A 72,089-nucleotide genomic window follows, 5' to 3' on the forward strand; every position below is an offset into this window, starting at 1 on the left:
ACAGGGGAGTGGATTTGCTGTAAAGAGGGAATCCTCGGTATGGAGAATGGAGGCTTCACCCTCAAGGGATGAGCCTCATCTGGCAGAGATTCAGACAGGCAGCCGTAGATCTCTTCGCATCACTAGAAGATGCGCAATGTCCTCTGTTCTTCTCCCTGGTGGGCAACGATGCACCGTTGGGTGTGGATGCGCTAGCCCACCCGTGGCCTCACACATTACTGTATGCATTTACCCCACTGAGTCTGATCAGACCGATGCTACAGAGAGTGAGGAAGTTTGGTCATTCTCTTATTTTAATAGCTACGAACTGGCCAGGGAGGCTGTGGATAGCAGAGATAGTGCAGCTGATTTACGATCACCCCTGGCCTCTACCGCTGTGCAGAGATCTTCTCTCTCAAGCTTGAGGGGAGATTTTCCATCCCTCTCCTCAGAAATTGGCTCTCTGGGCCTGGCCCATGAGAGGCTGAATTTAAACAACACTGCTTTGTCCCCAAGAGTGATTGAAACGATTCAGAGCATGAGGGCAGCCTCAACACGTTCATTATATGATCACAAATGGGGAGTATTTGAACGATGGTGTGCGGACAGACATGTCGTACTATACTTTTGTTCTGTGAGAGATGTATTGTGCTATCTGCAAGACCTTTTAGATATGGGTAGAGCCTTTTATACAGTCAAAGTTTGTTTGGCCACTATATCAGCATGTCATGTGGGCATCAACTCTGGCACTATGGGTCAGCATCCACTGATTTGTCATTTTATGAGAGGCGCTCGGAGGTTACACCCGGACTCTAGACCAGTTGTGCCACTGTGGGATCTGTCTGTGGTCCTGAATGCACTGTCTCAGCCCCCGTTTGAACCGCTAGAGAGTATTACGTTAAAGCTGCTCTCTTTAAAGACAGCTTTGTTACTTGCTCTCACGACTGCTAAATGAGTAAGTGAATTGTATGCTTTATCAGTTCATTCCTCATATTTGTGGTTCACTCAGGGAGGTCAAAATATAACCCTAGGGGGCCTGGGCAGCTCAGCAAGTACTGATACTGTCTACCACCCCTGGAGTCGCGAGTTCGAATCCAGGGTGTGCTGAGTGACTCCAGCCAGGTCTCCTAAGCAACCAAATTGGCTCGGTTGCTAGGGAGGGTAGAGTCACATGGGTTAACCTCCTTATGGTCGCGATTAGTGGTTCTCGCTCTCAATGGGGCACATGGTAAGTGGATTGCGGAGAATAGCATGAGCCTCCACATGCTGTGAGTCTCCGCAGTGTCATGCACTGTGAGCCACGTGATAAGATGCGTGGATTGACTGTCTCAGAAGCGGAGGCAACTGAGACTTTTCCTCAGCCACCCGGATTGAGGTGAGTAAATGCACCACCATGAGGACCTAGTAAGTAGTGGGAATTGGGCATGCCAAATTGGGGATAAAAGGGGATAAAAAAAATAAAAATAAGGTAACCCTTTGATCAAACCCGGCATTTGTGCTTATGGTGAGTGACTCCTCGAGCGTGTGCCAGTCGGTAAACTTGTTGTTTTTTTACACGCTGGCATTTTCCTCCGCATAGGAGGAGAGGCTGCATTGTTTGTGCCCAGTACGTGCTTTGACGGCATATGTGTAAAAGACGAGAGCCCAAAGGGAGAGTAGTCAGCTCTTTATTTCATGGTCTGACTTATTTCAAGGGTAAACCTATTTCTTGGCAGCGCCTCTCTCATTGGGTGGTGGACACGATTGTGCTATGCTATAAAAGCTCTAGTTGGTAACCTCCAGAGGGATAAAGGGCTCACTCCACTAGGGGTATGGCCACGCCTTGGGTGCTGTTCAAGGGCATTTCAGTTCAAGAGATTTGTGCTGCGGCGAGTTGGTCATCTCCCCACACATATTTTTTGTTTTACAGACTGGATGTTACAGAGCCTTCAGTGGCTCACTCTGTCCTTGAGGTGGTAATGCAGCATAATGTACATTAAGCACACACATATATACAGTAGGCTATATAGTAGCATATCCACATACTTAAGTTTCTGATTTAATTTATTGTATAACATAGAAAATGATTCGGTTCAATTGTTAGGTTCTGTGTTTTCTCTGCTTGTGTCGTGTGCTTCATCCAGCATATCTGTAATTCGGGAGTTGTCTTTATCCCTTATTGAGATACCGAACGAGTGTTAGAAAGAGAACTTTAGGTTATTGTGTAACCCCGGTTCTCTGATAACATGAAGTGAGGTATCTCACATCATCGCCCTCCTTGCAGTTCACAAGTCTGTCTATCTATCTATCTATCTATCTATCTAACTATCTATCTATCTGTCTGTCTGTCTGTCTGTCTGTCTGTCATTTACTCGGTCTGAATTGTTAATTTATTGTGTAATTATTACAGCAAAAAATGTTGTGGTGTTAACTTGGTACAGTGATTAGTACCATGGTACTTGTCCAAAACCCATGGGAGTACCATGGTATTTTTTTTTATGGTTTAAGGGAAAAGTTGTACATGTAAATTATGTCTGAACAAATACTATAGACTATATCAAAGCAAATAAAGCTTTGCAAAAGTACAAAAGACACAGATACTCGCAAATGTGTTATTCGTTTATTCGTTTCTTTTGTTTATTTGCATCGGTCAAGTGTGAAAAAGGAATGTTCTTGAAACAAAAGAGAATCATAATCTCAATCTCTCTTAGCGCTCTTTCATTTTGTATGACAAACACTAGGCAAAGCTTGCATACTGTAACCTCAATATTGTTGAATTATTTATCTGCAAGCAGCAGCCTACACTTTAACCATTCAGAAAAGATTTTACTAAGGCAAGTGTGATTTACCCTTCAAATTATAATTTAAAGCAGAGGTGCCCAAACTAGGGCCCACGGGCCAAAGTTGTCATGTGATGACCTATAATTTGGCCTGCCTTGCCAAAGATGGGGGGGGCGGGGTTTGGCATTGATGCAGCTCTTCATTTTTAATTAATCTTTTTGTTTTAACGTTTTTTGTTTTATTTTTGCATTACAAAAACTATAGCTTATTTGAAAAGTAGATAGCATAAGTGATTTAATTTTTACAAATGTATATGCGTACTGCAATGACCTTTAAATACGTGCTGTCTGAAAGTTCCCTCCATTGGCCATCCCAGGTGCCACCCCAAAATCTTCACTATGATTGGCCAGCTCCAAAGTTGGAGGTGGGCATTCAATACCACCAGACAGAACCTAGTTGGTTTATGGTGCATTCCATTTACCTCAGAAGTCGGATGTCAGAGCTGGGTATGACGTCACACCCGAGTTGACCGCGTTCCATTACACAAGTTAGAAATCCAAGATGGACGTGACCAGGCAAACCTTTGTTGTGCTTGCTCTTTCGGAATACAAACGGGGTGGGGGAAGTAGCCATTGTTGGTAATACCAGTCGATAAAAACACATAAAAAAGCGGTATTTTGCACAGATAATGCCAAAGTATCATGTCCACAGATAGAGGTTGGATAGTATTGTGTGCACCACTGAGTTTATAGAGACACAGACAAACAGAAGTGCTAATAAACAATATATTACTACTGTTTCACTGCTGTTGATGCACTGAGCAGCCATTTTGGATTCTGAAGTCGGGGTTGTTGCGGTTCCTCCGAGTTTCTGAGTCAGAACTCGACTTGCAGGGGCGTTCCAGTTAAAAGTTCCTACTGGGAACTTGGAATTTCCAACTTCCGAGTACAAATGGAATGCACTATTAAAACGGAGCGTGAACTGAAGCAGTGTCAAGAAATGACAGAAAATTAGGTGGACTCGCGAAACAGTGAGTGCAGTCATCCGAAATGAAATATGGCTTAAACGCAAACTATACGTTGTGCAGCATTTCATATCCGCGTGAACTAACCACTGAAGCGCACCCATGAAGCGGGCTTGATAAAGTCAGGTGATGGATAATTTCAATATAAACAACGGTTCCATTCACTCCAAACACCTGCACAACATTACGACAAGCACTATAAGTGAACAGACCAGTACTCTCAAAAATCCCTTTTCTGCCCTTCCAGCTTGACAAAAACAGTAATGCAAACCCCATTTTGGGGTGTATATAACATCTGTGTGCATCATACTGTAATTCGTTTGTCAAATGTGAGGATATTTAGTTTACTTGCAACTATCTGCCTAAAAACAGATAGCTACAAGTTGTTTAATAACCATAAGATACATTGCCATATTTCGGCAGGTTCTTAATCATAATCATATTTTGGAGTCAACGAAATTAATAGGCCTCTCAATTTTTTAATTTGCAGGAATGTGCTTCGTAGTTTTAATTTCCTTTCATGATGTAATGCATTCAGCCTTAATCCATCGCCTCTTAAGAAAAGAAGAAAAAGTACAATTCAAGTTTTTGATATCACAACAGGAAAACAGTTTTAATGTCAAATAAAAGTAGGCTAAATGCATTAACTACGCAAAAACATTTTTTAGTATTGTTTAGTTCAATAATCCTATTTACTGGCAATCCCAATAAATGGTAATACTGAGTGAAATCCAGGACAATGTGTAGCCTAGGTCTATGATAAGAAATATCTTTAATATCTTCTTTGGTACAAAACAAAACAATATCCTACTTGATAGTATTACGTCATGCAATTGTATCTTCATCTCTCCAAAACTGCACAGAACTACCGTGTGTTCAGTGTGAGATGCGCTTTTCTTAGAGAGACAGTAACCGTGTTTTAAGAGATGTACATTTAGTCGTTTAGCAGACATTTTATCCAAAGTGACTCACAAATGAGAAAGAGACACAACATCCATATAATTTTTTATTTAAATCAATTATGCGCATTGTGCAAGTATAGGACACTTGATGATTTTAATTTGAGAGTTCTGTGTGTTTTGCAGTATTAATATTTAATTTTAAAATAATACAGTTTGATATATGCAACGTTTACTTTTGGTCCACTGCCCTCAATCAAGTTTGATTTTTGGCCCTTCATAGGAAAAGGTTTGGGCACCTCTGGTTTAAAGCATTTCTCCTACCAGAGCTGCAGCACAACTAATGAAATGATCAATCTGTTCCCCAGGGCTTTTCTCAGAGTGAATTTGCTCAAGGAGTAAAATCAACATTTGCACTTGTCCATAACATTTTTAAATATACATTTGTGCATCTCTGTGTCATTTATTTGCTTTTTTTTATTTTTTTTTTTACACCCATGTATTAAGTAAAATATTAATTACTATAATGCTGTCCATGGATAAAGTGAGCTAGGCTGGGTAGCAGTGTGTGTGTGTGTGTGTGCTTGCTTGTGTGGGGAAAGGCCTCTGTCTGATTAGCATTCAGTCCTTGCATAGACTGCATCAAGGAACTACATGGCCAGTCTCCCCTTCTCTCTGTCTTTCTCACATTTTCACTCTCTTCCTACTCCCCCTCCTCTTTCCACATCATTCTGTTGGACCAGAACACTTCAACACAAATGTAAGGAAAACCTTCTGTTATAAAGATTTCGCCAACAGATAATTTAATTTTTACAATATTTATTTTTGAGGAATTATTGTCACTTTTTCTGTTTCTAAGCATAAGTTGCTTGAACTACAGATCAAAACAACAAAAGGAAGACAACATTTGTTTATGTGTCGAAGCAAAGCTGATTATGTTCGGTACTTGGGAAATTATTTGAAGAATTTTTCCTGTGGCACCCTAGTTAGTGTGCTATTTTTTTTTTTTTTTTTCTGAGAACAGACAAAAGGCTTATATGGTGCTGTCAGTGTGGACACACCTTTAGCATGACTTTTATAAGCTGGATCAACAGCATCTGACTCCTGGTGCACCAGACTTAATTGTTTAATTAATTTGATCACACACTAGACATTTTCTTTGCAAAATCAGCCTGAAAGATATGTCTAAGAGAAGTGCAATACAAAGTTTTGCAAATGTGCACCAAGTGAGACTTAAATTAGCAAGATAATTAATTAGAATGCAATGTTAAGCAGAAATATGCTGCTTGATCAAATCCAACTATTGCTGCATTCATGAGATACGTTCTATCATGATTAAAGGAAAGAGCTACTTAATGAGATAGTTCACTCAAAATGGAACATTCCGTCTTCATTTACTCACCCACATGGGTTTCCAACACATATACTTTCTTTCTACCGTGGAACACAAAAGAAGATGTTAAGCAGAATGTTATCCTCAGTCACAATTCACTTTTATTGAATGGAAAAAAATGCACTGAAATCTAGTATTGTATTGTCATTATTTCTTGCTTCTGTGTCAAATGTGTCAATGTTTAAGGCAGGTAAATGAAGACTGTACTAGTCTTATGAGCCAGTGTGATGTATGTGACCCCTCCAGTCAGTCCAAGCATTGCCCAGGTAAACCCAGATCTGTTTCATACATCATCAACACCTTTCCAGTTTGAGTCATGGTCACTCCGCCAAGCAATCACTCCAAGAGATGAGTGTGACTGTGGCAAGGAGGAGGGCGGGGCCAGGCCGTGATGACGCACGCCCGGCCCCTTATCAGGCTAATCAAGCCCGCGAGAGGGATAAAGGCGGCCGGAGGTGGCAGTTCGGGAGAGAGAGAGCTACAGGCAACTGCCCTGTATGCATTTGTGTTGTACAGGTGCATCTCAATAAATTAGAATGTCGTGGAAAAGTTCATTTATTTCAGTAATTCAACTCAAATTGTGAAACTCGTGTATTAAATAAATTCAATGCACACAGACTGAAGTAGTTTAAGTCTTTGGTTCTTTTAATTGTGATGATTTTGGCTCACATTTAACAAAAACCCACCAATTCACTATCTCAAAAAATTTGAATATGGTGACATGCCAATCAGCTAATCAACTCAAAACACCTGCAAAGGTTTCCTGAGCCTTCAAAATGGTCTCTCAGTTTGGTTCACTAGGCTACACAATCATGGGGAAGACTGCTGATCTGACAGTTGTCCAGAAGACAATCATTGACACCCTTCACAAGGAGGGTAAGCCACAAACCTTCATTGCCAAAGAAGCTGGCTGTGCACAGAGTGCTGTATCCAAGCATGTAAACAGAAAGTTGAGTGGAAGGAAAAAGTGTGGAAGAAAAAGATGCACAACCAACCGAGAGAACCGCAGCCTTATGAGGACTGTCAAGCAAAATCGATTCAAGAATTTGGGTGAACTTCACAAGAAATGGACTGAGGCTGGGGTCGAGGCATCAACCACACACAGACATGTCAAGGAATTTGGCTACAGTTGTCGTATTCCTCTTGTTAAGCCACTCCTGAACCACAGACAACATCAGAGGCGTCTTACCTGGGCTAAGGAGAAGAAAAACTGGACTGTTGCCCAGTGGTCCAAAGTCCTCTTTTCAGATGAGAGCAAGTTTTGTATTTCATTTGGAAACCAAGGTCCTAGAGTGTGGAGGAAGGGTGGAGAAGCTCATAGCCCAAGTTGCTTGAAGTCCAGTGTTAAGTTTCCACAGTCTGTGATGATTTGGGGTGCAATGTCATCTGCTGGTGTTGGTCCATTGTGTTTTTTGAAAACCAAAGTCACTGCACCCGTTTACCAAGAAATTTTGGAGCACTTCATGCTTCCTTCTGCTGACCAGCTTTTTAAAGATACTGATTTCATTTTACAGCAGGATTTGGCACCTGCCCACACTGCCAAAAGCACCAAAAGTTGGTTAAATGACCATGGTGTTGGTGTGCTTGACTGGCCAGCAAACTCACCAGACCTGAACCCCATAGAGAATCTATGGGGTATTGTCAAGAGGAAAATGAGAAACAAGAGACCAAAAAATGCAGATGAGCTGAAGGCCACTGTCAAAGAAACCTGGGCTTCCATACCACCTCGGTAGTGCCACAAACTGATCACCTCCATGCCACGCCGAATTGAGGCAGTAATTAAAGCAAAAGGAGGCCCTACCAAGTATTGAGTACATATACAGTAAATGAACATACTTTCCAGAAGGCCAACAATTCACTAAAAATGTTTTTTTTATTGGTCTTATGATGTATTCTAATTTTTTGAGATAGTGAATTGGTGGGTTTTTGTTAAATGTGAGCCAAAATCATCACAATTAAAAGAACCAAGACTTAAACTACTTCAGTCTGTGTGCATTGAATTTATTTAATACACGAGTTTCACAATTTGAGTTGAATTACTGAAATAAATGAACTTTTCCACGACATTCTAATTTAGTGAGATGCACCTGTATGTCTTTTGCTTTAAGTTAATCATTAAATTATTATTTATATTGTCAAGCCGGTTCTCGCCTCCTTCTTTCCCCTTTTACCCCATTACATTGGTGCCGAATCCCAGGAAGGAGGAGGAATGCGCCATAGTAGAGTCCTTGCCACTACCATCCACCCCAAAGGAGCAGATGCGCCCATCCGCCGGGGGACTGAGTAGCCCGGCCACCTGAAAGCAGAGGAACGACCGTCGCTGCCAGGGGCGGAGGAGATCCCTACCGGCTGCTAAAACGCAGCAGGTTCAAAGATAAGACCGCCATCCGCGAGCGGGGAGGGGCTCACTGCCGACCGCCTGGAGCGGGAGAACAGCTGCCAGGGGCGGAGGAGACCCCTACATCCACCAAAACGTGGCGGGGCATTCTATTCGCCAGGGGCCAGAGGACTGCCTCCGTTCCTCCCAGGGAGGAGTGGCTGTCATCCACTAGAGGGTGGAGGAGTGACCGAGGACCAGGCTATGGCATATCAGAGAACCGGCGAGTACGTTTTTTTTCTCTCTCTCCTCTCTCTCTCTCCTGCTGTCGTTCCGTGTTGGCCTTTCCCTCTCTTTTTTTTTTTTTGGCAGGGCCAGAAGGGCAAGGGGGGGGGGTAGATGTACGTCATGCCGGGGGCTCCCCGACCTGAAGCAAAGGAGGGAGGAGTGTGGCAAGGTGGAGGGCAGGGCTAGGCCATGATGACGCACGCCAAGCCCCTAATCAGGCTAATCAAGCCCACGAGAGGGATAAAGGTGGCCAGAGGCGGCAGTTCGGGAGAGAGAGAGCTACAGGCAGCTACCCTGTATGCGTTTGTGTAGTATGTCTTTTGCTTTAAGTTAATCATTAAATTATTATTTATACTGTCAAGCTGGTTCTCGCCCCCTCCTTTCCCCTTTTACCCCATTACAGTGACATTTTCGGTAAAGTCTCCAACTGAGACACCGAAGACAGAAATGATACATGACATGAAACTTGCGAAATGTCAAATCTAATTAATTTATCAGACCTTAACAGGTTTAATCTCAATAAGTGATGCCTCCAATTATCAAGACTGATAATTAGAACTGCTTGCCTTCCAGCATTACACATACTCAGTGAATGTATGTAAACAAACTAATCCAGCAACATTAGTCTTGCATACCCAGACCTGACTATTGGCATAAAAAATTCTGGTCCAATTTCCCCGTTGACACCGCCAGCGACAAAGCGACAGAATGTCATTCACTTTCAGTAAGAGCAGAGGGACTTCGGGCAACACGAGTGGATGAGACAGTTGGTGATAAGATGTGGGCGTGGAGAGCGAAACGACAAAGTTGAGAAAAGGTTAACTTTAGGCTAATGACAAGCGACATTCGGGTGCGACTACCAACAAGAGTGAAGACAGCGGAGCTCACGTCATCAGTGTCCTGTGATATACTGATATCGAGTGCAGCAGGCAAGACAGAGGAGAAGTTATAATGTTGTGAGGGATTTCACTGTTCTTTATCACTTGTTTGTAACCACATGCATTGTTAAAATGAAACAATTCTGCATGGTAAACCGTGTTAGAAACTGTCGCCATTCTGAGTGAGTTTGCTTCACATATTGATAGATTGTTCGTTTTGTTAATGATATGATGTATTGAGCATTGCTGCAGGTTATATAAACACTCTCCCCGGCAGAATATTCATTTCTAGAGAACTATTATTCCTTGTCAAATTAGAATGATATTTTCACTTTACTGCCACAGAAGAAAAAATAGAAAAGTTAATTCTGACTTTATATCTTGTTATTGCAACTTTATTTCTCATAATTCCAAGATATAAACTCGCAATTGCAAGATAAAAACTTGCAAGATAAAAAAATAAAATCGCAATGGTAAGATATAAAGGTGCAATAACGAGATATTAAGTCGCAATTACAAGATAAAAGGTCACAATTATGAAAAAAAAAGTCACAATTAGCCTACAAAAAAACAAAATAATATAAATAAAGTTGCAATTGTGAGATATAAAGTAGCAATTACAAGATATACATTGATGTTTATAAGATATAGTCGCAATTATTCCACGAGAACTAAAGTCGCAGTTGCAAGATATAAAGTCGTAATGCAACAAACTTGCAATTACAGAAAATAAATTCACAAAAGCAAAAGATTATGTCGAAATTAGGAGAAATAGTCGCAATTGCGAGATATAAAGAAACACGTACAATAAATAAAGTTGCAATTGTGAGATATAAAGTCACAATTACAAGAAATAAAGTTGCAACTGCAAGAAATAAAGTCACAATTAGGAAAAAATAAAGTCGCAACTGCAAGAAATAGTCATGGTTATGATAAATAAAGTCGCAATTGTGAGAAATAAAGTCACAATTACAAGAAATGAAGTCGCAATTGCGTGAAAAAAAGGAACAATTGTGAGACATAATGTCAGATTTATATATTTATTTCCTATTCGTGGTGGAATTAAGAGTGACGTGTAAAGCGACAAGCCACAAGTAATTTTGTTCTCTCGTTTCATTTTAGTTTAACCAAAAATTTAAGTACTTTCATAATTTACTCACCATTACTGTATGTCATTCCAAGACATTCTTTCGTCTGTGGAACAGAACTGTAACAATGCTTTAAAAGTTCTAAGCTAGTTTCTTTTTTTGTCCAGTACACAGGACATATGGGCAACATAGTGACTGTCTCGTGAATAAAATTTCATTACTTGTTTAGGAGAAAAAAAGAGGGAAAGACATAAGGGCTTGAGGGGAGGGCACTGGTATGACTGTATCTCTTTAGGCAGCATTCTCAGAAGCAGATTTTAAATGAGAAAGCCAAGGAGTGAGATTTAATCTTACATAATCTTACACAGAGATGTCCACCTCTCAACAGGTTCTTGGTGTAAGTATGGTGTGTGCATGCTGAAGTTGACAGTAATTTGAAATCCGGAAAAACGTCCTTTTCAGCTGCTTGCTTCATGAGAGCAAAAGCAAGAGACACATCACCTTTGTGGTTTGTTTATTCAGCAGCTCGGCCTCTATTCAGTTTGAAAGATAATCCGCCCCCACATGCAGGCTCGGTGCACCTGGCCTCTCTTTGTGTTGCCAGGAACTATTTTTGTTTTCTATATATTTTGCACTTAAAGGAATATTCCGGTGTTCAACACAAGTTAAGCTCAAATGACAGCATTTGTGGCATAATGTTGATAACCACAAAAATTCATTTAGACTTGTCCCTTTTCTTTAAAAAAAGTAAGTATCAGTGAGGCACTTACAATGGAAGTGAATGGGGCCAATCCGTAAGTGTTAAAACACTCACTTTTTTTAAAGTATAGCCTTAAGGCGTAAACAATAAGCATTTTTTAGCATAATTTTAGCGTGATAAAATCTAAATATAAAATATATCCAATTTTACAATTTTGTTGCCATGACGACGGAACACCATAAACTGTAATCCCACAAAAACAATGATACAGCTCAAATTATACACAAGTTTTAACAGAGGGTTTAATGTACAGTAAGTGTTTTTATAAAATTATAAGCATCACATTTTGCATTTAATCCTCCAAAAATTGGCCCCAATGATATTCCATTGTAAGTGCGTCACTGTAACCTTGAATATTTTGTTGTTTGTTTGTTTGTTTTTTAAGAAAAGGAGGGACATGTCAGTATTATTTTTGTGGTAATCAACATTATTCCACAGATGCTGTGGATTCATCTTAACTTGTATTTAACGTGGAATATTTCTTTAAAGGGTAAAGGCCTAGATCGGTTCATGCCCGGCCGACCGCACTGCAGTTCTGAGTATACTCTTCTGACCGTGAGCAAATACAAAAGCGTTCGACACATGCCACTGCAGCTGCTTTGTGATACTCTTTTAGTTCAGTCAATGGCCGGCGAATATGCTGACAATGCGCACAGATGAGGAACGTGTCCACGTGTCGAGGAAATCTGGGCAGCGTGCAGTCAGGCCACGCAGACTGTGCTGATAACAAAATTTGCGTCACGCATACTGTGCGTGATCAGCAATGCGGACAGCCGAAGTATACTCAGGCTTTAACAGACTTGGTGATATTGATGGCATGCTAACTAGAGCTAATCACATATCAGTGCTTGGCTGCTGCTGGCAGATACATTTTCATTCTAGCGAGCATTTCATTGGACAAAGCATGTTTGTACCTATACACCCCTGCGAATGGTCAATTTTCCCAGACATGTAAAACTGCACATTTCAAATATTTGCAAAAGGTTTATATTGTCAAGTTTTACAAGTACACTAGCATTTACTGTTGATAGATATTAGAGAAATGGATGAAAAGCCACAAATAGCCCATTTTTATTTTATGGGGCCTCTCTGGTGGATGTTTGAAATAAGCAAACAAGCAAACTATTATATAATCAGTATATCGGGCTTAGAATGACAATGCTACACCACATTATGTCCTTTGTCTTCACACTGAGTTGCTCTATTAAGCAACTATAAATGTGAAAGCAATGGCTAAGTGCCTGAAGGCCCCACACTTCAGTGAAAGTTAGCACCATGCTCTCAAACATGCAGTATATCATTTGTTTTTATTGGTGAATTCTCCAGAGGAGATTAGAGCTTAAGCAGAGAGCTCACTGCTATTCCCTCTCTTATTTATATCCGATGGGGGTCTAGGGGAGACTCTTACTAACTCTCTTTCATCTTTTTCAACTTTAACGATGCTTGCAGACGTGTGGCCCTGTCTGATTAATATGGAAAGCTTGTTCACTTTTCTGTTGATGAAGGTGTGTTTAGAGCAGAGCTCTAACCAGACTTCCATCCAAACTCAAGCCACCCAATACTAACTACAAATCCCATCACACAACTTTGGTCTTTACCAGACTAATCTCTCTGTGAATTCAGGGACAGTAGGTTGAAAGTTCTTCTTCTGAAATCGGTCTTTGCTTACTGAAATTTGAAGTAGTGCCCCGAGTGTCCAAATTTGAAAGTGATATTAAATATATGGGTACAAATGACCTCCTGGGTTTCTAGGTGAAATGCCTACAGAGTGGTGCCAAAAGTGAGTTAAAGCATTAACAGGAAAGCATATTTTGTTAACCATACGCCCTAAACCAAACCCCAACCCTAAACCTAACTGTCAGTGGGGTAAAAATGTAATCTTTGAGGAAAAATGCAACTTCTGAATCATTCTCATCACTGAATATGTGGACACAATTACTGGCTGGTTTTCGTGTGACCAAACTGTGACCAAATGTGAACAAACTTGAATTTAAGCAAAAATGTATGATGGGAGATGGCGCTTCTCAGTAACTCGGCAGAATGGGGTTGATTATAGGATACCGGAACATTCATTCAGATGAAAAACAATACAGTTTCCCATGTGATCAAGTTGTTTTTTACAGATCTCACGGTAAAATCGTCAGGTCGAACGTTTTGTCTACTAAAAAAGTAGACAAATGTCTTTACTGCACTTTCCTAATGGGTGAAATAACACACACAACAAAACATTATTTTACTAACTTTGAATGGACATGATGTGAAAGGCACAGTGCGTCCGATTCTCGAATTTTAATTACATTATTTAGTCCTAAACCTAACCATAACAGGATAGAGACCAAAACAGCATTATTTAAATTATTTTTGGGCAAATGTAGTCTCTCTCTCTAGCCAGAGATTGAATGGAATGTGACATCAACGGCATAGCACAGGTGCTTTTGGGGGCATGAACACTGGCCATATGGTGGTGCTTGTCCGGAATTCGGCACATTGGGTCCGATTTTATGATGAAAAACATTCAGAACTAACATAGAGATTTCCTGTATAGGAGGGAACCTCAGCTTGAGTTATGCCAGCAGCAGACAATCACTGATCAAGAACCCCAAATTACTGTTTTTTAGGGCAGCACTGATCAAAACTGTAATCATAATATGAGGTTTCACATTTATTGATTCAGTTGGGGAACTAAGAGCTGTATACTGATTTACACCCCTAAAAATCTAATTCAAGCCAAATGCAAGCTGCCAATGCCATGCAGAATGTACTGCATTTGGTCAGCCCTTGGTCCATCATTCATTAGTGATGGACATGGGGTGTTGTTTCAGAGCTCTGTGAAAATATAACCACGATGACTCTGCACAATGCAGGCCATGCTTGGCTATTCTAGTCTATTTCCTCTGAGTGGTTGTCTCGAAAATAAGTGTTTACATCAAACAATTATTCTACTGTAGGAAAGATTTATTTTTTCTTTGGGTCCCAGAATGCTTTTTAGCCATTTATCGAATCATTATGGCATTTTACCTACATAACGAGTAACATCATGTCCATTTTTTTTTTTAGGGTTTGACATTGTTGTAAAATGTTTGTAGTAGTTTCTAGACCTAATGGTTTTCTACTGATGTTTCACTTGAGAATTGTGTTCTTTTTGTGATGAGATTGATCTTGACCTCTACAGCTATTGCACCCATGTAAACTGATGACAAAACACAACTTTGTTCTCATCTCGGCAAAAAATTCTCAATAGGTCCCTTCTGTCAGTAGCTTAAAGGGATAGTTTACCAAAAAAAAAAAAAATATGTTCTGAAGAATGAAAGTCAGTTGGGTTTGTAGCAACATGAAGGTGAGTAAATGACAGAATTTCGCTAAGGCAGTGATTATGATCATGATGAAGATGATGATTGCAAGGGTGTATGATCTAAAGCTCGTCATGGACTGCGCCCAATGGTAGGACCTAATCCTCTTTGCAAGCAGAATTGTATGGTGTTGGATTAGTGAGATTTTCCTTTCCTGTACGGGACATCCACTCTTTATATCGACGGCCCAGCAGCAGGTCAAACCAACTGGCCCTGATGACGGGGGTTGGGCCACAGGATGGGGCAAGGGTAGCAGCATTGAAGGAACCATTCATTCTACTGTATACTCGCCGGAGCTCCATATTAGGTCAGGCAGAATTTTGATTCCCCTTGCACCATATAAATACTGCATTAATCTATTCATCATAGCAATATGCTGGTGCAAGAATACAGCAGTGGAGCATGGTCCCTTATTTATATGAGGATGGTGTTAGATCTAGGAGAACCACTACTGTTTTGATCTTTTAAGATTTTCTGTTCCAGATACCACTGTTTCTGTGAAATGCTCAAAACATATCAAACGCATTTCAGACCCAACTACAGAAGAAATATAGTTGTGTATGATGCTCCACGACTCAAATCTAAAGTCAAAAGGTGACCTGACAATGGAAATGTAGTGTGTGGGACTACTCGACTTGGAGCTTTGCAATGGAAAAGTTACTTGAGTTGTGGCAAGAGGATTAATGCCTCTACGATGTTGATGATGAGTTAATGGGAGGCCGTGTGCTTCTTTGTGAGTTTGTTGAATTCGTATTGACTTTATTTTGTGATTCCACGTCATTTAGTGTGTGAGGCCCAGTTTTTGTGTAGACATTTACTTATTTCACTTTTTTAAAGTTGTGTAGTATAATCCAGTCTTTAGGGTTAGGGTTTGGGATGGGGTAAGATCTATGATTAGGTAAGAGATGGATTTACTGCGTGAAATGCGGTTGTTCCAGGAACATATCTTTTTTGGGTAAATCGTTTGTATTACACAAGGTAGTTCAAGGGCAATTAAGCTCCAGTGACCATTTATCTAAGATTGAGCAATGATTTGTATAGAACAGTCATTTATTTGACTGGAAGGATGGATGGATAGATAATTTACACACCTTGTTTTAAGGATTTTAATAGATTGTTTTAATTTGGTAAAACTGACTAAAACTGACTAAACTTGTTTAGGAAACATCGCATTTCCAGTAGTCCAATATATACTTGAATAAATTAAATAAATCTATGACTATCAAATGTAAAGACACAGGTTGAATGTGTATCATAACAGAAGTTAACAAGCAGTGATACTCTGCTCAGGTGAACTGCTGTGAACTGTTTTGCATATTCATTCCAGTCCAGTTAACCAGACATCCATCATAAATATAAAGCTTTAACTCCCTCCCCCCTCCCCTTAGCAACTATCCATCTGCCAAGCCCAATTCCTCCTCCCTGATGAGCATTCCTGTTTTCTCTCTCTCTCTGGTTACATGGCACATGTGGGAGTGAGTGATGAACAGAGGTAGGGATGGACGCAACCATTGTGAGTTGCTTGGGCGTGTTCGGGTGCTCCTCCTATGATGAACGGATTGGGAGGAGGGAGAGTGTGAGTGAGAGTCAGAGAGAGGGAGTGCTTGCATCCTAATCTTCCTTTTCAGCATCTCTTCTGGCTGTCTGGCTTGATCCATCTGTCTCATGTTTGAGCCCAGGCCATCATCACCGGATACCCCCTATTTTGGAATTTTTAATTTTCAAAAAGAAGAGGGACTATATTTGGTGCACAGTCAGCATTAATTTACGGTAAGAAAGTTGATTGTTTGTTTACATGCCTGTGTTAATTTTTTATGTTGAAGGTAAAAGATGCAGTATGTAATGATACAGTGGAGTGTAATGCTTTGTTTTTTAAAAGTCCATACTGGAGGATGCAAAAAAGAGTGGGGTTCTTGCAGAGCAAAAGTTTATGAAATATTAAAGAATTGTATGACATGAGAACTAAGCTTCACTGCTCAGGCGTAGATTCAGCACTGAACCCCCCCCCCCCCCCCCAACAATAAAAACAAGCAAGTAAAACCCCCGCAATATTTATACCATGATCAATGGAAACATGTAAATTCTTTACACTGTACCCACCCCCCCAACACACACACAACCCACCCCCAATGTTCAAGCCAAATCTACGCCCTTGCTTCAGTGCAAAGTAAAATAAGCCTAAAAGGTATTTAAGTAAAGATGTGGAGCCACACAAATGATGTTTCTGTTTACAGAATTAATCAATGAGTGTCTGGTGCTGCTGAGTAGATTTTGGAAGCAGTTACATAATCAATACAGAGTGACAATAATTATCCTGTAGAGATGCAATAATCTGAGATGACAGTGCAGCAATGTTGTCATTTTTGGATAGTTTAAGGACAAATTCGTCAAGCGTGAGGAAAAGATTTGCAGGAAAACTAGCAAAACTTGGCATCACTAATTTAAGTTTCTGCCCAATGTTCTTAATTATTGCTTTGGTAAGATAACTGAAAAGAAGAGGAATTTGTTGGCCTTCTCCTTTTGATGTGAAAAGCATCATTACGTAATGTAATGGATAAAAACATATGCATTATTTATATCTTCTAAATGTCTCACGGGCAACAGAAGCACCATTGTAACCTTCCTCAGATGCAAAAACAGTTTGTTACTGTTCATTAAATGTTAACGATGAGATAGTTTTTTAGTCAGTATATGCTGCTGTATTATATCCTACCTATAACTAAAGGTTTTGGGAGAGAGAGTTTGTTCGGCTAGGTGTTTCTGAATAGTCACTATTTATACTACTTATTTATTTGAGCAACGCTCATCTGAGCTACTGATGAAAAGCAAAACTGGAATAAACCGTCTCCAAACCACCCTGGGTGTCAACCCACCCAGCTCCTCCGTGGATTCGTGGTGATCAAAGAAAAAAAAAATACATGTTATAGGAATAGAACCTATTAGAAGTATCTTGAGGAAAGGGAATGTGGTGAGGAAAACAAAATCTTAGAGATTGCTTTGTGTTAGCAGAGGCACAGCTAAAACTGCATTTTTGGCATAATTATAAAATATAAACTGAGAGAGAACATTATGTCATACAGGTGAGGTTTGGAATAACATGAAAGTGAGTAAATGATGTCAGAATTTTCAATTTTGGATGAACTATTCCTTTAAGATCTCATGTATGAAAAATTCAAGTGAAGTACAAAGGATTGGCTCCATTGCTCTACGTCTAAACTCTTAAAAATCAAATGACCACTTTTTATACAGTATAGTATTAAATGGTCCTTGTCCACTTGTGTTGTGAGGTATGTTCTAAGTTGTCTGTAACTAAGTTATTTGGATAGAATGGAATTTTATACACCAAAAAAAATTATCAATAGACAATGACAATAAAAACATAATATGTGTTATAAATATTTTATTAATAATAAGAATTACAACATTTAATAATAATGACATTATTTACATGCAAAGTTGTTTATATATATATATATATATATATATATATATATATATATATATATATATATATATATATATATATATATATATATATATATATATATATATTCATTTTTGTATATCTATAGTATATACATATATTTTTTATTTATATCTGTATTTTTTTTTACATAAATCCCCATTTAAATACAAAATACATACTTTTGAGCTACTTTTGGGCTAAATAATAAAAAGACAACAGCAATAAAAACATAGCATGCATTATGCATATTTTACAATTAATAATATTTAATAAAATTATTAGCAATAACATTATTATTTATGCAAAGATGTTTTGGAATATAAATAGTCACAATTTCAATTTTAATCCATGTTGGTGCGGCTATCCTTATGAGGACTCTCCATAGACATAATGATTTTTTATACTATATGAACTATAGATTCTATCCCCTAACCCTACCCCTAAACCTAACCCTCACAAAAAACTTTCTGCATTTTTACATTTTCAATAAAACATCGTTTAGTATGTTTTTTAAGCGATTTGAATTATGGGGACACCAGAAATTCTCATAAACCACATTTATAGCATAATTGTAATTACCAGTTTGTAACCTAAAAAAATGTCCTTGTAAACCACCCATAACCCACCCACACACACATATACTGTACATAACAATCAGAATCAGATCAGAAATAAATCTATAAAGCAAATCCATAAGCACAATCCATAAGTAAATTCAGCCACAGAGGTTTGGTAGAGAATTTAGCTGGATTTGAAAGTGACTGCATGTCGGTGTACTCTTTAATATTTTACTATGAACACCACTCACAGCAGGGTTCTCTCTAATATATCTATGTGGCTGCTTTTCACTATAAGCCTCTGTGACTCTATCTCTTTGTTCTGGTTAACAACTGAATAATTATGCATTTGAACAAAGAGACTTAATGGCTTTTAATGAACTCATGGTTTTCACCACAGGAGTGCTATGAAAATTAAATTTGAAGATGTTCTTTGTAAGTCGGACTCCGTGTTTTCGGTCAAGCACGTGTTGTGGTGCACATTTCATTGGATGTGTTGGCTCTTTTTTTTTCCCATGATAAAATACTTAAAACACCCCAGTTTACCCCAATGCCCTAACCCAGATTTAATGTGCAGAGACATCTATAAGTAAGCCATCTGTAGGTTTATTTCCACAAAAAGTGTAAACACTGTTGCACCACCACAATGCTCTGTTTGTTTGAGTATCCTGAAAGACTGACATAGCAATATTGGCTAAACTGGGCTGGACTACCTGTTACGTACAATGGCTGATGGGTGGCGTGTTTTAAAAACAGTCATTATTTTTGCAGTTCCATTTGGTCCTGCTAATAGCGCAGAAATTACACTCATCACCTTTAACCATGCCTATATTGTTACAATCACAAAGCTAATTCTAGGGTTCCAAATGGAGCTGTTTCAGAGACTATTGATGGCTCCTTTACATGAAAATTTCATAGCAGTAATCAGAGATAATAAAAGATGTCATGGTAACTATAGACTTACTCTTGTTCTCCAACCATTTAAAGATAACTAAGGCCTTGCAAGTGTCTCGTTTTATTAATGGACTAGAGCAAATTTTTGACCTCCTTCATGTCATGGAAATCAATAAACCTTAGCAAATTTTTAATGGGTGCCACTAAGAGTGACCTCTGGTTGCCATTAGTGCTAATGAGCAGCATGTTATGCCTATATCCACAGTGCTGTAGTGTAGACAGTGGGTGAGCCACACCACTTATCTGGACCAAATCTCTTCATCTTTGCTTTAAGAGAAAGAAAAAATTATCTAGTCTCACACCATAGTGCTGATAGCCAAGTTTTAGTAATGATAAAAGTTAGATTACAAGTTATTCAGAGTGCATAGTTTCACCTGTTGGCAAATAGATGCAAGGAAACAAAACTCGTAACATCAGCAACAGTATATTGCTTATGCACTTTCCATTGCGATCATTTCAGGTGGTACGTCACTGTATAATTCACAAACTGGTTAACACATGCCTTTACTTGCTATAAAAGCAACCTCGATGATCCTTCAAGCAGCATGTTTTATGTGTGCTGCTGATTTGCAGGGCACAATAACGAATCAATAACTTTAAATTTGTGATACTGGTAGTGCGCTGTGTGCCTCCGAGCTTAGAAACAAATGTGGGTGAGACACCGGTCACCTCTTCAGCTTAATAGACCTTTCAGATTTTATTCATCCCTCATGATCAGACTGTTACTGAATGTGTGGCTACCACGAGATTAAAGATGGCATATTGTAGCTGTAGATATTTTAAAAGTGCACATGCTGTGACTTAATTTCCCTTCTTTCATCTAAGGTATTAGATTTAACTCTTTGATGACGTACACTATATTGGATAACTTTTTTTTTTATCCCCTTTTTCTCCCAATTTGGATGCCCAATTCCCACTACTTAGTAGGTCCTCATGTTGGCGCAGTTACTCACCTTAATCCGGGTGGCAGAGGACAAGTCTCAGTTGCCTCCGCTTCTGAGACCGCCAATCCGCGCATCTTATCACGTGGCTCGTTCATCATGACACCACGGAGACTCTGCATGTGGAGGCTCATGCACTCTCCATGATCCATGCACAACTTATCATGCACCCCATTGAGAGCGAGAACCACTAATCGCAACCATGAGGAGGTTACCCCATGTGACTCTACCCTCCCTAGCAACCGGGCCAATTCGGTTGCTTAGGAGACCTGGCTAGAGTTACTCAGCACACCCTGGATTCGAACTCGCGACTCCAGGGGTGGTAGTCAGCCTCAATACTCGCTGAGCTATGCATGGATTACGGTGCACCTGAGTAGCAAATGCCATGCCCTGTCAAGCATCTTAATTTGGTACACCAGATTTTTTAAATGACCTGTGTCTTTATTATAATTAATTTACAATTATACATATAATGTTCTTTGGATTGAAGTCCTGGTGTACCTCATGCATACAGCTAAATTATTAACAGCAGATTGACAGTTTTATGGATATTACATAGGATGCTGTGTAATATTAATTAATTAGCTGTAAGTAACTGTCTTCAGGGAGCTCTTTGTTTTGCATGAACTGGTTTATTTGTGTATGCCAGCATATTGTACTACAGCACATGATTAAAGGGAGAGAAACTGAACAGGAGAGCGTGAAAATAGGTGCATACGTGAACTCAGAGAAAAGCGGTTATGTAACACACAGCTGGGCGATTCATCAAGGGAGAGTTGAAGAGAGGAGTGCAGGTTGTTGCGCAGAGAGATACATCAACATGCACTGCGCTACACTGAATATGCTGCTCTTAACCAGGATGTGAGCTACTCACTGATGTCTGTAATGGATATAAATGATTAATTATATTCAAAGCCCTTTAAGGCAACTCTGCATCCATATCTGTAACACCTCCGGGCAGCTATTTTCTATTGATACAGTACAGCTCCTATTTACTTAAAGTAGAAAGAGTGACAACTCCAAAACGATTCAGATCAAATAACATATTTCAAAAAAGCGATAAAATCTGATAACAATCGTATCATAATCTGTACTTTTTTAGCTAAAAAAAAAAAAAATATTTTTCAAGCCAACCAGCTAATGTGCATGAGCGTTCTCGAATAAACTGACAGGATATGTCTCTAGCAATCAGAAAGTCTCAACAAACAAACCACAAAAAAAAAAAAAAAAAGAGGCCAGCAGCGACCGGCCACTCCCATGATGAACATTCGAGTCAGTATCCCTTCACTCTCAAAATGCTTATATATTTGTAGAGTATGTATTGGAATATTTTGCAATAAACTTAAAAACTATTGTTTTTATACTTATAGTCAACCACTTTAAGTCAATAGTTTTATATTTTACCATCGCTTTTAATTCGATTACGTCACTCATGAGATTGTAGTTCATTGAAGTGCACAGTTAAAGTGGTCAAATTTCTAAATCCTTTTTTTTTTTTTTTTTTTTTTTTTTTTTTTTTTTTGCTACAAATCAAAGTTTGTAAAGTTGTGATTCACCTTAAGACTGGTTGGCTTTGTTGAAATCCCTAAGGAAAAGAATGAATGGGAAAAATTCTTCCGGAACCCAGACAGCTAAAAATAAGCTGTCTGGGTTTTTCTTTCTTTTTTAATTTTGAGTTAACAAAAACATTTTAGACAGAAAAAGATGCATTTTCTCTTATTTTTTTCCTGCACATCAGGAAACAAATTATAATAACATCTGAAAAAAATAAACAAAATAAATAAAAAGATAAAGATATATTGAATATACAAAACAGAGAAAACATTAAAAAGGAAGTATTAAAAAGAGAATAACTAAATAATATTAATTTGACCGTAAACCAGTACAATGTGCAGTGGTGGTAAAATGCACTCAGACCCCTGTAGATTAGCAGTTCATTTCCTTTTTGTGGTTTGAGTGTTCAACCACTGAAAATCACTTGTACTTGAGTAGCAAACATATTGGTAGAGAAGATTCAAGGATACTGTATATACATAAATTCTAATGTAAATTTGAAGCATTTACTGCATATCAAATTTGTACATTTGACATTTGTAAATTAGTGAAAGGTTAACTATTAATGATAAAACTTGGGAAAAATTTGCAAATTGTGGCTGTTGAACTGTGATTTAATGACTTAAAGTTAACATGAAATCAAAATTGATTTTATTAACTTTTTAATACACATTCCTGGTGTTGTTGTGCATTATTCATCAGTTCATGAGATTCCAAAGAAAGAACATGCTTGTAACCCTGCAATCCTCCAACCACCTGGCTCCATTCGTAAATGCAATGCCCACTTTTCACAATCCAATAAATTACTGATGGATAAAATCAAGTCAAAATGGGTTGCTAATGCCATTTCATTTAAAGAGATTGGAATGACAGCAACCAAGAATTCAACAGTCTGTTTGAACATCATTGTTAAGATTTTGATTTATTATCATCTGTGATATATTGCCTGAATACCAAGTGAAAGCTGAGTGATAGCCATATTAACTTACATTGACTAGCTGTTTATTTCTACTCTCTTTGTCCATCATCTTTTTAGCTGACTGCTCATTTGATTCAACACTAAAGCTCATTTTATGTTGTGCAGCTCATAAAACCAGTCAGTTAAATGAACCAAAGCAAACCAAACAAGTACAGCTCTGCATCACAGAGACAGACAGTCATTTCCTCCTCAAAATAAGCAATGCAAGTCTCAAAGCAAAGCATCTCCACACCAGACTTGATCAAGATGAGGCACTAGCTGCTATTTGTCTATGGCAATAATAAAAGACAATGATACAACAGGAGTGACAGGGGATGGATGAATACTTCTTTTATGTTGTCTATGCACTCTGTGCAGAGAGAGTAATCTAAAGCCATTCGCTGCCGGTGGACAGAATGAAATTTCCGCAGTATTAAGCAGGATTAAATTGCAGCTCTCATCTGTTATGACGACAACTGATCTCAGAGACTGATTCTCTCTCTTGCCCCACCACCTCAACCACACCCTAAAATCTCTGGTCATCCAACTCTTCCGCCTCTCTCGTCTCTCATAATGATCAGGATTCAAGATTTTCCCTGGAGCGAAACTGAAAGTGTATCAAAGGTCAGTGATGATTACATAGATCTTTTACTGATGAGGAGCTGTTCAGGAGGAATGTGCAGGTCACCTTTCCATGCTGAACAATCAGCTTCAGTGAAGTAACCATCATAAACACTGAGGGGGATGTGCCTCCCCAAATTCAGATTAGTGGTTGACCAACATGGATTTTTCTATGACAGATTCTTAAACTTTTTTGTTTTTGTTTTGATCCTAGATTAGATTTTTTGTTTCATCTGTGATCAGTTCTGACCAGTTTGGACATGCTTAAATTTTGGTTGGATCAGCTTAAAAGGTGGCATTCTGGTTTTAGAAGAGCAATGATGGTCTGTTGGTGACCGTGATTTCACCAAGTAGCACATGTTCGTGGATCAACATCCTTGTTGGTCCTGGAACAACATTTCTATCAACCAGTGAGATTATAGGGTTAATGCTGAGTTAGGACTAGGGCTACAAGGTTAGGGGCTTATACACTATTCATATTAGGGATGTGTACAGGTAGCGTTTTTAACATTCGATTAACCGCGAGGTTTCACGATTGATTGTTTTTTGTCGGGAGTCAGGATGTGGGAATAAAGAACGTTTCTTGCAAAGGACTTTTCTGAAATACTACTCAGAATAGCAGCAGATAAAGTGCACAGTGAGCTATGGGCCTAAATAGCACAATAAATAGATCTAAAAAAGATAAAATCTCACATTAAAGTCAAATAAAAATAATCAAACTGTCACTGTCTGTAAATCCGCTCTACACTGCTGTGGTTAAATGGCCTCATCGGGTAAAATCAAAAAAGTTTTGTTGGAACTTGACAAGTTCGGGCTCGGGTTGAAGACCTCTACTGCATGTGTAGAATAACTGAAAAGTGATTTTGGGGGTAGATTATGGTTAGGGCAAGGGGCAGGGTTAGGGTTAGGGTTAGGACTATGTTTCTTTGGAAAAATTTTTTTCCAGGAACAACAAAAGATGTTGATCCAGGAACACTTCCTACATGGCAAAATCATGGTAACCCAGGTCTGCTACTGGCACAAGCTTATTAAGCTGATTGCAGGTAGACCAGCTTGACCAGTGTAGATACTGTATGCTGGGTGACCAGCAAAATCCAGTATGAAAATGCCTAATCCTAACATACTCTACTAATAACTTGCAATAGGTTTTAACTGGTCATTTAAGCTGGTCATCATGAACAAGTTTATCTGGTCTAGGCTGTTTTCAATTAATATTGTGCCAGGGATCATCCATTATTAGATTTGTGGAGAACAAAAGCATAAATTGAGTTCATGGTAGTAACCAAGACAAGTCACAAGGAGAGTTCGTAAGTTTTACTTTAGAGTTGAAACAGACTATAATGGGATGTTCCCTGTATGCCAAAGTTGTAAAATATGTTGGTTTTAATAAAAACAGCCATGTCTCCCCACAAATCTTTCTATAGTAACTTCTTTTTCTCTTTTGTAATATATAGGTGGCAGTATTTTCAAGGAAATTACATATATAAACAACTTATCATATGCAGCCTTCAAGTCCTCCTAGGAAGTACCTACATACAAGTTCAGAAATTGTTCACAATGTGATGTGTGACCGACCCAAAAAAGAGAGGTTGGGGAATTCATATTTGTTTTTTAATTCCCAAAAAATACCGGAACATTTTAAGGACTAGTGTAACAAAATTAATAACAACACCTGGATGCACACACCTAACCCTGTTGGTGTTTGTTGGGACAGTTATACTTATCAACTTTTTAAGTTTGAAATCTCCATTTTCAGTTTCCTAACCTCATTTGTTTTCTAAACTTTTAAAAACCCTCGGTTTTCAGTGGAGGAAACGGCATGAGTAAAAACGCACTGCTCCTGTACAAGACACTGAAATCAGTGAGAATGAAGCAACGTCAAAGTAGTGTAACATATACTAGACAGGTTGAGATATAAAAACAATTTAAAACAGCACAGGTGGACACAAAAACACAATTGGTGTGAATGGTGCCTTAGAATGTTTGAAATGTTGGAGTTTGTTGGAACAGTGTGAATTAGCCTTAAGTGATACTTTATCTATGTATTTGAAAATTCTTGCACTACCACAGACCTGTAGTACTGTAGTTTGGTAAAGCATGTCTGTCAGCCTCGGATTAATGAGTTTAAATTTCTGGCAAGCTTTCCCTTAGTATAAAATGCGTACAAGATAAATGATACAGTCAACATTCACAATTACAACTTATTATGATCAATACTATTTAGCTTTCACCCTTGATTCTTTAATTGACACTTCCTAACTTTAAAATTTCAAACTAAAAGAAAATCAAGAGTTTCCCACTGATAATTTTAACATTGTGATGGCATCCGTGTGCTCATTTCATAAATACAGTCATTCCAACATGGCTTGAAGACAGCATTAATACTGGCCATTTTGAACTGATAATTTGTTGATTGGCACAAGGCAAATATGCATCAACTAGAACAATATTTATTAGTTTTTCAGTGCTCTACTGAAGCATGTATGTACTCTAATCTCCATACCACAGGATTAGGATCACAGGTGGAATGTTTGAACACTGCATGCCACCAGTATGATGCAAACAAGAACCTTCTCATATGTAAAATGTTAGCTACGTATAGCTAGCTGACAGCTTCATTACATAAAGTTTTTCAACTAGCCTTCTTTCCATCACTAGGAATTTTGGCCTCAATAAACTATTCTTTATGTAACATTACCATAAAAACAATGAATTTGAATCCCTCAGCTGTGTTCTTATATCTTGGGTTGTGATTCATATTTTATATTAAGATTTAACACAAGCCCACATTAGCAGATGCCTGGGGCTACACAGCCGCATATTCAGATCATTATAAGGTAACAGCAGGTTGCCGTTGCCGGTGTTTGGTCAGGCTATAATTTAACTCACCTGCCTTAATTCACAAGTTCAAGTCTATCACCGTATTCAGGAAGTGCAAAATTAAATAATCTTTGCACTGGAGTAGAAATAGCATCTCTGATAATGATGTCCCTGTCGTAAGAGCTGTGGTCATGGTGGCTTTGAAAAATGTGACATTTGTGATGCCAACATGGGATTTAGTTGGTGGGTTTGTTGTCAGTGGGTGTTTTCTTTGAACTCTGTCAGGTTTCTTTATTATTTATCAAATAATTTAAGAAGGCCTAACTATATTTTTATCATTTCTATATGTTATAGTTGCCTATAGCTGCGACAGTGCTAAGTAGTTGCTATGGTATTCTGAGAAATGCCCAACAATGGATTAAATGAATCCATATCTAATATCTGTTTACAGATTATCAAGATGTTTCTTCTTCTGTTTATATCTTGCACTGTTAATATCTTGCAGTGTAATTTTTATCGTCATATTTTCTTCAACAGTATGCTTTAATGAAATCATTTAATAATCTTCATGATGCGCCTTTTTCGTCTCGTCTTCGTTATCATTGATGAAATCAAAAAACCTTTTGTCAACAAATGTTTTCATCATTGATTTCATTGACAAGATTAATAATGAGAAAAGAGCGTTCAAAGTCTTACATTGAACTCAAATCAGCAGTATCACGAGTTTCACCTCTTAAATTGATAAGTATAATTCAATACAAACATTAATAGTCGACAAAACACTTGAATATATCATATTAAAATATACTTGTAACTGGTGGTGATTCCGGAGAGTTCCCTGTTCTCTAGGTAAAAGTGCTTTGAGTGTAATATCAGAAAAGTGTACAATTCATTCATTTAAAATATGTAAATAAGAGTGTTGATTAAGCAAGTAATATTTCATTTTTAAATGTTTAATCGTATAACATAATTATATCAACATGAAAATAGCATGTTATGAATATCTTCCAGTCATTATCACACAGGCGATGTCCAGGTACCCTCAAATCATCAGATTCATGAGCCAGAGCATTAGTGTCAAAACACGACGGATGTTATGTGTTCTTCCGCAAATTGCTTGCAATTTTAAATTTAAACCACAGATGTCACTAGAGAGCACAAAGTTATGTAGTGCAGCTTTACTGTAAATAAACAATGTTTTATTGGAATATGCCTGCCAGCTATATCTAGTTCTTCCCTGCATATAATGTTACATCTTAGCACTTATTTTAAGATGTGCTTTGAGAAAAATGAACCCCAACTACTTGCACATGACCCAGATTCAAGTACAAACCTGCAGAGTTAGACAGATCATCCAGTACCAAAGGGATTGACTGCACATAGCCTAGATACATGTATAATGTTAAGGGAAGCCAGCTCTGCGATTAAATAAAAAAAAATAAAAAAAATAAAAAAAATAACAATAATAATAATAATAATAATTATATATATATATATATATATATATATATATATATATATATATATATATATATATATATATATAATAAAAAAATTAAAAACACCATAACACAAGACAAAGAAATCCTAACAAGTGCTGGTATGTTTTAGAGATTGTTTCAGACCCAGACAGTTACTAATTGACCTAAATGAATGACATCCAAGGATATTATCAGGACAAATTTCAAACGCCTAACAAATATAATTAACCTCATTCAGGCCCAGGAAAACCAATCTGTAAATTTAATTACAAGCAATTTGATTGTGTTTTATTGGTCAGTGCTGAATTGTCTATTTCTTCAGTAAAGGAAGATAAATGAGCTGCCAACTCTAAGGTTTTAGATCAATAGATATAGTGAGATACAGGTGTCTTTCGAAAAGCATAGTTGATTATGCTTCTCTGCATGTAAAGATCGTAAAGCATTTTAAGGACCAGATAAGGTATGCGATCTTGTATTTATTTATTAATGCATAGATTGCTCTTGTATGTAACAAGCAAGTATATTAGCAGTATATTAACTGGATTTTCTGAGCTCTCCAAATTTGCCTGCCATATATACAGTATATTAAGGTTGGGAATATATATTAGGTAAGTTGTGAAAAAAAGGACATTATTCTGCACATATTGGTAAACATACAGTATATACTGGACATTGTATGTCACATTGCACATATACTAAACAATTAGAACAGAACAGAAAATAACACCAGCTCTAAAAATGAAAGCTGTAAGCACTCTTCGGCCTATTCTCACTGAAGTTTCCTTATTATCTTGGATGGATAGGATAGTGAATGTTTAGTCATAATAGTCAGATGAATGATGAAAGTTGAGATGTAACAGGTTTTAATTTTAGCTTCTGTCCCCGACAGCTGCACACACACATACACACGCAAAACACACACAAATAGAACACCATCCGCATCTTGCAGTTTCCTGACATTTTCCTATTTTGGAAAGGAGTGTGATATGAGGGCTGTTTGAAGAGCTCGTCATTTCTCACGCTGTGCCACGTCTACGATAATGAGCTATAAAATATGATGAGAGTAGAGAGATATCATATCAGTTCTTATATTTCAGGCACCCGGTTTCTTTTTTGTCTGTTTTTCTGATTGTCATTTCAGACATTTTGGTATTATTTGCCTTGTTCTGCCAACTCAGAATATTCTGTAAAGGGCATTTTATGCATAATATCAAGATTTAGAAGCTCATGGACAGGAAATGGTACAGAGAAGCCATCTTTCTCTGTCATAGAAATTTAGTAGGAATAGGTCAAATCAGTTAATGTAGTTGAGTAGTTTAGTAAGGAAAAATGTTTCTGTGAAGACTAGTGAAATTTCACCAAAATAATTGTAAATATTGTAGCTACATTGTAGCACAAGATCTACACACCCAATGTTTCACATTTAAACTTTGTCTGTAATGTAGGTCTGCTACATTTTGGATGCCACTGAATTGTGGGACACCTCAAAGTTGAAATATCACCAGCGTCATCTACATTCCTTCCAACAATGCAACATAATGACAAAACTCAAACCTCTCTGATCCGTTTCCTGTTGTGAGATCTTCATACTCCCACTGAGGAACAGGTGATCCATCATCTCCCAAATATTTGAGGATAGAGCTCATTACTTTTCCATGAGTCCCTACTTGAAAATTTGGCATCTATGTGCTCAAGCTGTGAGTATCACTTGCTGATTCCACCAGCTAATGAGAATCTTGTTATCTCCATGGATAATGAATGGCGGACTCCACATGACAGAGTGCTATCTGACTGAATCATTCATGATCAGGCTTCTATGATTTGATGCATGTGTGGTATATTCGGTTTGACACGGGCTGGGTATGGTGCAGTGTGCTGCGAACCTGTTTTTAGCACAACTGTCTTCTCACTGGAGCGTGTTTCTCTCTCAGAGAAAGTTCCTGAGGCCTTGCCTTGCACATATCAGCCTTCTGCTGTGCACACATCACTCAGCCAAGATGGCAAGGTTGCAATGCTATTTTTGAGGCTCAGAATGTGAAAACTAAGTGCATCTCATGTATATCTCATGTAAATTATGTGATTGTGGCAACCTTTTTGCCAAATTTTATAAGGTGGCTCCTTGCACATTTTGCGGCAGTTCTGAGTTGAGTGGCTCCCAAACAGATGAGGTTTTAAGGTTAATGCTCTATCGAGTTTTACATCAACAAAACTGACCTCCGTACCCTAAACCTTAAACCTAACCAAGTGTCATAAAAAGCAAATGTGAGATGAAAAACGCAATTGCTTAAGGAACAATGTGGTTTTCTGGTGCTTCAATGACACTTTCAGCTCACATGTTAATTCGAGTGCACTTAATCTTGAGTGAGATGAAAAATGCAATTACTTAAGGAACAATGTGATGTGCTGGTGCTTCAGTGACATTTTTGGCTCACATGTCAATTCGAGTGCACTTCAGGACTCGTACCCCGGTCCTTTGCATCACAAGTACAATGCTCTATCAGTTGAGCTGCTGCGCAATTTGATTGCCCTGAACAAGCTGGTTAATATAGTTGGTTATGTAATGCAAACATTAAAATGTAATGCTTACAATCATAGCTGTAGTAAAACAAATTGGGTGTCATATAAGAACAAAATTTATGAACTGGTAATCTGCTGCTTTATTCGTGATTTGTGTGAAAGTGAATGAAAGTGATTGTTGTTGTAGCACCTCAGATGTTAATTTTACTACTAAAATGCTGTGATATGTACAAAAGCCATGTAAAATGCAGGTATAGTAACGTGTTTCCATGAAACCAGGTTGGGGGTAAACTAGCTTATTGCCCAGTCTGGCAAAGGTGGTGTTCATCTGGTTTAGCTAGTTGCCCAGCTGATCTTCCAATTTGACCAGCAGAAAAGTGCCCAAACCCTAATAAAACCAGCAATCAGACAGGTCTGACCAGCTTAGGCTGGTTCAAGATGTTTTTGTTTTTTTTTAGTAGGGAAATCAAACTTGTGCACAAACCAAATAACTTGATAGTACCTTCCATTAATTTAAGCAAATTATAATTATTACACCCTGAATATTCCCCTTACAGTTGCTTTTTGGCATTTATAATTACGAAAATGACTCATGTTTCAAGTAATGTAAACTTACCATATTTGTGTGGATATTTTCAGAAATTTGGGCCTTTTAAGTATAGCAAATCTAGTTCATAAGTACACATACGGACACGCTTTGTAATACACTTTCTCTTTTTTCTCCTTATTGAAATTCAATATAAGCATTCATTGACTGATGGCCCAGGCATATTTCCACAATTATAGACACTGACTTTACGTAACCAAGAATTGTTACTTTCTATTTTTTCCAAGACAACAGTGATTACACAATTTTTAGTATGCTTTCTTTATACTTTTTTTATAGTGGGAATAATTAAATAAAGTCATTGTCAGTGCCTGATTGTCATATCAACTATAGGCATTGCATATTCATAGTAACTACTGCACACAAAGTACAGCCAGAATTTTAATGTCCCTCATGTCAGTACATGAGGAGCCAAATGTCTCCCACAGACTCACTGCAAAGGTATCAGATGTGCCTAGTGCTGTGACTGACTCTTTGAGAAAGGCCCATCTGGAAATTGTGCCCTTCACTTGTTTTTGTTAACAGAGAATGAGCTACTTTGTCGCAGATGCCGGCAGCATGCGTAAATGTCACTACAATACTCTGTTAAACAATAAGCAAATTCATTTTTATCCACATAGGAGCAAAAATGAAGTAAATCAATATTCTACCTCTTCTGAATAAACAGTTATTTAATAAGGCGTAGCAGTTCTGTAAAACACTTTGCCAGAATATCCCCACAATCATATAATGCACAGATGGGTGAGTAATGTTTAACAAGACATGGGAATTTGGAGGATTGAAGTCAAGTCACTAGATGTTGAGTCCGAGTCCTCACTGCTCAAGTCAGAGTCCAAGTCCAAGTCACCAATATTGTGTCAGAGTCGAGTCCAAGTCAAGTCGCCAATAACTGCATACAATTCTGAGTTACGAGTCCTTGTCTGTCATAAAATAAGCAATTCTGTTGCCATTTTAAGTTTATTTGCACACACACACACACACACACACACACACACATTCAGCCTTTCAAAGTGTATTGTACAAGAAACCATACTCACAATAACAATACCATCTCTGTAGGTTTTTTTTTCTTCTTAATGTTACTTGAATGTTTGATATTGCTTTTAGAAACTTTAAGCAGTTTCTTAATGTTTCTTTGTTCTTATTTTAGTACTACCTGTTTCTTTGTCTTGAATAATTACTTGAGAACTTAAAACAATCTATCTATCAATCTGTCTATCTATCTATCTATCTATCTATCTATCTATCTATCTATCTATCAATCTGTCTATCTATCTATCTATCTATCTATCTATCTATCTATCTATCAATCTGTCTATCTATCTATCTATCTATCTATCTATCTATCTATCTATCACAATGATGTATATAGGCCTATACAATAATCAAGGAAATAAAAAAATTAGATGTCAGAAAAATTACTTTCCACTTTAAACAACAGTGCCTTCTTGCCATTTATTTGAAATTTATTTATTTATTTATTTATTTATTCTCTGGTATTATCCTCTAGTGTTATATTATCAAAATTCATTATAATTCAGGCGCTGGAGCAATTCACAAGATTTTTCTTGGATGGATGGCTGGATGGATGGATGGATGGATGGATGGATGGATGTTTGTCCTTTTAACAGTGGGATTACTTAACTGTTTTATCCTACATTTGTGTTAAACTCGCATCACATGAGCCAGTCCCCATCTCTATGTAAAACTGCACCTGTCATAAAAGCATGAACACACGTCAACATGATCTTATGTTCCCGTTATATTTATAGCTCGTAATAATGATTTACGATTTTGTCACACATATTTTCTCATTTTCTACGTCAGTATGACATTAACCATGTATTATGCACCACCGAAAAAACGGCGAGTTGATTCCTCAAACTCCGGTATTCTCCCTTGCTATACCTCGTCTACAGAGGCAAAATATTTGTATGAATAAACAGAGTTATTTATGTTATAATAGATTTGCGAGTACACATGAAATGTTTTGAGTGGCACACGCACTCTCTGACCGAGAGCACGGAGATTTGAGAGCGCACATCCAGTTTTGAGAGAAAGCAAAGGAAATCTGCGTGCAAACGCAGAGATTCGCACTCGCGCATCCGGTAGACCTACATGGCATGACATACATGTGATCTCATGCCATAAAAGGGCAGAACACAAAAGTTCACGGTTGTAACGAGTCCTCTCCTCCAAGTCAGAATGCACCCAATGCTCGAGTCCAAGTCCGAGACGAGTCACAAGTCATCAGTATCCTGGACTTGAGTACTACAACACTGGTGTGCACTGCCAATGTGATTGCAAATTGATATTTCCCCAACAACAGTTTCTAATAGACCTAGTTTGGATCGATTCCTGCAGGAAATTTCATTTTCGTTATTGCTGATAACCCTAAAGGACCTGCATTCACAAACATGTGCACCTAAGCAACAAGGTACAAGAGGCAGTGCTTTATTGTCAATACAGTCACAGCTAAAGGGCATTTTCAGGCAACAAAAGGCCCATAAATAAAATGTATTTGAAGTGAAGGAGTCTGGCTATATGTTCCTCATTTTCATATCTTTTTCATCTGTGCTTAGAGATGCTAATTAATGAGGAACATCCTCATATGTCTGAATTTCCCATTCAATATACAATTATTCATATGAACTATTTATAAAAAGAAGATCCCACTTGTGCCCTCTTGCTCTGAACAAAGAAATTCAAATTAAGGTCCTTGTTTAACTAGACTAATTACCCACACACCTACAGTACATCATGAATAGAGGGTCTCGGATACAGTAGTGACATTTCCTTTAATGAGTCCACAGACCTTGGTTGGTAGTAACTAACTGGATGGATGATATTAACATATGTTTGGTGGAGTAGATTTCTCACCTACATTATAATTCAGGGCATGTCTGCTCACTCTCTGGCTGCTGGTGGTTGAATATACGGGCTGTTGGGAATAAGAAACATATGGAATCCTTGTTTAAATCTTTGTTTGAGGCGGAAAGACAGCCAGCATTGTGTCAAGTAAGACCAATCTCATTTGCAGCATTAGTAAAGACCCATGTGATGGTTGAATGAATGAGAAAGGGATCTCTCTCTGTGTCTTTTGACAGACTTGGATCTCATTTGTAAGCTCACTGCCTAAGACAAATTGAAAAGCTCTAAGGAAGATTTGAATATATAGCTTCACAAAGTCTATTAAAAAGTGTGAAAACCACCCAGTCTGAAGTGTAGTACCAAACAAAGGAATATTAATATGACATGCCATAACATGCTTAAATGGAATTAAGGCTGTTTTCACACTTGGCTCAGTTGCTTGGTCCAAACTCAGGTTCAATTCCACTCCTTTTCCCTTGCCCCCATGTGTTTTTTTCTTTTTTACTTAGTATTGTTGGGCTCAACATTGGGCACTGCATCAACATGAGTAATAGACTGTTTCCCAGTCAATACGTTTACATGCAATGTTACAATTGCGCTACAGCTGGTTTTCGCTTAGTTGAGCTACAGTCTTTGTCTGTCCAAGCATACATGGCACAAGGCACGATTGAATAAGTCAAGTAAAGTCAAGTCAAATTTATTTGTATAGTGCTTTTCACAACAGGTGTTTTTTCAAAGCAGCTGTGCATGAAATTATACAGAAAACAAAAAATGAAAGAATATAATGCCAATATTAGTTATTAATGTTTAGAACTATTAGTGGATAAAATTAGTAAACTGAGTAAGTGTTGTGGATCAATAGTTAAACAAAGTGATTTTGAACTATAAGTTTTAGTGTTAAAGTCCTTGAAGTCATTCAAAATTAACTGAGGAAATATACATAGATGCATTGTCCTTTAATTTTGGCTGATGAAGGCTTTTGTTAGTGGTTAATTCATTTTCTATGTAGTCCATTTTTATTTATTTATTTGTTTTAAGAGAGTGTTTTCCCTACTTTGATCAAGTTGATATAGGTATCATTCAGTGAGGAGGATTGCAGTCTGGCTGGAAGCTTATGGCAGGTAATTTTGGTGAACTCCAGCCTGAGCCCATGCTTCAGACAGTGGCTCATGAAGAATCCCATGTCTTTGAGTTTGCATCAATTCATCAACTGTAGTGAATTCTGGCTGGCACATGCTGCAGTTGGTCATCATCACTTAGTGACACAGTGGGAGTCTGACACCAGGCAGGACAGAGATGGATCTGGCAGGCTCTGGATTATATCCCAAGGTTTAGACAGGGAAAGAAATAGAATAAAATTTGTGTAGATGTCATTCACTTTAAAGCAGGGTTAAAGAATAAGAGAAGTGTTTCTGGTTCTGTCAGACCTTACTAAAGCAGTATAACTATTATTTGAGGGATAAATTCGGTGTATGCCGGGCTGAATAGATAAGTCTTTAGTCTAGACTTAAACTGAGAGAGTGTGTCTGAGTTCCGAACACTGCTAGGAAGACTACTCCATAGTTTAGAAGCCAAATATGAAAATGATCTCTCTCCTTTTGTGGATTTTGATATTCTCGGTAATGTTAACAGGCCGGAGTTTTGCGATCGTAGTGAGCATGATGGATTATAGCATGAAAGAAGGTCACTTAAGTACTTTGGAGCTAGACCATTCAAAGCTTTGTATGTAATTAACAGAATTTAAACATTTATATGAAACTTAAAAGGTAGCCAATGTAACGCAGATAAAATGGGGCTGACATGATAATTTTTCTTGGTTCTAGTTAGCACTCTAGCTGCTGCATTTTTAACCAACTGAAGTTTATTTATTAAACCTGCAGGACATACACCTATTGATGCATTACAATAATCTAGTCTTGAGGTCATAAACACATGAATTAATTTCTGTATCAGAAACAGATAGCATGTGTCATAACTTAGCAATATTTCTGAGGTGGAAGAATGCTGTTCTACAAATATTGGAAATTTGTTTTCAAAGGTTAGATTGCTATCAAATATAACAGCTAAATTTTTTGCTGTAGAAATTGACTTTACAGTACATCCATTAAGTGTAAGATTATATTTTAATGTCTTATTTTTTTAGGGTTTTTTCCAATAATTAGTACCTCTGTTTTATCGGAACTGAGTAGAAGGAAATTTCTAGCCATCCACTCTATGATATCATTTATACACTGTTAATTTGGAAAATTGTGAAATTTTGTCAGGTTTCGAAGAAATATAATGTTGGGGATTGTCAGCATAACAGTGAAAACTAATTCCATGGTTCCTGATCTCAGTCTCCCAGGGGGAGCATATATAGGGAGAAAAGCAGAGGCCCTAAAACTGATCCCTGTGGCACTCCATACTTAAATTTATTTTGATCTGACAGTTCCTCATTTACACAGACAAAGTGGTAGCGGTCAGAGAAATAGGACCTAAACCAAGCTAATGCCTGTCCACAAATGCCAACATAATTCTCAAGCCTATCCAAGAGAATGTCATGTCATGATCTATGGTGTCAAAGGCAGCACTAAGATCTAAGAGCACTGGAAGAAAAATGCAGTCGCGATCAGATGATAAGAGCAAGTCATTTGTAACTCTAATAAGTGCAGTCTCTGTACTCTGATGGGCCTAAATCCTGACTAAAATTCTTCATATACACCATTTCTCTGTAAAAATGAACATAGTTGGGAGTACACTACTTTTTCTAGTACTTTTGACATAAATGGGATATTTGAAATTGGTCTATAATTAGCCAATTCTCCTGGATCAATCTGTGGTTTCTTGATAACAGTATGATAACTGCCAGTTTAAAGTTTCTTGGGACATGCCCTAAGGATCATGAGGAGTTAATAATATCAAGAAACGGTTCAGAGATTACAGGAAACACCTCTTTTAGGAGTTTAGTCGGTACTGGGTCTAACATTCCTGTTGCTGATTTTGATGTTTTGATCATTTTTGTTAGCTCTTCCTGACCTATAACAGCGAAGGACTGAAGTTACTCGTAGGGAATAATTTTAATATACCTACCTTGTAGTGTTGAGTTCAATGTCCAGGTGAAATACACACTGGCATGTCACCTCACATCGTTCAGATTATGCACACAATGCCTGAGGCCAGTTGTGGTCTAATTAATGTGAATACATGCTGACAGAACCCGAGCTATAATCACATGAACTCTTGTGTTTATTCTGATTTCTCAGAAATCGGACTGGTGTCGTATCAGTCTGATTCTTGCGAAATTGGAATAAACACAACTAGTTCATGTGGTTGTAGCTCAGTCAGACTAAAGCAGTAACATGATATTTTAAAAAGACAATTTATTGTTTTAGTCAAACTGAATTCAAACTGTAGCTAGGAAACGTCTTACCAATATTCGTTTACTTCAGCAAATAAAACCAGAATACTTTTATGTCAGTTGCAAACTTTACTGGTAACCACATTACATGCTGGGAAAAAACTGCTTTAACCAACCTAAGCTGGTTTGCTGGTCAGAAATTTTGAATTCAGAAAACAGCTTTTGCACCAACCAAACTAACCGAACTCTGATGTGAAACAGACTCTGGTCCAAACCAAAAGGTCTTGTGCAAAACCGCCCTACAGTGGAAGAAGCCAAACTCTCCTGAATGAATTAAAGCACGCTGAGTGAATGAAGCCTGCGTTTATACTACGTGTTACGGTACGTGATAGCTGTGCGGTATGTGTAAACCTCCCTCCCCTGGCCTCAAGAGGCGCACTAGCGACTGACGCTAGAGGCTGTGGCCTTTAGCCTCCTCGTTAGTGCACCCACCTCCTGTCCCGGCTACCGCCGATTCAAATCCTGCTTGGAGTGGGTTGAGCAGGACCGGTTACAGTTAATAAAGAACATCACATCCAAACCACACCCACAATTAGTTTTAACCAATCATTAATGCTTTTTGATTAGCCAAGTTCTCCTAGGTCAAGAATTACAAGAGAAATATCGACAAAGGTACACCTTAGCGCAACGAAAAACATCACTGCTTTTTGTCATAATTTTCAAAAGACAATTTTCCTTTTAGGCTCTTAGGGGCCATTCACATCCAATGCATTTTAGCACCAGTCTGCTCTTTTTAAAATTGTGTTTGTATGTAAATGTGCTAGATGGGTGTTTTTGACTGAGGGTACAGCTTCTTTAAAAATGTTGTGTCAAGTTAAAAGAACTTTAACTTTTCGGCCCAGTATTTATAAATTAAATTAATTAATAACTTTATTTATTTATCACACATATACAGTGAAATTCTTTTTTTTCACATATCCCAGCCAAGCTGGGGTCAGAGTGCAGGGTCAGCCATGATACAGCACCCCTGGAGCAGATAGGGTCAAGGGCCCTGCTCAAGGGCCCAACAGTGGCATCTTGGCAGTGCTGGGGCTTGAACCCCCAACATTCTGATCAGTAACCCAGAGCCTTAACCACTGAACCACCACTGCCCCTGCTGAGCCACCACTGCCCAATTAGCCATAACAGGTCATGATTCAAATTTTGAGGAAACAGACAAAGCAACACAATAATGGTAAAATAAAAAGCCTTAAAGGCTGAATTCTAATTTTTCATTATTGAGTGTAAAAATCAAAGGTGTCTCTCATTTATGCATAATGTTGAAACATTTATCAAAACTGAACAGTGAAACTGATTCAACTCTTCATTTCCATTTGCAGGCTCAGCATGTGTCCACATGAGAACTCCACAAATCAAAGGTAGTTTGAAGTGAACAGCCACCATCCTTACCTTCAAACTCAATAAACAAATTTGACTGGAACCTCTCAAGATTTCTTTAGAAAACACCTGGAGTGCAAGCAGATTAAGAGAACACAAGCGAACCGAAGGCGCTAAGGATTATGCCCATATAGGCTCCTGGGTTTGTGCATGATCTGACGGTGTGGTGTTTATTTGAGTGTATTTGAAACCATGGCCGACCACTATCACAACAACATTTACCACCAGGGAGATGCAGACAGCTATGGGACTTATGGCCAAGGAGGATCGGATGGCTATGGTTATCAGACTGACTACCCTCCCCAGGAGGAAGACGCCGCCAGTGATGTCACTGAGGGACACGATGAAGACGATCAAATGTACGAAGGGGAGTACCAGGGCATCCCGCACCCGGACGAAGTCAAGGCTGCCCGGAGGGTGGCGAGGGCGAAAGCGAGAACCACGGCAGACGCAATATCAGAACAGGAAGAGCTGGCGGAACAATATGAGGACATAATGGAGGACTGTGGACATGGGAAGTTCCAGTGGACCCTGTTTGTGGTGCTGGGTTTAGCTCTCATGGCGGACAGCGTGGAGTGCTTTGTAGTGGCCTTGGTGCTGCCCAGTGCAGAGAAAGACATGTGTTTGTCCCACGCTGAGAAGGGAATGCTGGGTAAGTCACTGTTTCAATGGCTCTGTTCGAATTAGAATACTACCATATTAACTTACTTAAAATGTATGCAGTAGGGGAGACTGGGGCTTGTTTTTTTTTTTCCAGTGAATATTTCTCAGGGTATTATTATTTGTATGCTTTATTTCTGAAAGTCAATTTCTACATAGCCACATACCTTAAAGTCTACAAAAATTCCTACTACTTAGTAGGTCCTCGTGGTGGCACGGTTACTCACCTCAATCCGGGTGGCGGAGGACAAGTCTCAGTTGCCTCCGCTTCTGAGACCACCAATCCGCACAACTTACCACGCGCCCCATTGAGAGCGAGAACCACTAATCGCGACCACGAGGAGGTTACCCCATGTGACTCTACCCTCCCTAGCAACCGGGCAATTTGGTTGCTTAGGAGACCTGGCTGGAGTCACTCAGCATGCCCTGGATTCCAACTCGTGACTCCAGGGGTGGTAGCTCAGCGAGTATTGACGCTGACTACCACCCCCTACAGGCCCCTACAAAAAAAGCTTTTGAACATTTCCACCATTATTGCCTAGGAAAAATTATACAGCTAACTGAACACACACTGACCCTTTGTGACAACTTGCCCCAATAGCAGGGCACATTGTCACACTATATGGGATTAGTTGTCACAATGAAACCTGCCATTTAACCAGTGGCACTGGTTTCATGTGAACATCGCAATTAGCAAAAAAAAAAATCTACACCTTTCTTTAAATCTACGCTTGCATTAAACAGCTTTTAATAGACTTTCCATTCAAATTTAAGAAGGAAAACAATTATGAGATACAAAAAAATGAATGCAACAACAGAAATGAAAAAGGTTATGTACAAAAATATCAAAACATTGTGTTGGCCAACAAAAATTGTAATTCATATATAAAAGTAAATGACATGATAAATGTATACATTGATGCCATTTTAAACACGACAACCTTCCCTGATCAAAATTTGAAGTAACATCAACTGAGTATTATTTTTAATCATTATTTGATCATACTGCCAAAAGTAAGAAATTTGTATTCAAACTTGGATTACAAAATGTAAAATAACTGTATTTATGTCTAAAAAATGAGAACTGTATTCCATTTGCTGAATTTAACCATGAACATGGCGAGGTTATGTGACAACAATGTAGCTACTGTTTGAAATGTTTCAAAGTCTTCCTAGCAAGTCAGTCCACTGTCGGCCATCTTTGGAATGCTCACGGGAGGCTGTTTTCAGTCATGACAGTGTAGTTTCTATCTACTTGAATGGGGAAATGCCAAAATCTCAAAAACGGTTGGTCAAGATTACAATCAAAGAACATATTTTAAATCAGCAGTAAAATCTGGTATCATAAATTGTGCTTTACCTCATATTACACTTAAAAAAATTCAATTTTCCTGGCTTTTATAGCTAATATGCATGAGTGTTCTTGAGTTGATTGACAGGCAATGTGTGTATCTAAAAGGTGATTGGCTTTTTTACCTGTAAGGTTGGACTTCCTTTTTACATCCATTGTCCATTGGGCAGAGCTCCTTGGTAGGGAATTCCAATTTCTCCCATTAATTTTTTTAGAAGTGGCCCGTGTCTGCTAAATAGTCTCTGAAAAGTGTATCACAGCATAATGGATACGGTTTCACATACAAAAAAATAAATAAAATAGTAGGCAGTATACAGTGTATACTGTGCAGTATGAAGTATGCAGTAACCTACGCTAGTATTTCATTCTAAACGTATTTATTAAAATAAATCATAATACTAAAAAATACATGGGGGAAATGTTCACAAACTCAGCATCTGCAATTTGAAAGAAAATCAGGGTGATTATCATGACGTACGGGTGCGTTTCACATACAACGACATAACTTACTACTTAACTACCATTCTACGAAGCATTGATGGAGAAATTAACTAGCTAGACATGACTGTTTCCCAAAACCACAGTAACTATGTCACACATCCATCTTTCAAACCACGTTGGTTCAACAACATAGAGCTGTTTTTTATGACGTTACACAGGGGGTGGAGTAATATCTTCAGCGAATATCAAATTATAAAAGCTAATTTAAAATGTACACCAGAAAGCCGTTTATTGTGAGAATACTGCCTCCTGGAGTGGCACAATCTACCGTGACTTCACAGATAAACCTTTTTCATTATAAATAAAAGCTTCCAGAAAACAAAAAAAAATAGATTTAGTAGGTTTTAGCAGCCTGGATGCTGTTCTGTATGCACATGCAGATGAAACATTTTCGTCTAATTAATCCTAGTAATTTTGGGAATTTAAATACATCTGAGTGATGGCAAGCAGTCAATATTACTCAGCTGGTACTTAAGTAGACCTTCAATTAAGTACGTTTTCAAATTAGCTAATGGCACACTCCATGGTAGAGATGCAATTGGCTGAGTTTCATGCTCAGTTTCACATCAATTCACTCCTGCGTAGTGAAGCAGTTGGAAAAAACTGATGGCTTGTGACCCCCTAAACCAAAACTGGGCTGGATTTTGGGCCAGACTAACGCCTCCAACATTCAACCAAGCAAGAACTATAGGCTTTCAAAGAGAGGTAGGCCTAGTTCTCTGTAATGTACCCCAAATTCATTGTCCATCAGAGTTGGGACAGAGCCGTTATGGTACAGTTTGTCATAGTCTTAGATATTTCATTTACTCTAGGTGCCAAAACAATATAAAAAAAAAACCTAGTCCTGGATAAGAAACGATTTGTACTGGAAACTTATTAAGTTATTTTGCTCAGAGCAAGGCTTTTGAAGACAAACCAGTCTATCAGATTGCATTTTTAAAGGTACCAGCCGTGACACTACAAAACCTTGCCACTGTTTGTTTAAGTGATATTGATGTGTGTGCTGAAGTGTAGTGTATTCGAATGAAGGCTGTCTGTGAGCGTCAGGGAGCTAAAATGAGCGAGCACATTCCATCCTGCACACTAGTCGGAGAAAAATGACTGAGTCAGCAGTAGCCCCGACAGATCGATAGCTTCTCTCCTGACCTTGCTTTTATACAGAACCCACCCCTCCCTCCCTCCCTCAATCTCTCCCTCTCTGCAGTCACCATCAGGTTATATTTATCATGAACTTTTTCGTATTATTAAAGAGATAGTTCACCCAACAATTGAAATGTTGTCATTTACTCACCCCCATGTTGTTCCAAACCTGTATGACGTTCTTTCTTCTGAGGAACACAAAAGGATATGTTAGGCAGAATGTTAGCCTCAGTCACTGATAACTTTAGCAGCTTTAATAAGACATCAAAAGCCGACCATTAACACAAAAATTACAGATTTAGTCAAACTCATCAAATCTGTATATAGGTAACTGACAAATAAGGTTGTCCAAGGTGATAAAAATTAGAAATCTTTTAAAAATCTGCTTTAAAAAACACGTGTTAAGTACATAGAAATGTAATCTTTGTATCCAATTTGGTTTCAAAATGTTTTAGACATTTTTTTTTATTTTATGTTTTATTTATTTGTTTATTTGTTGTTCATTTGTCACACACCCGACCTGAACAAAATATGCCATTTAATAAAAATGTCAAAATATCAGATTTGTTTTATTTTTATTTTTATTCTCCCTTAGTTTTGAGGGTCAAAAGGGGTCCTCTGTTTTCTGGTTTTTGTCAAAATAAACAACAAAATAGCTGGTGGTGTCGCTGTTTTGCGGCGCTCTTCAGCCTGTTGCGGCCCATTTGGCATAGCGCGGTGGCCTGTTTCAGCTTATCGCGGCCCATTCGGCCCCGTTTTGCAGCCGGTCCACCGGGAAAAGTCCCTGTTCTCCCTATTGCCAGTCTGCCCCTGTCCATTAACATATCTAATATTCATTCTGTGGAGACTTGGAAACATTTATTAAATTACTTTTACCCCTGATATTTTTCCTTTTAGCCTAGCTGTGTCCATCTTGTCATTAATGCAGTGAATGACTTGCACAAAAATGACAGATTTTTATCTGTTTGTGTCCAGTAGGACTACCAGGAACACCCACTGCAAGATACGCCTACTCCAAGTAACACCCTCCTTGGATCATAAAGCCATTCTATTGGCTGAGATATATAACTTGTATAGTCATATTCAATCGCCATATGACTCATGTTATCTTAACTATCTACATATCACTTTTAAATTATGTCACATATGACATTATGTATTCAAAGATATACATGGTCAAATTAAACATTTCTCTTATCTGTTTTCTCAAGTTAGCCTACAAGCTAAGCGGCCAGCCTATTAGCTTATCTAAACTTAGCTTCTTCTCCTTTTCATTTTCATCACGTTTTCCCCTCATAGTCGCCCCCTAGTGATTCGGTGATATGATTGTGTCCAATAGAACTTTTTAGCTGCAGAATATTCAATAATTTTATAAACTTTTTTTTTTTTTTGTGGTTAGGGTTAGGTATAGGGGTAGGTTTAAGGTTAGGTTTAGGGTAGGGATAGGTGTACAATTGCAGCAGGACTCCAAGTAAACGCAACAAACACTGAATGAATTTGACAACCAACTTTTGCAAGGCCTCAGCGAGCATTTTTTAGAGGGGGCGTAACTTGTAGTGGTCGTGTCTTGTAGTAGTCTTACAGGACGCAGACAGTCCTTTCTCGACAGATCCAGCTTTAACTTAAAAGCACGAATACCCACGGATGAGCACAAGAGCTGAATAATGCTACGCAAAATGTTCAAGACCCAAGCTAAAGGTGCACATCGCGAGATCCACTCAATAATTTCCCATTTTTAAATGCGGGAACAGACAGTCAGACTGACATAACCATTCAGCGAGCAGACATATTAGGGGTTTTTTCACCTGCATCATCTCATGCCGTATGTTGAGTCATTTACATAAAGAATTGTTGACCCGCCGACAAGTAAAAATGAGTAGTTGTGCAAGGCCTACCAGGAACATTTAGAATGTATACTTTTTGTTGGCATCAAGCATGAATATTGAAGAGGGGGCTGCCAGATTTTCATTGTCTACTCATTTTTGGCCTCTGTCCCACACTGCACCAGATTTTTCTGAGAAGTATGCCCTGATTTACAATGAGAACATTTCCCTTTGAAATATCTCCTTAAAGTGATATTTCACTCAAAATCGAAATTGCCATCTTTTACTCACTCTAATGTTGCTCTAAACCCATATCACTTTCTTTCTTTCTTTCTTTCTTTCTTTCTTTCTTTCGGAGGACACAAAAATAGATGTTAGGCAGAATGTTAGGCACAGAATGTAAGCCTCAGTCACCATTCACTTTCAGTGCATCTTTTTCCATTCAATGAAAGTGAATGGTGACTGAGGCTGACATTCTGCCTAACATCTCCTGTGTTCCACAAAAAACAAAACAAAAAAAAGTCATATGAGTTTAGAAAAACATGAGGGTGCGTAAGTGATGACAGAATTGACATTTTTAGATGAACTATCCCTTTAACACTGGAAACATATAAAAATATATAAATCTGGATGGCAATAAAGAATTAATTGCAGCATTAACTCAGCATTCGGTCGTCATTTTGGCTCAAAATTGTTGTCACGACTGCATGACTCGGTGGATTAAGGCTGACCAATAGACCTTTTTCACACTCCGGGTTTTGGAACACGGAAGTAAACGTTTGCAGGGTAAACTTCCACAGCGATGAATGGGAGTGAATGGGAGACCACAGCAAATATTATTTTTACTTACCCATTTGCTCCAAGACCAAAAGAAAAAATCTACCGTTACGTTTGACTTTCCAGAAGGAAAAAACAATAGAGAGCGGTGGATTAAGACAGTCAGATGGGAGAAGATGCCAAATTTACTGTCACTCTCTCAGCAGCTGTAATAGAAACCTCCTCGCAGCTGTGGTAATTCATTTTTTAAAACTAATTCCAGGGTAATTTAACACAAAGCAAAATGTTATAAAATTACACTCAATATTTAAAAAAATGATCATATAAAAAAGTTTGCTAGATTTACACTGCTAAATAAGGTGGAAACACATCATCACTGTCTGTGAAAAAGGTCTATAGGACACTGGGAGACTGCTCATGCTGAGCAGTGGAGGATAATGGCAGCTCAGCTCCATATGTTGATCCGCTCAGAGAGGACATTGCTGTCACTCTCCCACCAGTCATACACCAAACTCCCCCACCACATGGCCATCTGTACTCCACAGCAGGCCCTGGTGCTTCAGGACGGGAGTGAAATTATAGTTGTCTATGTGAAACTTTAGTTATGTTACAGTGTTGCAGTTGTTAAAGTAGTTGCAACAATTAAAAGGAATAGTTCAGACAAAAAGGAAAATTCTGTTATAATACACTCATCCTCATTTTGTTCAAACCAGTTTGACTTTCTTTCTTCTATAGAACACAAAAGGAGATCTTATAGGCAGAATGTCAATTTCAGTCACCATTCACTTTCATTGTATGGAGAAAAAAAAAGATGCAATAAAAGTGAATGGTGACTGAGGCTAAAATCTCATCGTGTGTTCCATGGAGGAAGGAAAGTCAAGGAAAGAAAAGGTTTTGAGGTTTGAAACAACATGAGGGTAAGTAAAGACAGAATTTTCATTTCATTTCAACAGTTCCAGCCGTATTAAAAGAACTGTTTTGCATTCACTTTAACACTGTTCTTATAGCTACAAAGTAAAACTAATGCTTATAAAATAGCACTTTTTAAAAATATAACCATAATGTACTGTCATCATAGTACAGTATCTGTAAAGTTAAGCTATGAGCTTGTTAATAATGAGTTTGGTTGGTACTTTTTAGTGACATTTTATCAAATCAAAATCAAATCAAATCACTTTATTGTCACACAGCCATATACACAAGTGCAATGGTGTGTGAAATTCTTGGGTGCAGTTCCGATCAACATAGCAGTCGTGACAGTGATGAGGCATATACCAATTTACAATAACATCAAATTAACACAACACAATTTAAACATCTGTTATACACATAATTACACTCAACAATATACAAATAATAACATACACTGTACAGTATACAATACACACTATATAGATACACATTATTCAATAAAAATTAAAAATAAAAATATATATAAAAAAAGTATATATATATATATATAGAATGTACAGTATTGTACTGTATTGACATTCAGGCTGTCGGTTGATAGTCAGTTGTTAAGAGAGAACATAATATAATAATAATAATATAATTTATGACAGTCCGGTGTGAGATATAAGAGTAAGGGTAATAAAGTGCAGTGCTGATGTATTTTGATCGTGGGAGATCAAGAGTTCAGAAGTCTGATTGCTTGGGGGAAGAAGCTATCATGGAGTCGGCTGGTGCGGGTCCTGATGCTGCGATACCGCTTTATTTAAAAATATTGTAGTTAAAAATAAATGTGACATTCTGTTAAAGGGATAGGTCACCCAAAAATGAAAATTATCTCATCATTTACTCACCCTTATGCCATCCCAGATGTGTATGGCTTTCTATCTTCTGCAGAACACAAACAAAGATTTTTAGAAAAAGATCTCAGCTCTGTAGGTCCATACAATGCAAGTGAATGGTAATCAGTCCTTTGTAGCTCCAAAAAATATATATTTTTTAACATAAAAATAATACATATTACTCCACTGTTTAAATCAATATCTTCAGAAGATATATATTATGTGGGGGTGAGAAAACAGAACAATATTTAAGTCTTTTTTTTTTACTGTAAATCGCCACAGTAATTTTCACTTTCAGATGTGAAAGTGAAACTAAACAGGCACCACATGTGACTTTTAGATGAAAAAGTGAAAGTGGAGATTTAGAGTAAAAAAGGACTTACATTTTGATGTGTTTCTCACCCACATCTATTATATCACCTCTGAAGTCATGGATGTAACCACTGGAGTCTTATGGATTACTTCTGTTTCCTTTATGTGATTTTTGGAGCTACAACGTTCTGGCCACCATTCACCTACATTGTATGGACATACAGAGCTGAGATATTTTCTAAAAATCTTTATTTGTGTTCTGTAAAAGAAATAAAATGATACACATCTGGGATGGCATGAGGATGAGTAAATTAAGAGAGAATTTTATTATTTTTCATATCCCTATAATCTGGATAGTTTGGAAGAAGCTTTTTGAGTTTTTATGAAAAAGTGGCATTAAATTAAAAATTAAAGCACAGATACAAATACAAAATGCTTCACACATCTCTCGGTAGCTAAATTGTAATAAACACCTGAAAGAGTTTTAAATTCTATGCAAGTCTTCATCAAACGTCTATACAAAGCACTGCATATGTTGAATCACGGTTGCAAATTAAATGTTAAAGGAGCAGTTCACCCAAATATAAAAAAATTCTCTCATCATTTACTCACCCACATGCCATCCCAGATACATGTGTGTATGCCCTTATTTCATCTGTAGAACACAAACAAAGATTTTTAGAAGAATATCTCTGCTCTGCAGGTCCATACAGTGCAAGTTAATGGTGGCCAGAACTTTTAAACTTCAAAAAGCACATAAAGGCAGCATAAAAGTACCACTGGTTTTGAACTGATTACTTTTATGCTGCCTTTATGTACTTTTTGAAGTTTCAAAGTTCTGGCCACCATTAACTTGCATTGTATGGACTTACAGAGCTGAGATATTTAAAAAAAAAAATCTTTGTTTGTGTTCTACAAAAGAAAGAAAGTCATACACATCTGTGATGGCATAAAGGTGAGTAAATGATGAGAGAATTTAAATTTTTGGGTGAACTATCCCTTTAAAGAAACTAAAACAATAAATGCATTTCAGATCAAGTCTGAATTGTGTATAATTTCTAAGACATTTTTAAAGCGTTAATCTACTGCGGTAATGATAAATGATTTTTTCTGCTATTTTAAGACATTTGAACAAAGGTTTAAATTAAGTGAGCACCCCACTGACATTTACTAAAAGTGTTACGACAGCCAAGTAGCACACCTGTGAGTCCTGCTTTAGCCTCAGTACACCCACTCACAGTCATTAAGATTGACCATAACTACAAAACCTTTTATTGCAATTATTTAACCTCATGGCTGCTCATTTGATGTTACTTCCTCGCCATTTCTGGAACAGCATTAGCTTTCATTTGATTCTGCTTGTCTGTCACATGAGTTCCAATCTTACATATTTCTGCTATGTAATTTAAAAACACATGCACAATCAATGTCTTATTCATCTTATTAGAGAAGTGTGGTTTAAAGCAAACAGAGCAAATAAAATTAATTTCCATACTGACAGGTAGGAAAAAAGGCAGAGTCTGCCATCTAGAGGTACTCAAAACACTTTTAGTATTGCCATTATTTTGTGTTATTTCAAAATCTGTAAAATGTTAAAATAAATCTTTTCATAAATATTAATAATAAGTTCATTTGTTTGTGTGTATTTTATCTGTTTATCTGTTACCTGGTCTCTCCTACAGGTTTGATTGTATTCTTGGGAATGATGCTTGGGGCGTTTATTTGGGGTGGTCTGGCTGACAAAGTGGGCCGACGGAAATGTCTGATCATCGTCCTGGCCATGAACTGCATTTCGACCTTTTTCTCATCATTCGCCCAGGCGTACAGCTTCTTCCTGTTCTTCAGGCTGTTCTCTGGCATCGGGTAAGCCAGAAAGAAAAGGCAAAGAAGAGGGGGAAATGGACCTAAGGGGGAAAAAACTGGAAAAAGACAAAGATTCTTCTCTATAATTGTCTGTTTTAAACGTATTCTTTCCAATTTATCATCAAGCCCTTGGGTAAATAAGAAACTTTATAAAAAGCTGTTTTATTCTTCATGGAGAGGGTCCCGTCATGGGGGCTTCCATGTTAGGATCACATGACCAGCCGAATACTACTCACTTAATCTCAGTAACTGCCCTGATTTTGGAAACTTTCACTCATGGGTTAAAGGAATATTCCGGGTTCAATACAAGTTAAGCTCAATCAACAGCATTTGTGGCATAATGTTGATTACCACAAATTATTTTGACTCATCCCTCCTTTTCTTAAAAAAAAAAAAAAACATTTAGGTTACAGTGAGGCACTTACAAAGGAAGTGAATGGGGACCATTTTTGGAGGGTCTTAAGGCAGAAATGTGAAGCTTATAATTTTATAAAAGCACATATATTAATTCTGCTGTTAAAACTCATGTATTATTTGAGCTGTAAAGTTGTTTATATTGTCATTTTTTCAGCCATTTTAGGGTTTGTTGACATTACATCGTCATAGCAACGAAGTTGTAAAATGGGCTATAACTTTGCACAGAAAAGGTTAGTAAGTGATTTTATCATACTACATACTATCATTTTTTTTAAGAAATGGAGGGGCAAGTCAAAATGTATTTTTGTTGTAATCAATATTATGCCACAAATGCTGTTGATTGAGCTTCACTTGTACTGAACCCGGAATATTCGTTTCAATTAATCATGACCGTCTGAATTGGGATTTTCTACAATGGCATCTTTAACTGAAAAACTGTTGCGTTTGAATGATGCTGCATCCAGGCCCCTAGGTGTCAGTGTAAGTCCAAGACAACATGAACAAAAACTTACTGAGTGCACCTTTAAACCAAGCAAGGTTACATAAAAAAATAGTTGACCTACAAAATGTGTTTCAAGTGGTAACAACTAAAGTAATCAAAGTAATTGATTCAAGTCAGAAATGTAATATAATATGACTAAATCAACCTGAAAAGATTAGGTTACACCAACAAATATTTATTAGAGTGTAGGTGGAAATTACAGTGCTGGATCTGCCTCTAGATAAAAATTCGTTCTTTAAAGTGCCCTTCTCTTGTGGCCATTTAATAAGGTTTTGAGCATTAATGAAAAGAATGATATGCCATATAAAAGTGGCAAACAGAAACAGACACAGGCTGGTGTGTTCTTTAAGTAGGTTAAGTAAATTATCCATGGTCTTGTGATCTTTTGCAGAATTGGGGGCTCTGTCCCAATTGTGTATGCATACTTCTCTGAGTTCCTGCAGATGGATAAGAGGGGGGAGCATCTCAGCTGGCTTTGCATGTTTTGGATGATGGGAGGCATCTATGCCTCCTTTACCGCCTGGGGCATCATCCCTAGATACGGTAAATACACACACACACAAATAAAAACTTCCACTAGTTAAAAGAAATAACTGCAACATTTTGTGGAGTTGTGGAAAAAACAGATGTTTTAAGCATGTTTAAATGATGAACCACTTATTTGGATGTGTTTTGCTGTATTTCAGGCTGGGGTTTCAGTATGGGCACAGAGTTCCAGTTCCACAGCTGGAGGGTGTTTGTACTGGTCTGTGCTCTCCCAGCAATCACAGCTTTTGTTGGCCTGATGTTCATGCCAGAGAGCCCACGCTTCCTGCTGGAGGTACACAACCTTCACTTATATCAAATGTAGTTATACTAATTCGAAATACAAGTGCAATTATGGTTGTCTTGGAGTTAAATCAGTTAGACCAAATACAATTAAATCAATCAGGCCAGATCCAAACTAATTGGTTGTCAAACTGTGAATATGTAAAACCCTCACAACACAAGCTATTATGAGTAATATTCTGACAACTATGAGACTTTCTATGGCTCTTTCAGCATGCAAAACATGACGAGGCCTGGATGATCCTAAAACAGGTTCATGACACCAACTGGAGAGCAAAAGGAGAACCTGAGAGAGTGTTTACTGTGAGTTTCATAATTGTTAAGAGCTGATTATCTCATTATTGTCTTTTACCTGGCATCTACATCTACACTTGTAAGTTGATCAACAAAGTTGATCATGTGCTAAATACTGTAAAACACTGGTTTCATCCACCATTAAATTGATGAGAAGCATCACTGAAACAAAAATGCTGATGCATCACTGAATTAATATTGTCCAGGTAACTCAAATCAAGACTCCAAAAACACAGGATGATGAGTTTATTGAGATTCAAAGCGCAACTGGAACTGCTTTCCAGCGATGGGTGGTTCGGACTCTGACACTGACCAAGCTGGTAAAACCTTATAGCTAATAGTATATCAGCACCTTAAAGATTATTACAATTCCTTTCAACTTACCATATATATATATATTTGTGTGCAGGTCATCAGGAATGTTGTGTCCCTCTTGGGTCGTGATCTAAGACTTGCAACTCTTCTAATGGCCATCATTTGGTTCACAATGGCATTCAGGTATACCACTTTTAATAATTTGTAATTTGTCTGGAATTACAAAACACTTGTGCACTGATAATTTTATGCACCAAAGAAAATAAATCCAAGATAAACTTGAATTATAAAATGTGTTGCTGCTTCTGTTTTGTAGAAGAGCCTTAACAACAAACCTTGACTTTAAAAAAAAAAAATATATTGTCGAATATTTCAGTTACTACGGCCTTTCAGTGTGGTTTCCTGACATGATCAAGCATCTACAACATGAGGAGTATGAATCCAAGCTGAAAGTATTTCACAGGGAGAAGGTTGAGCAATTTCATTTCAACTTCTCCTTGGAGAATCAAGTTCATAAAGAGGGACAATACATCAACGACAAGTACGTTCTACACACTGTGACATGAACATCATCCATGATATCCATTATCCACAAATGCTTTTACAATTGGTAAGTAGCAGTATCTCAAAGTGTGGTATGGACTTGCTTGCAGGTTCATCAACATTGAGATGAAGTCTGTGAAGTTTGAAGACTCTCTGTTTGTGGACTGTTTCTTTGAGGACATCATATCCACGGAAACATTCTTTGAAAACTGCACCCTTCGCGACACTGTGTTCAATAAAACAGGTAAGAGATATTAGGCCTGAAAGTCTTACCCACAATCTAGTTGTCCTGGGGCACAATGATTATGATTTTTCATAATTTCCACAGATTTATATGAAGAGAAGTTTATTGACTGTACATTCGAGAATGTTACTTTTCTGCACAACAAGACGGGATGCCACCTAGACTATGATGAGGAGAATGATGTCCTCATCTACTTGGTCAGCTTCTTAGGTAGTTTGGCTGTGTTGCCCGGAAATATAATCTCAGCACTCTTCATGGACAAGATTGGGAGAATCAAGATGATAGGTAACCTGGACGTTTACGTACTGCAAAAAAATGCTTTGTAGTGTAACCTAAAAATGTGTTAACATCAAAATAAACTGTTTTATTCAAGCCAAAAATACTATTTAATATGATAGTCCAGTCTAAGATGATTTGCTGGTCTTAGCTAGTCTGTTAGCCTGGTCAACACCAACTTGTGAAATCAGCTAGGGCTGCGTTTCACAAAAGCACCATAAGCCTAAGTAGATCGTACAAACCATTGGTGCCAATGGTCTCTACGATCAACTTAAGCTAGCGTGCTTTTGGGAAATGCAGCCTAGACCAGCTGAAGACAAGCCTGGCCAGGTTTGGAGACCAGCAGGACCAGCTTGGCCAGGCTTGGAGACCAACAAGACCAGCTGAAGACAAGCTTGGCCAGGCTGGAAGACCAGATAGACCAGCTGAAGACAAGCTTGGCCAGGTTGGGAGATCAGCAAGACCAGCTGAAGACCAGCTTGGCCAGGCTTGGAGACTAACAAGACTAGCTGAAGAAGCTTGGCCAAGTTGGGAGAACAGTTAGACCAGCTGAAGACCAGCTAGGCCATCTGAATACAATATAATATAAAGACCTGTTTGGCCAGGCTAAGACACTAGCAATACCAGCTGAAGACCAGCTTAAAGATTATCAGCTGAAGACCAGCTTGGCCAGGCTTGGAGACGAGCTAGACAAGCTGAAGACCAGCTTGGCCACTTAAACTATTTTAAGGGATAGTATAGATATTTTAGAACTAGTGGGTAGCAATCCAAGTAGATAATGTTTTCGCTACTCACAAGATTCTTTGAAAATATCCTGTCCTATTTTAAAGTACATATGCTTATCATTGCAGGGGGTTCAATGCTTATTTCAGCTGGCTGCACCTTCTTTCTGTTCCTGAGCTTCAGTCAGGCAGCCATTATAGCCTGGCAGTGTCTTTTTTGTGGGGTTAGTGTAGCAGCATGGAACGGTATTCAAGTCATCACCGTGGAGCTCTACCCAGCTTCAAAAAGGTATTACTAATGTAAACATATAATGTCTTGTGAAATGAGCTTTAGCTAAAAGCTCTTGAACCTCAGTAGGCTAGGCTAGGCTAGCAACTCCCTGGTTCAGTTTCCTTTTTTATTGTGCTTCTGGCCTTAATTATTTTGGATGTGTGTACACAACCTCTATTTTGAATTTCCAGGGAACACATATACTATTAGTAATGTACACCTTGAATGCATTGTAAGTCCTTGTAAATGAAAGCAGTGAAGTAGCCATAGCAGCGTTGCATTGTTATGCTAATGCAGCTATCAACTCCAAAGACAACCATTAGCTACCCTTAAAATAAATTTTGTTTCCGCTAACTTGCTGCAAACTTGCCGCAATTTCACCACTCATTAATTTTCACATGCAAATGACCTTTGCAGCAAATTCTGTTGCCAAATGTTTGCTGCAGGTTCACCACTAGACGTGAAGATGATGTGAAAATAATGAGTGCCGAATTTGTTGCCAGTTTACCGTATTACTAGATTTTTTTTTGTAAGGATTGTTAGCAGTTTAGTATTGTCTTTTTATGGTCTCTTCTCAATTTCGTTTACAGAGCCACCGCGTTTGGAGTCTTAAATGCCACTTGTAAGTTAGCGGCCATATTGGGGACATCAATCTTCGCCTCATTTGTAGGCATTACCAAAGTTATCCCCATTCTCCTGTCCTTTGGTGCTCTGGTTGGTGGAGGAGTTTTGGCCCTGAAACTGCCCGAAACCAGGGAGAAGATCTTGCTGTGAGAATTTAAAGCCAAAACATTGGTCCATCCCATTAGACATGACTATTAGTATGGAGTTAACAACTGCTGGCATGTGCAAAATTGGGTTTATTCAAAAAGTTGAAATTGCTTTACATATTTACAAGAGACATTCTGCTTCAGAATATATGTGATATTGTGTAAATAAACTCCAATGTTCAACTCCACGGACCAAATGATGGGTCTGCCCCTAGTCAACCATTAATGTAATGATATGCCTGAGATTTAATAGATGTTAAAGGAGCCTGTTGGATAATTTGCAGCCTCAAAAGCAGGTTAAAAAATATCTGCACTAGTTATATAGGTCCAGGAAACATCCAATGAAAAGATTTGCTTGGATTGGGTAATACATTTAATTCCATGTTGGCAAGTCATAGAACTCACAATCCTGTGCCATTTCTTGGTGGAAAAATTCAGGTACTGTTGAAGATTTTCTTGTTTTCTTATTCTTGTTTTCTGCCCTTCCACAAACAGCTAGCTTCTTACCCTCTGCCTTTGCTTATGATATAACCTCAGCTAAATAAACTTGTGTTTCTATCCTGTTGTTCCAATGTCAATGAGAATGATTTCAGTGTTTTTCGGCCAATTGTTCCTGTACGTTGGATGCTCAGTGCCGAAAGTGAGCTTTGAGTAGTGTTTTTTAGGTCACAGTGGAAATCATTACTTGTGCTTCCTTCATTTTTTTCTTTTTGCTTCATTAACTGTAATTGCCCAATTTTGGCAGTGCACCTTAAAAAGCTACAGTATGCTATTATTATTATTTTGTCACTTTACCTTGCCTTTCACACTAAATGTGTTTTTTCTTAGTCTCTTTTTCTATTGCTCTCTATCTCTCTCTTTTAATATATTCATTTTATAATTTTGAATCCTGTGAAATCCTGATTAACCTAAGTGAACAAAAGCTAGTTAACTTGGACAGTGGTCCGTGAAATGTATTGACCAACTTGGACTTGTGCTTCACAGGGCCACATAGCTGTACTTTTTGTTGACTGAGTTGCATGTGTGTTATGTTTGTGTCTTTTTTTCAATGTGATGTTGACAAAGCAAAATGTCTGGATGATATAATGTATGTCTCACTGCATATAAAACTGGTTGGATCATAGTCATTGGTTACCTGTATCATCACTTTAGATCTATGTTAATTATTGTCTTCCACACAAATCAATTGTATGGAAGAAGTCATCATAATTTATAAAGCTTCATAAACGAAGTTGTGCATGCCATTATATCACAGCTTTGCAATACAAATTATGTACAATACATGAACCACTATGAAACCAACATGATCAAACAATTCAAAGGTTGATCCACTTATGAAAAGGAAACAAGATACTGTACATATTACAGTGAAAACCTCTTGCTATTAATTGATCTCCTTCTGCAAAAAGAGCTTAACAGTGCTGTTAAATGTGTGAAATAAAACAATGTTGTTAAAATGACATTTCTGGGTTCACGTACAAGGAAAAAATGGGTGATTAATAATTTAATTTGTGCTAACTAATGCATAATGAATAGTACATTCTGAATAATGAATTGTAGGTTTATTTGTAAGTTTTTAATTTATTACCTTTTGCATCTTCATTTTTACATATTCATTTGAAAACACTTTCTGGCTGTCACAGGAATAGATTAATTGTATGTTGTTTTCTGTTCTGATGTTTTTGTTTTGTGACTGTAAATTATGAATTACAAAATAAACATTTATGTGTTCTGATTTGCACGCTTTTTGTTATTCTGTTGGCTGAATATTTACACTGGCAAAGATTCAGCCTCGGCTCTGCCTGCCAGCTCAGTCTGTTCTGGGCTTGGAGTGACTGTGTGAAAGATGTAACAACAAAACTGAAGAAGAGTCCTTTTTCACTTGTTTGAGAGGTTTCAGTTTTTTGATATAGAAGCTATTCATTGCTTACGCTCACTGGAACTGTGGAAGTGGGTGGGGGGCATGTGGTGTGTGTGGGTTTAACAATCGACAGCACTGGTGAGTGTTGCTGTTTGTATTAGAAAAACTACGAAAACGTGTTTAAAGATTTTTTATTAAAAAATAATGACATATTTCCCAAACACTTGTCCTGTATTTAACTGGTCTGAAAAACTGAAAATCCTGCACCAAACCAAGCCATTGGCTGATCCAATGACCAGTTTTACATGAACTTAAGAAAACCATTCCAGGGTTTTTGCAGAAACCGAGAACTCTGATTTACTTACGCCATTTAAGGGATTAAGAGACAGCGGTTTAACACACCCAGGTTACACCTGGAGAACACAGCTTAATGTGGCCATGTAAACACATAAACATCTTTCTTACAGGTTTTTGAGCTGTCCGCATGTGCATGAACAGACCGGATAATAAGCATCATAGAATGGGGCCCAACAACAATTCAACACAGTGGAAATAATTCAAAATTTCTGTGACTACAGTGGGAAAAGCACATACATTATAAACTATTCCCATTTATATACACCAATGTAAAATATCGACTGTCCGTCACATATGTGTATATGAGCTCGTACATTGGGGGAATCGCGGAGTTTTGTAAAAGATGGAAGCCCCGCTATTGCAGTGCAATTCTGCTGCAGGTCACGAAGAAAAATTAAGGAAACAAACACAGTAACAACTCTGGAATGTCTCAAATAAAATGAAGCAACAGAGAATAAAATAACAAAGTCTTCCTCGGATGCCATGTTTGTTATTTAAACAAGTGTCGCAGAGAAATTATGTTGCTGTGGAGAAAGCTGATTACTGACCAAGCCACATGTAATGGGAGTAAAGAGTATGCCACTTATTCAGTGCATGTAAATAGGAACACCACTTTATCACAATAAACCGCATTCTCGCAGTAAGATGCTTTCTGGTGTCCATGTAAGCGTAGTCAGTGTTGCTGTGCTGGACTGGTCGGGATGCTCAAATAAACAGAGCAAAGATTTGATAACGCTACCGAGGCAAGTTGTTAACACTTTATGAGGGAACCAACATATGAATGGCTTACTTACTCCTTGTTTCTGCATATTAAGCTGGAATAAAAGAAAGTATTTTAACATAGAAAAACTGCATAGTACACCTTTAGACCAAGATACTGGTCCAAAAACATGAGGCAATATCAAACACTTTAGACTAGGTGTGTGCATTTATTTAGTGCACTCAATGGGCCATTTATGTGAAAAACAAGCAGATTAGCAGAACACATTTGTGTGTAAATCGCTAGTGAAATGTAAATTATTAATTACGTAAATACGTAAATTATCCCATGGAATTCAATGTGCATTCATATTACGTTAGCTTTTTTTTTTTTTTTTAAGGGTGGGCACAACATACTTGTTCTGTTCTCACAATACAATGTCATATATCTCCTGATTTGCAGCACCTCTGTCTCAAGATATTTTGTTTTGATTCACACTTAGGGTGCAAAATGCTGCACACCACGAGAGGAGGAAAAAAATTACGTTGTTCCCATGGGAATGTTAAGAGAAGGGACGATTTAAGAAGTTGTTTCTAAATGACATCTATGACACCAGTTTAATCAGTGTTTGTTTGGAAAACTGAAGGCTAAAAAACAAAGTCTGATTTTTTAATTAATTTTATTTCTCTTAAGATGTTGGGCACATGAGAACATGGTCTAAAACTGTGGATTGTGGTGGTAAACTATTACATGCTAACTATCTCACCCACAAACTTCTGAGGTGCCAAAGACCACCACAGTCCTGGCACCTCTCGGTTCCCAGAGGGTGAGATCAGGGTTAGGTAATTTCGCAGTCACAAAGGTCATGCTGGGGCCTTGAAAGGACATGTCATAGTACAAAAATGATGTTAGCACGAATGTCTTAACAATGTGCTCCAACACATAATATGATTGAGCACTTTGGGTGAACTATCCCTAAGGAATAATAATAATAATAATAATAACTTTATTTGTATAGCACCTTTCATACATAAAATGTAACTCATTTTAAAGTGCTTTACAATATTAAAAAAATATATTAAAAAAAAAACTGAAACACAATAATAACATATAAAAAATAAAAAAGGTAGAAAAAGTAGAAAAAGATCAAGTACTCTAGATTAGCTAAAAGCCTGCCTAAATAAGTAGGTCTTCAATAGATTTTTAAAAAGGTCAACTGAGCTTTCATGTCTAATGTAATAGGGCAGGGTTTTCCACAGCTTTGGAGCATAGAAGCTAAAAGCAGTTTCCCCACTCATTCTGTGGGCCACTTTAGGAACCATTAAAATACCCGCAACAGAGGACCTAAGGACTCTCATTGGTAGATAAGGAGTTAAAAGGTCTGACATGTAAGAGGGTGCTATATCATTAAGAGCTTTGCATGTGAGTAAAAGGATCTTAAAATCAGTTCTAAAAGAAATGGGGAGCCAGTGCAAGGTAGCTAAAACAGGAGTAATGTGCTCTCTATTCCTAGTCTTAGTTAAAAGCCTGGCAGCAGAATTCTGAATAGCTGAAGTTTTCCTATCAGGCCAGCAAAGAGAGCATTACAATAGTCCAACCTGCTTGTAATGAAAGCATGAATCAATTTCTCTGCATCCTGCCTTGTTAAAAACGGCCTTACTTTGGCAACATTTCTCAGGTGGAAGAATGCTGTCCTGGTCACTTTGCTGATTTGAGCTTCAAAATTTAAATCAGAGTCCAGAATGACACTAAGACTTTTCATTTCTGGCTTGGTCTGGTGGGCCAGGATTCCAAGCCTATTAAAAATGTATCTCTTTTGTATTTTGGTCCTAGTAGCAATATCTGTTTTGTCTTCATTAAGTTTTAAAAAATTATTACTCATCACATGCAGTCAGAGACGATAAGCCACGTGGGTCAGTTGGCTCAACAGAAATGTATAATTGTGTATCATTTGTATAGCTATGGAAGCATATATTGAACTCATTAATGTTGCAGTCTAACGGAAGCATATATAAGGAAAATAGCAGTGGACCAAGACAGCTTCCTTGTGCAATACCAAACTGCAAGTCATGCTCCACAGATACTTGATCACCCAGACTAATATAAAATGTTCTACCAGTTACATAGGATCGAAACCAGTTTAAAGCACTATCTGATAGACCGACCCATTTTTCCAAGACAATTGATTAAAATAGTATGGTCGATGGTGTCAAATGCTGAACTTAAATCTAAGAGAATGAGAATTGATACTTGATGCAAGTCAGTGGCATGTCCGAGATCATTTACTATTTTGACTAAGGCCGTTTCTGTACTGTGATGGATCTAAAACCAGATTGGAACTTCTCTAAAATACTGTTCTAATAAAGAAAGGTATTAAGTTGATGAAAAACTGCTTTCTCAAGGACTTTGCTCATAAAAGGTAAGTTGGATATAGGCCTGTAATTATTAAGGATGTTTTCATCTAGATTTTGTTTCTTTAATAAAGGCTTCACTACCGCAGTCTTAAAGGCAGTGGGAAAAATACCTGTTTCTAGTGAAGTGTTAATTATCTTTAGATTAGAGGGAGACATACTGTCATAAACATTCTTTTTTTGTTTTTTTGGAATGCCTAATTCCAATGCCTTAGTAGGCCCTCGTAGGCCCTCATGGTGGCGTGGTTAGTCACCTCAATCCGGGTGGCGGAGGACAAGTCTCAGTTGCCTCATGCTTCTGAGACAGTCAATCTGCACATCTTATCACATGGCTCGTCGTGTATGACACCACGGAGACTCCACATGAGGAGGCTCATGCTACTCTCCGCAATCAACGCACAACTTACCACGCGCCCCATTGAGAGCGAGAACCACTAAGTGCGACCACGAGGAGGTTACCCCATGTGACTCTACCCTCCCTAGCAACTGGGCCAATTTGGTTGCTTAGGAGACCTGGCTGGAGTCACTCAGCACACCCTGGATTTGAATTTGCGACTCCAGGGATGGTAGTCAGCATCAATACTCGATGAGCTACCCAGGCCCTCTGTCATATACATTCTTGAGGAAATTGCTAGGGATTGGATCGAGAGCGCAAGTGGATGAGGATGTTTGAGCTATAATCTCACGAAGGTCGGTATGCGAGATACTGGTAAAACATTTTAAAGTAATGCTATGGGTGTGTCACAAAGCTTATTAGCTGTTCTACTAATTTCTGACCTAATTAAGACAACTCTGTCTTTAAAAAAGGTTGCAAACTCCTCACATCTCTGAGCAGAAACCTGATCCAAGTGAGGGAACCTGATTTAACAACCTATCAATGGTTGAGAATAAAACACTAGAGTTTCTACTATTCTCTGTAATGATCTTAGAAAAATGTATCCGTCTCGCAGTATGAACAGTTTTGTTATACATGGCAGTTTTTTCTTTCAGAATACTACGGTTTACCTCTAGCTTGGTTTTCCTCCATATTCTTTCTGCTCTCCTACAAGACCGCTTTAAAGCACGATTATCTTCTCCATCCAAGGCCTCACTTTAACGTGAGGTCTTTTTTTTTGTTTTGTTATCATAGCAGCTACTTTATCGAGCATGTCAGTCACTACACCGTTAAAGGCATCCAGCATTTCATCTAGAGGATAATTGAAAATAATTTGATCAAAGAAATTTGCGAGCTCAGCAAAACGTACTTCTGCAGTGGTATCTAAGTGTCTTCTTTTAATTATGGTTTCAAAATGATTTCTTCTGGTATTTAATGAAACGTTAAAAGATACACCGTATCAGACAGTATCAGACACATTATTATCATACTCCACTAGATCAGTAACAGTAATTCCTTTGGAAATAACTAGATCGAGTGTGTTACCGGGGTTATGGCCAGTAACATGCTGATTGAGTTCTAGGCTGACCAAGATATTGAGGAATTTTATGGCTTTTGGGTAGGATAATTTATTTATGTGGATATTAATGTCACCATTTACAATTATTATATCATAATTAGTGATAATGAGTGACGTAAGTTCTGAATGGACCCTATCCATTGCTTAGGAGGGTGGTATACTGTAAGTATGAGTACCACTGGCTCAGCCTTTAAAGTTAATGCAATGTACTCAAATGTGGAAAAAAAAATCACCAAAGCTTACCCTAGCACAAACTGAATTTGTTTGAGAAAATAGTAGCAATTCCACCCACTCTTTTATTTTGCCTAACTGAGTGAAAGAAACTGTAGTTGGGTGGACAGGTTTCAACAAGGACAGCAGCACCATGTCTCTACAAGAAATAGAAAGTCTAATAATTACACAGTACTTTTTTAAATGAAAGAAGTTGCAACTGACAACTTACATGTCTCTTTTGAATCAATGATTAATATGTATAAAAATTACACAAAGTTATTTTTTGGTAGAGAAGACAACCTTCTGACGACTTGACCTCTTAGGCTCCGAGAGTTCGTGAAGACTCTCATGAACTGTCTCTCACAGGTTTAGCACCTAGTAGTTCTCAAGGTGCCATGCTAAGGTGCCAGTCTAAACAGTGGAATTTGAAAACTCCCACACTCTCCCACAAACCTTCTTAGAGTCCAAGTATAGTGACAATATTTTCAAGAAAGTAGTTTTAAAGATTTTTGGATTTTGAAATGTTTCCTGCTTTACTCTGTTATTTTAAAAGTTAACAAGACATTGAGGGTAGCTGACATGAAATGTCAGATACAGTATTCTCCATTTAAAACTATTGTGAACAACATTTTCCTAAATCTTTTATTATTATTTTACATGCAGTTTTATGACCTCACATTCATTGAAAGAATACATTGGATTTTTAACTTCAAAATGCTAAAAAAATAAAATAAAATACACTTTCCTTAATACCTATAAATGCACGTGCACCTATCTTGAATAACATATCCATGTTATATGTCAATCCTTTGCTAATCAGGGCTGTGCTAATGCTAATGTGGAAAACATTGTAATTTTCCAGTCATATCAAGAGGCTTTATTTCTCAGATGTGGCTTTTTTCAGAAAGGGGTCTTTCTCTTTTCAGTGACTGTACATTGGTGTAATGGGTCTTAATGTTGTTTAGTCAGCCTCATTACTTCAGTTACATGTGTGATGTGAAATTCCATTATAGGTTCACACAGAAAAAAGACCAGTGGACTTGCCTTTAATGTGACCTATTAGAGGTGCCACTTAACACCTTGGCTGTGAGAGAAAGACCAGAGCCTCTGTCCTCATACAGCTGTATGACCTACTGAGCGAACATATAAGTTAGACTCTTATTGGTGTCTTACTAATCTCAGAAAGATGAGATGAATATATACATACACTGGCGGCCAAAAGTTTGTCTTTGAAGACTATAGTGTACACCTTTGTATGAATTAAAGTACCATTTTCCTTCCAAAACAGCAAACTTTTGGCTGCCGGTGTATATATAATTTTAATAAATGAAATAATGTTATTCACAAATATAAATGTATGCATGCTTATTTGGCATAGTAAAAAATAACTATGCCAAATATTATAATATAATATAATAATTACTAGTTTGTCACGTCTATTTTTATGGATTATATAAACCAAATAAAATAATACAAAATCCAGAAAGCCTAGATAAATATATAAAAATAACTAAAATTTCAATAAATGATTACAATAATATTATAAATAAATATAAATGTATGTATGTTTAGTTGGCATAAATTACACTTTTATATAATATAATATAATATAATACAATTATACATTACACTATTATCTGAACTTTTTTAATTTGACATTTACAATGTAACATATTTGGTTTTACCAGTATATTTCATTTTGTTGTAACAAGTTTGCATATAAAAATTCCAGTATATCATGTGTCTATTTATGAATTGAGAATAATGCAAATAGAACTGGAGTGCTTGATGTTAAAAACAGTAGTGGAGAAAAAAAAGTTATCATGCTGAGAAGGAGTGAAAAATCACACATTACCTGATGACTCATATCTTTAGGTTCCCAGACCAGGACTGGACTTCTCTCTCTCTTTCTCTTTCTCACAGTGAACACAGTAACCTAGTCTGAGACAGACAGCAGTGGCATGGAGGAGCCTGCAGAAGTGTTACTTCACACCTCTGAGGCCTCAGCCTTGTATAAAACATTCCTCAGGCAAACCCTTAGGTATCTGACTCTCTCTATTCACACAGAATGGATCTTTCCTCTCCTCTCCTCAGCTACTTCACACAGAACTCCTGGAGCTGCCCGAGCTCGGACTCGGATTTCTACAACATCTCATCTCCTGAAGCAGTGTCTCCCACCTCCTACATGGACTTCTCTCCCTCAGTCCAATGGCAGAGCAGTTCTTCTCCGCCTCACTCAGGACACCTAGGTGGTACCAAGGCGCCCATCTCTGGTTCTTTACACGAGGCCAGTGGACGTTCTCGTGGAGGGACTAGAAGAACTCGCTCCAAGAACCCTAGCAAGCAAAGACAGAGTGCCAGCGAGAAGGAGAAGCTCCGAATGAGGGATTTAACAAAAGCTCTCCAACATCTCAGGACTTACTTACCTCCTTCCGTGGCTCCTGTCAGCCAAACCCTGACGAAGATCGAAACTCTTCGTCTCACCATCCGCTACATCTCCTACTTGTCAGCTCAGTTGGGCCTCAGCGAAGAGTCAGACCGAAATCAGGCCGAAGAGTTTTGTTGGTCCAGTTCAACTGCAGATTACTGGGGATTCAGAGATGGGGTTACAGCACATCAAGAAGAACAGGATCAAAGCAACTTCAGGTCAGAAATCATCTTGAGGAGAACAGAAGTGGAACGTCATCAAGTTTGCATGGGCATGGAGACACCTGCTTATGATGACTCCTTTAAGTCAAGCTCAGAATCTCTATTGGAATTCCCTTTGCACGTGGATACAGCAGCAGCATACCAGGTGTGTATTTTGTTTTATGCTTGTGTATTTAAAAAATCTAATCCAATTAAATGCATTTTGCATGCATGCTGTGTAAGCTTATTTTGGGCTCTAAATACTGAATGAAATAAACTTACCAACTTTTCCTCTCTTTGTAGGACTACAGCAAAGCCATCCACTGTCCCAGCAGAGCACCAGAATTCTGGGGATGAAACTCTCATCTGATTTGCCATGTATATACCAAATCAGTTGTGTGTACTCAGCTGTAAAATATTTAATGTATTTTATTATATTACTTTATATCATTTTAAGACTACTATTTTAATATATATTGTATGCTATCTTTTTTTTGTGCAAAAATAATACTAATTTATTTATTTATAATAAAACATTTTATCTAATAATTGTGTTTCTGATTATTTTTTGGAAAAATACAAATGCAAATGAAATCTCTGTGGAATACTTTTGAGCAGGTGGCATACAGTTAGTTTGCAAACTACAACATTTTGATTTTCAACAAAGATTTTAGGTTAGAAAAGTGCAGTTCAATTAAAAAAAAAATAATAAAAATCTGGCTGTATTAAAAAGTAAATATGATACAAAAAAGAATATAAAATTATTAATTCTTATAATATAATATAAATAGTATTATTTAAAAACATAAAAAAAAAAAAAATATTTCTAGTCTCCCAGTTAATATAAAACTGCATAAACAGTCATAATAAAAAATAAATAATAATAAAAAATAAATTACAAAAAATCAGAATCTGAAATCTCAAACTGGAACTGGAACAAATAGGAACAAATAAAGGAAAGCAAGGCATTGGGTGGCTGTGATGGTCACAGCTAATATCTGTTGTTTTCAGAAGAGGGCACCATTGTAGAGCCACATAGCAACTGCAAAGCAGTGTTGTTTTGGTTGTGATAGCCTACTTAATGAAGTAAACAAAGCAATACAGTAAAAATGGCCAAAAATAAACAAATCTATCTAGAAATTCATGTCTATTTTTATTTTATTTGTATTTTATTTTTTGAGATGAGGCTATTCCATACACCACTGTTTTGAAAGAAGAAATCAAACTAGATCTAACCAGGAGAAGGGAGTCAGTGAACGGCCCAGGTGTACTTGAACAACAAGAAGACAAGTACATTACAGTCTCCTGTGTGAGATTGTGATGTGTGAGACAGTCTCCTAAACTGGCAGCTTAAATGACCAGTTTCATCTGACAACAGTAAAGTGAAGACTCTGGGATGTTGCAATTTAAGGAAGACTTTCAAAGTAAAACCCACATCTGACACAAGAAGAAATGGGTAGAATGTGCAAAAGAACTTAACAGAGTGATTGGTAAATTATTAGAAATGAGTATTGTGGATAAATGAATCAAAGTTTGAGATACTGAGCTATTGTTAAAAAAGTTGGTAACACTTTACAATAAGGTTCCATTCGGTAACATTAGTTAATGCGTTAGGTATCATGAATAAAACAATTAACAACATATTTTTTACAGCATTTATTAATCTTTGTTAATGTTAGTTAATAAAAATGCAACGGTTCATTGTTAGTTCATGTTAGCTCATAGTGCATTAACTAATGATAACATACAACTTTTTATTTTAAAAATGTATTACTATATGTTTTAACTAAAATTAACTAAGATTAATAAATGCTGTAAAAGATTTGTTCATTGTTAGTTCATGTTAACTAATGTTGTTAACTAATGTGAACAAATGTCTTACAAACCAATTACATTTTTGGGAAGTGCTGCAGAAAGCATGGAATAAAACTTGAAAAACTAGAATAAACTGCTAAAAGTCATTGCTGCAAGTGGCAGATTCTTGGTTTGTAGGTTTGAAGATTCAAGGTTTGAAGAATACAGCATTTATTTAAATAGAAATTGTCATATTTTAACATAAAAACATGTCTTTACTGTAACTTCTCTGGGAATAAAATTATACTTTTCTGACACAAGCATACAAATTTCATAGTGTTTAAAAAGTTACATAATGAATAAATTAATTAATAAAATGTTCCTCCAAGCACTTTAAATGAGCAATTAGTGACTGATACAACAGTTAGGCCAATTTATGGATATTTATCTTGAATAAATATAAATAAATAATGTAATTTAAAATCAGAAATTTTCCACCATGAAGTTCTATAGTATACTGGCATTATGTCAGCCATCAGCCACTCAGCTCACTATATCGATATCAGTATCAGCCATTGAAAAGCCCAAATCAGTCAACCATACCTTAAAAACATCCTGGCAGCCTATATCTCGGTCATAGATATGAGTTTAGATTCTGATAGATTGCAAGAAAAGATCACTGAGTATAAATTATTACTACTTTGCATTTGTATTTAAAAAAAATTATATATATGTCAGTACGCACAAAGATCTCAACCAAGTACTAATCAAGCCAATGCAAATAGAGCCTCTTTCTTAATGAACCGAAGGTCAACAAAAAGAGTATCCTCGCACCTCGAAGTCTGGGCCGGATGATCCCTTCAAAAGCCTGAACTTCATGCATCCTTATCTTTATAATCCTCTAATGCGAGAGGGCTCGGCACACTGCATGCGTTTCAAGGTGTCAGATACCGAGGTAATTAGAACAAAGACTCTGTTCTAGTTACCCTTGACCTGTGACTGATATGGTAATGTAAGCTCAATACACAGTTTACAGAGCACTGGGAGGAAAGGATTTAGACAATTTAGTTGTTTGCCCCAAATCAACATTTAACCGAGCAGGATAAGAAAAACACTTCACACTGATGTGCTAATTGACCTTTGATGCTTTAGGAAAAACTAAGAAAGGCTTTGAAAAGGAAGAGGTGAACTCATTTACAGAGAGGTCTGAGACTTCAAATCAACATTTAGAATATAAACGATTGACATGTTTGAAGAGTTATTACATACTACCTTGCTTCTGAAATAAAGTTTTTGGTTTTCCATGTTTTTAATTTTCTATTTGCTTGTTTGTCTTGTATTGGTTTTTGCGATTTAGCTCTATTCATTAACCTAGTTGGCTTAAAAGTGAAAAATATGACCATTATGTCATAGTTGTGTATACACAGGGACATCTGAAATCCCACCTAGTGATCTTTGTGCCCTTATTCACAAATTGGAAGACCTAACTTTTTCATTCAAGATTTCTCAACAAAGTCACAGAAGAAATTTCTTCTGATCCTGTTACAAACTAACATTCTGTCTGGACATAGTAAAAATCGAATTATTTCAGGTCAGCACTGCATGGGCAGAAAGGAGCAAAAAGTGACACGTTGTGGTCTGGGAACCACTTCCTTGGATCTACTCACACGGAAGCCGTAATCCACAAGCCAAGGCTTGAGGAAGAGGTCATCTTACACCTTGGAAAAGTAAACAACAACTGGATCTACAATATAAAGTCCATATTTCATCTTCTTTCAAGTCAGAAAGCAGATGCATGATAAACAGCAATTATGCAAGTGATATATTAAAGTATGGCAACTATGATGTTTGGTAAAGAATTTTTGAGATTGCTCTTAATTAACAGTAATCTTTATTTTTCCGTGTTATGAATCACATGAGAAGAGCTCCTTTGCATTTCCATATTTATATTAATCATTTTAATTAACAATTACATAGTAAAGATATGCAAACAATAATAGAAGATACATGTTACTTAATGTTCAGCCATTTTACAGTTTCAGAATGGGCCCTGTTCAAAATAACTGTCCTTCCTCAGTTCCCATGAGGCCCTCAAAAGTAAATGTCAGTTGTCTAAACAAAGAACTGTGAACAACTGACAGATCACAAGCTGCACATTTCACAAAAAAAAAAAAGGTGTTACTGCAAGAGCAGGCTCATTAAGCAGATAATAAGACATTTAAATGTATCTAAATTATATCTAGAAAGAAACAAAGAAATGAAGTTTGAAAACTTGTGCAGTTAGGTCTGTCCAAGTTTGATGCAACTTAACAAGTAAAATTTGTTTTTGCACAGTTTTCATTGCCCACAGTGGTAAAAGTGGTAACCTGCAATTGTTAGGCCACCTCAAAGAGATATTTCTACCTGGTCTAACCCTTAAAATGAGTTTTGTTGATGTAACCTATGTAATCAGGTTGATTAGAGATGGTAAATAATATTTCTGACTGCTGAATGTCTTATTGACAGCCAAATGGAAACGTCTTATAGACATATTGGAGATGAGCAAACAACCTAAAAAAATATGTCTTTCAGATATATATACACACATTAAAATAGATGTCTTGGTGATGTACATGTGCTATCAGGGAATGGAAGTGAATGGGGATAATCCATAAATGTTATGAAAACTCTCTGTTTAAAAAGTATAGCCACAAGAAATTAACAATATGCTTGTTAACATGATTTTAGTGTGATAAAACTGCTTACTAAACTTTTCTGAGTACAGTTATATTTAATTTTACAACTTTGTTTCCATGACAACGTAAGGCTATAAAACCTAAAACGACTGTAAAAGGACAATTTACACAACTTTAAACTCAATTAATACATGAGTTTTAAAAGAAGAATTAATTTAAGTGCTTTTATAAAATTATAAGCTTCATATCTCTGCCTTTAAACCCTCAAAAAGTTAGCCCAATTCACTTCCACTGTAAGTGCCTCACCAACATTGTTTTTTGCTTTATTTATTCATTTCTTTTTTTAATGTGGGATGAGTCGATATATATATATATATATATATATCGACTCATCCCACATTAAAAAAAGAAATGAATAAATAAAGCAAATTCACTATATATATATATATATATATATATATATATATATATATATCAACAATGCACCACAAATGCTGTCGATTGAGCTTAACTTGTATTGAGCACGGAATATTCCTTTAAGGAAACAATTGCAGGTTACTTCTTTTTACAGTGCAACTAACTGTATCTTGAACTTGTCCTTTACCAATTAATGTTATCTTTTCACTGCAGTCAGCTCCTCCCACCTGTGCTTGTGATGTGAGTTTTCCCAGAGACCCCCTGCCCCTGGTGTGATGTCTCTCTGCTGCTTTGAAATTCTTAAGCACCTTCTGAAGGTGTAACATCACACCTCTTCATCCAGGATATATTGGACTGCTGCTTCCAGTTCACCAGCATTCACTCAGGTTCTAGAGAACAAAAAGGAAACATCTCATCAGCTTTGGAAAGATCATGACCATGGAGTTAAACTTTTCTCCATTTATGCTACAGGGAACCAAATGCCAGTTTGAACATGAGCAATTATCTATCATCTCTGATGCTGGGTACTATAGTGCCTGTGACAGCCTTTCTCCAAGTTCCTCCATTGACTCCGGATGCTTTTCTCCTCCTGTGGGCTGGTGGGGAGCTGGAAGACAGCCAGATGCCATTGAAAAAACTGATATCAACAGCCAACCTGCTAAGAAATCCAAAATAGATCTACCTACTGAAGGAAAGAGGCGTTCTAGATCCAAAAACCCTGGAACGAAGCGCCATACAGCAAGTGAAAGAGAGAAGCTCAGGATGAGGGACCTGACCAAAGCTCTCAATCATCTCCAAACCTACTTACCTCCATCTGTGGCACCTCCAGGACAAACCCTAACCAAGATCGAAACCCTTCGCCTCACTATTAGCTACATCTCCCACCTGTCAGCTCAGCTCAAGCACAATGAGGAGACCTCCACTACAAGATGCTATAACTCACAAGATCCATCAGAGAGGCTTCAGAGTGGGCCTTTTCCAGGAACCTGGTGTCTAGATGGGCCACAAGGACACTTGCAAGACAGTGCCCAGTACTGTCCAACATTCACTGCCTTCACAGATTCAACACAACAGATGGAAACAAACATTCCCTCTTCCTCATACTCCAAAGTTGCACAATCTTGTATGGTAAGGATGCTACTATGTTTTGTTTTCTTGAGTGTTCTCAATAGTAGATAATAGTTTAATAGTAGATAAGATACAAAGATAAAACTTTTAGACAAAGATAAAGCAATTTACTGTTACTCAAATATTTTACTTTAGGGTTGCTTCGAGTCGTAAAAAGTCTTACATATACAGTAGCTTAATGAAACATGCAGAAACCCTGTTACTTTACATTGTGCTGAATTTCTAAATCCAAACATTTTCTTTTCTTCAACAGTTTCCCTGCATGATGACAAATGATGCCACACACTAAAATCATGAGTTTTTCCAATGAAGAACATAAAGGAGAAGATTTCAGGTCGAGGTCACCTTATGCCAAAATCAGATGGTCACTGAGTGGTCATCGAAAAACAAAGACTTTATTTGTTTTTACATTGTGATTTAATAATTTACAGTAATTTATCAGATAACTTATTTTTCTATTAAATACATTTGTACATATTGTAAATTTATGGGGGAAAAAAATACAAATAAAATATAATGTAAACAATGTATATTTTATGTGCATTAATTGACCAAAATTGTTTCTACTCCTAAAATACAACCCATTCCAAATATATATTGCACAGACAGGTTAAAAACTTAGTGTAAACATAGCAAAATCATAAAAAGCAATTTGTAAACAATTGACTCTTCACCACTTAAAGTACATTTTTTTTAATAAGACATTTTTTTTTTTTTTTTTTTTGCATATTTCTGGCCTCTTAATAAATACTGCTTAAAGGAACAGTTCACCCAAAAATGAAAATTCTCTCATCATCTACTCACCCTCATGCTATCACAGAAGTGTGACTTTCTTTCTTTTGCAGAACACAAACAAATATTTTTAGCAGAATATTTCAGCTCGGTAGGTCCCCATAATAAAAGTGAATGGTGGCCAGAACTTTGAATCTTCAAAAATCACATAAAGGCAGCATAAAAATAATCCATTAGACTCCAGTGGTTAAATCCATATCGTTTGAAGCGATATGAATATTTAAGTCCTTTTTTTCTTTGAATCTCCACCTTTGACCAGCCACTAACAGTTGTTGGATGAATGTGAATTGGCAAAAAACAGCAAAATGCAAAAGTGAAAGTAAAGATACATGGTCAAAAAAAAAAAGAAAGAAAAAAAAAGGACTCTCTATATGCTCTAGATGTACTTCAGAGAACAAATACAGTATTGCTATATACATATACAGCATACATATATATATACTGTACACAGCAAAGTCCCTGGTGTTAAATGTAGACTTCTGGTGTTTTTATGGGTCTCACTCGCTGGTGTTAAAAACTAACACTGAAGCAGTGTTGAATCTACAGCAGATAATTAAATAAAGTAGGTACCAGAGGTGGGTAGAGTAGCCAAAAACTGAAACAAAAATTTACTCAAGTAAAAGTACAATTACTTCAAAAAAAATAATTACTCAAGTAGAAGTAATAACATAAATAATTACTTGAGTTAGAGTAAGAAAGTATCCAATTAAAAGAGTACTCAAGTAGTGAGTGACTCGTTACTTTCACAAATGACATAATAAACGTTAACTTCCCTATATTCCATTACATAATACACATTGAACATGTATTACAGAATTATTATTATTATTAATGGAAATTCTGTCATCATGCACCATCATGTTGTTCCAAACCCGTATGACTTTCTTTCTTCCATGCAACACAATATGGAGATATTAGAGAGAATGTTTGCCTGAGTCACTATTTACTTTCAGTGAATGTGTTTCTTTATATATATATTTTGAAAGTGAATGATGACTGAGAATGTCAGTCCCTAACATTCTGTCTAACATATTTTGTGTTCCACATAATACAAAGCGTCACACTGGTTTGGAACAACATGAGGGTAGAGAAATGATGACAGAATATTAAATTATGGCTGAGCTATCACTTTAAAGGGATAGTTCACCCAAATATTTTAATTCTCTCATCATTTACTCTCTCATCTGCCATGCCAGATACGGATGACTTCCTTTCTTCTGCAGAACACAAATTAAGATTTTTAGAAGAATATTTTAGCTCTGTAGGCCAAAATTGTGATGCTCCAAAAAGCACATAAAGGCAGCATAAAAGTAATCCAAAAGACTCCAGTAGTTAAATCCATATCTTCAGAAGTGATATGATAGGTGTGGGTGAGAAATAGATCAATATCTGTCATCTTTTGC

The 72,089-nt window shown here is 37.4% G+C and overlaps 3 protein-coding genes across 3 annotated transcripts; all 3 read left to right on the forward strand.

Moving 5' to 3' along the window:
- Positions 1-16,322: 16,322 nt before the first annotated feature.
- On the forward strand, positions 16,323-55,991 carry LOC127437805 (synaptic vesicle glycoprotein 2B-like). The gene is made up of 13 exons (XM_051692993.1): positions 16,323-16,506; positions 38,800-39,509; positions 48,894-49,074; positions 50,385-50,536; positions 50,680-50,813; positions 51,035-51,124; positions 51,322-51,435; positions 51,525-51,613; positions 51,807-51,971; positions 52,084-52,217; positions 52,302-52,502; positions 53,345-53,504; positions 54,077-55,991. The coding sequence occupies exons 2-13, from the start codon at positions 39,050-39,052 to the stop codon at positions 54,258-54,260; spliced, it is 2,064 nt and encodes a 687-aa protein (XP_051548953.1). The 5' UTR covers positions 16,323-16,506; positions 38,800-39,049; the 3' UTR covers positions 54,261-55,991.
- Positions 55,992-63,320: 7,329 nt separating this feature from the next.
- LOC127437697 (mesoderm posterior protein 1-like) lies at positions 63,321-64,237 on the forward strand. The gene is made up of 2 exons (XM_051692781.1): positions 63,321-64,046; positions 64,184-64,237. The coding sequence occupies exons 1-2, from the start codon at positions 63,321-63,323 to the stop codon at positions 64,235-64,237; spliced, it is 780 nt and encodes a 259-aa protein (XP_051548741.1).
- Positions 64,238-69,204: 4,967 nt separating this feature from the next.
- Positions 69,205-70,183, forward strand: LOC127437680 (mesoderm posterior protein 2-like). The gene is made up of 2 exons (XM_051692745.1): positions 69,205-69,894; positions 70,148-70,183. Exons 1-2 carry the CDS (start codon positions 69,205-69,207, stop codon positions 70,181-70,183), a joined length of 726 nt encoding a protein of 241 aa, XP_051548705.1.
- The last annotated feature ends 1,906 nt before the right edge of the window (positions 70,184-72,089 follow it).

This window comes from Myxocyprinus asiaticus, chromosome 48 (genome assembly GCF_019703515.2).
Source record: "Myxocyprinus asiaticus isolate MX2 ecotype Aquarium Trade chromosome 48, UBuf_Myxa_2, whole genome shotgun sequence".
Lineage (NCBI taxonomy): Eukaryota > Metazoa > Chordata > Actinopteri > Cypriniformes > Catostomidae > Myxocyprinus > Myxocyprinus asiaticus.

Excerpts from the sequence above, each read along its gene's own strand:
- LOC127437805 (XM_051692993.1), top strand. The coding sequence starts at position 39,050 with ATGGCCGACCACTATCACAACAACATTTACCACCAGGGAGATGCAGAC. Across the intron at positions 51,125-51,321 it reads AACCTGAGAGAGTGTTTACT|GTAACTCAAATCAAGACTCC; the intron begins GTGAGTTTCATA and ends AATATTGTCCAG. Across the intron at positions 53,505-54,076 it reads CTCTACCCAGCTTCAAAAAG|AGCCACCGCGTTTGGAGTCT; the intron begins GTATTACTAATG and ends TTTCGTTTACAG.
- LOC127437697 (XM_051692781.1), top strand. The coding sequence starts at position 63,321 with ATGGATCTTTCCTCTCCTCTCCTCAGCTACTTCACACAGAACTCCTGG. Across the intron at positions 64,047-64,183 it reads ATACAGCAGCAGCATACCAG|GACTACAGCAAAGCCATCCA; the intron begins GTGTGTATTTTG and ends CTCTCTTTGTAG.
- LOC127437680 (XM_051692745.1), top strand. The coding sequence starts at position 69,205 with ATGGAGTTAAACTTTTCTCCATTTATGCTACAGGGAACCAAATGCCAG. Across the intron at positions 69,895-70,147 it reads AAGTTGCACAATCTTGTATG|TTTCCCTGCATGATGACAAA; the intron begins GTAAGGATGCTA and ends TTTCTTCAACAG.